Source organism: Cryptomeria japonica, chromosome 10, assembly GCF_030272615.1.
Source record: "Cryptomeria japonica chromosome 10, Sugi_1.0, whole genome shotgun sequence".
In the NCBI taxonomy this organism is placed as follows: domain Eukaryota; kingdom Viridiplantae; phylum Streptophyta; class Pinopsida; order Cupressales; family Cupressaceae; genus Cryptomeria; species Cryptomeria japonica.
Genome location: NC_081414.1, coordinates 24,805,896 through 24,877,984, shown reverse-complemented (window position 1 = coordinate 24,877,984; position 72,089 = coordinate 24,805,896). Strand labels below are relative to the sequence as shown.

Here is a 72,089-nt window from a genome sequence, read left to right as displayed (position 1 = left end):
GGGTGAGAATGCAGAAATAGGTCTTGGTTGGGGAAGAAGATGTCATCGCCAAGGTGAGGACCTAAAATATGGTTAAAATTGCAGGAGTCACAATTTTATGACACTACAAGATGCGATAAAAAATTCCTTTCTCAAAACTTCGAAATAAAATAATAATAATAATCTCCAAATCAATTCTCCTTAAATAAAATGCTATTACCTAAATAAAGCGCACAAAAAGCAAAAACCCTAAACCTAAAATATTAAATCAATAATAAATAGATATTAAATAATATTAATAGATTCCAAAATAATTTAATAATTTCCATAAAACAATTAAATAATATTAACAAATAATAAATCACCAATTTAAAATCTTCTATAAAAAGTTAACTCCTCAACAATCGAAAAAAAAAAGAGTAATTAAATAATTTAAAAATTATTATCCACAAAATAAGACAACTAGTTTCCCCCCTAGATGGAAAAATTAGTTCTACCTCAAAGAAAAATAAATAAAAAATAAAATATCCAGTTACACAATAATAATAAATAATAAACAATAAACAATAAACATTAAGCAATAAATAATAAACATTAAATCATAAACAATAAATAATAAATGATAAATGATAAACGATAAATGATAAACAATAGATGATAAACAATAAACAATAAACAATAAACAATAAACAATAAACAATAAACAATAAACAATAAACAATAAACAATAAACAATAAACAATAAATAATAAGCAATAAATAGTAAACAATAAATAATAAATCATAAATCACAAAGAATAAATAATAAATAACAAACGATAACCCCTTCTCAAGCCATTGATACCACGGTATCTACCCCTCCTGACTCTAAAAAGTTTGTTGATTTTGACAATGTTTATTATGAGATCATCCTTGCTTATCCAACAGTTGGTAAACCTAACCCTAACGACCTCCCTACTCTCATTGATCTTGGCATAGCCGAGGAAGTTACTCTGGAGGATGATACCTCAGTTGACATTCATGAAACTGAAGTAGAGACAGAGTTAAATTCCATCTACTCTGTCACTAGTGGAGAAGGGGTACGGGATAGAGGAGATTTGGATGAGGAGATTTCAGATGCAAAAGCACATATTAGGAGAAAAAGAGGAATAATTCTAGGCTCCAAGAATAAAAACTCTCCTTTGCATAAGAAATCCAATAGAAAGTCCAGCATGCCTAAGTGTTTTAGCAACTTCAAAGCTGCCAAGGAAAACAACTAAAAGCTAGTTGACCATGAAGTGCATTTCATGGAATATCCGGGGCTTGGAATCCCCCAATAGGAAATACATTGTTAGAAGAATGTTGAACAAACATAAAGACCTGGACTTTGTCATGCTACAAGAGGTCAAAGCTACTAGCTTCTCACTGGATGTCAACCTCACCATAAAGATACTCTAAGGATTTGCACCAAACATAATAAGGGTAAGGGGGGTGTAGTGATCCTCATATACCCTAAATGGAAAGCTTCAATCCTATGCTCTGAGATATCTCCCTGTAATAGAGCAGTCTGGGTATCCATTAAAGATGGTGATTCCACCTTTGGTATATGTACAGTCTATGCTCCAAATGATTATAGAGAAAGAGCAGATCTATGGCAATGGATCTCTTCCTTACCAGACATCCCATGGATTGTGGGAGGAGATTTTAACATGATAGAACACTAGGATGACAAGATGGGAGGCACTAATATGGAGTGGAAAAGTGGAGAGAAGATTCATTGGGACAGGATGAAAGGAATGAAGAGACTGTTTGATCCCTTAGAAGGCATGAGATCTACCCATAAAGGAATTTGGTTTACCTGGTGTAACTACTAGAAAGGGCATAATAGAATCTACTCTAGACTTGACCGATTCTATGCCAATAAAGATTTCTTCTCCTTTGCACCTAACCAACAAGGCTATTTGGTGGGGGTCTAGCCATCATCCCTATTAGATCAGCACCCCATTCTTGCCCATATATCTATCAGAGATTGCATTAAAGAGAAAATTAAGAGAAGTAACAAATTCATTCTCAATACAAAATTGTTAGAAGATCAAGATGTTCTTGCTGCTATCCACATCATCAGGCTCTTCAACAAATGTAATTCTCAATCTAACTCCAATATTGTAAGATGGAACACCTCAGTGGCCAGCTAGCAAAACATCCTTAAGACTGTGGCAAAGAAGAAAGCTAAAGATGAGAGACAAATTGAATTTATCCTCAGTACCAATTTGCACAAGGAAAAAGATCTGATCCAAAAAGACCCGAGTAATGTTAACCTCACCCATTCGGTGACAGTGGCTAGAGATAAACTTAGGAAGTTGCAGCATGACAGAGCAATAAGAGCAAGGGCTAGGGCCAAGATGCAATGGTTGTAGCAAGGAGATAAAGGATCAAAGTTCTTCTTTAGGATGTTGAAGTAGAAAAAAATCAAAGAAAGAATTGATAAACTGTGGGTGGAAGGCAAAGAGGTCTCATGTGGGGAAGATATCATGTAAGGATTCTTGATCTACTACAAGAAACATTTTACATCTGAAGAGTCACCTGCCTCCCTTTTAGCCAAAGAGAAATGCCATTCTCTCATTCCCAAGATCCTTTCTCTCGAAGAAGGCCAGTGCCTCAGTCTCCCTTTTATGGTGGAGGAGATTAAGAGAGCCATCAACTCACTGCATAATGATAAGGCCCCTGGCCTTGATGGGCTCACCATTGAATTCTATAAGGAAAACATCAAATGGATAGCACATGACTTGTTGGAAGTCTACAGAGAAGCCTACGAACAAGGTTCACTTGGGGCTGACATCAACAAAGGCCTTATAAAGCTTCTTCCTAAAGAGGGGGACCGGGCTCTGATAAAAAACTAGTGTCCCATCACCCTCCTTAATGTATCTTATAAAATTATAGCAAAGATGCTTGCTATCAGATTGGAAAATATTCTTCCTAGATTCATTTGTGCTACTCAGACAAGTTTCATTAAAGGCAGATGCATACTTGAAAACCTTATCACCAGTTGGGAAGCTATGGATTGGGCCAAAATCTCGGATCAAAAGGTATCCATGTTTCTTTTAGACTTTAAAAAATCCTATGACAAGGTTGAATGGAACTTCATCACCATGATGCTTGAAGCATTTGGATTTCTTGAGGCATTCTGCCAATCTGTCCAGGTCCTCCTCAAGGATGCCCATGCCTAGATTGAAATCAATGGATCCATCTCACAAGCCTTTCAGTTGAGTAGGTCTATTAGGCAAGGTTGCCCTATTGCCCCTACCCTCTTTGTTATTGCCTCAGATGCACTTTACTACTTGTTAAGAGATGACATCCTCTCTCCTAAGGATAAAGGGATTACTCTGCATGATAAATCAGATCTGCTTAACATACAGTTTGTAGATGATACCGCACTATTTCTTGAACCCTCTGAGAGTAACATGGACTCCTTGTCCTTCAAACTCAAGATGTTTTGTGATGCATCTGAGGCAAGAATCTCTCAGACTAAGTCCACTTTGCTCAGTTGGTCTGAGCATCCCCCCCACTGGCTTTCTCCATATGGGTATCAGTGGGGAGGACCTAGAAAGATTGCCAAATATCTAGGGGTTCCCTTCTCAGTATCTCCTTGTCTCAAAGATATGTGGAATTGGATCAAAAGTAAGATTGAGGAAAAACTCACCAAGTGAAACAACCACTACCTCTCACTAGCAGGGAGAGTACAAGTTTGTCAGAAAATTATCTCTTCGTATAGTATCTACTACCCCTCAATGTGGATGTTCAGTAATTACCAAATCAATATGCTACAAAAGACCATCACAAATTTTCTATGGTCTAATGGAAAAGGGAATAGAAAGTCACATTTGGTTAATTGGCAATGGTGTTGTATGGATAAGGAGATTGGAGGCCTAGGACTGAAAGACCTTAAATTTCAAGGAATTACACTTGCTACAAAGTGGATATTCCATGCATTGGATGGTAATGAGCCATGGAAGATATTAGCCAAGAACAACATTGGGTTGGGAGTTCCTAAGTCTGCTAAATCCTGGAAATCCCTTCCACTTAGTGACCTTTTAGCTGGAAATTTCCCTGTCTCTACCGTGGGCTCATCAGTGTTCAAATCAATATGGAGCACGTGGGAGAGTGTTAGACATAGTATAACTAACTGTAGGACCAGTAGGGATGATCTCATATGTGGGGAAAGGTCACTTTGGTGGAACTTGTTCCACAATGGCAAACCCCTTATTCTTACTCAAGGTTGCTCGAGCAAAAGATGGGGCATCAAAGGCATCTGTTGCTTTAAAGATACAATTTCTAATGGTGATCTCATCTTATGGGATGATATTTCAGGTAAGTATCAACTCCCTACCTCTAATAGGATGACTTATAACATTATGTATAATGCTCGTGTTTCCTTACAGCTTCCCAAAAGATATGATACTATTGAAGACAGGTTTGTATCCTTTTCTTGGTTTGATGGTACAATGCTTTGTAAGTTGAAATCAATCTCGAATGCATGGTGATAGTATTCTAAAACATATTAATTTATGTTGGTATTATGAGTTAACATTCACTCAATGGGGTAAGTTGTTTAAAACTCTTTGGAGCAGTCCGTTGGCTCCCAAAAAGAAGACATTCAAATGGTTGCTAATGCTTGATAAACTTCCTATCAAACCTGATCATAATAGAGATGTTACTTGTAATCTATGCAGAGTTAAAGAAACCACTAGACATATTTTCTTTGATTGTATCATTGCCAAGGAAATCTGGCTAATGTATGGTTTATCAATTCCACTGCTTATTAGCACTTTTGAAATTGTTACTGGTTATATTAAAGGTATTAAAAAAGATAGTAATTCTTTTTGGAACCTGTTATCTTGTGAAATTACGTGGTATATATGGAAAATCAAGAATGAAGAAAGGTTTTAAGGTAGAGAGAGGATCCTTATCAAATCTTTTCGTAGACTCACACATTACTCTATCTCCTCGTAGGTGACTATGGTGATCAGACTGAACAAGGAGAAATTCTGAAGGTTCTTGACTGATGGCCACACCAGGATCTTCATCTATGAGCTTTCTCATAGTTACACCTGGAGAAGAGTGAACACTGAAAGAACTCCCTTTGTCAATGCCTTGGACGCTCTCATGGAAGAAATCAGGGGCAATGGTGACTTGGTACGCCAGCAAACGGTATACTCTGCCAGATTATGGGATGACCAGAGAATAGTATGGATGGAAGGCCCACTGGGTTGGGTTGCGTGGATGTAAATTTGGCCTTACATATTTTTGAGGCATTATGTTTACTTTCTCAGTTAGGTTACCAGTCATATGTATACATGTAACTAGTCAGTCATATATATACATGTAACTATTCAGTCATATATATACATGTAACTAGACAACTATACTATGATAGGTTGGTCGTATGAACAACATCCAAAAAGTCTACTTTTTTATAGTACTTTTTTTATGTAAGAGTCAATTTTACACACAAGCTATGTACTCTCATTTATTTACTATAATCAATAAAAAAACAAAAAAATGATAACCAATAATAAATAATAAACTATAACTAATAAACAATAAATAATAAATATTAAACATTAAATAATAAATAAATAAAAATAATAAACAATAAATGATAAATTATAAACAATAAATCATTAAATATTATCCAAAAATAAATCAAAATTATATTTAAAGCCACAATAGCCATTAATTAATTATTAATTTAATTTACAACACAGGCTATAATTAATATTATTAATTACATAAAATACATCACACTCAAATAAATTAAAAAGTAATGCTAACAACTAACAAGGCCCTCAATTCACAATTGGGTAATCAAATATAGTCCACATGACAAATTGACGAAATAAAATATAAAGATTAGATAATTGTCCCTAGATTAGGACAATGGCTAGGGTTAGGTATAATTTGGGCATTACACTATCTCCTTTTACCACCGTTGGGAATTATAAAGACACACTCATACCTGTGGAACCAGGTGGAGTCGATGTCTAGTATCTGCAAACTTCCACCAAAGCATGTTGTATACAAATATACATATATACATATAAATCTCTAATCCCAAATAGTGATAGGAAATCGTGACATCGTATGGAGCTCATGAATGAATAATATGAAATCATTCCTATCACCCTAAACCCCAAGCAAACCATGCATATAATCTCATATCAATAATAATCAAATGATATCATCAAACATAAATTTACATCACATATGTATCATAATGAATCATCAAAGATAGAATCCATGTCATAAGTATCTCAATTCTAACATCAATATCCAACTCAATGAAATATAGCAATAATCATGTCCTGAAATATATAAGCAACATAACATAGTCTAACAACAAGGATTCATGTGAATGCAATCACTCACATAGATCAGACAAGTGAACAAATTAAAATGAATCAATCAAAGTCTAACAAATCAAAGTAATAAATATCTGAAGCAAAGCATGGAGGGGCACTACATTTCCAAAGAGGTTAGGAGGAAAAAGGGAAAGATAATCAAGGAGTCATGGTGAAAATGGTTGAGGGGAAAATGATAGAAATAATAGGCTTTAAAATTTACTTTTGAAATGAAAAAATTCATGAACATTAAGCATACATGCCCCTAGAGTTTCAACAATTTCTCTTTGTCTAACTGTGGAGGCGGGAAAAGCGAGATCAGGTGACTAGGTCCTAATCCCACTTTTGCCAACACATTGGGAATACAAAAGAGCCTAAGGAGATAGATCCCTTTGGATACATCTTGTGAGAAAGAGAGAGCCAAGGATTACCTCTTAGGGTTTCTATTTCTCTTGTTGCAAATGATGAGAAAAACTAGGGTTTGATTGATCGACTAGACTAGGAGATGAAGAATGAAGCATAAATGAACTTAAAATTACACAAACTTGCAAATCTGAAATTGAGATACTGAAAGCATGAAAGGGGGAGGATTCTAGATGTGTACCTGATGCTACAAATTGAACAAAACTGACCAGGACCAAGGTACCAGGCCACTATCCCCAATAGACTGACAGAGAGCTGTAACTGAGAAACTACAAATCTGAGATCCTGAAGCTGCAACCTGTCAAATTTCACTGCAAAGTGGAGGGACCAGGGCACCACACCCCTGTCATGGGCAGGATCAGGGTACCATGCCCCTGTCCTAGGCATGATTAGGGCGCCACACCCTATCCTTGACATTATTCTGCACTTTTGAGACTTCTGGGTGGTGTTGATGCCTTTTCTTAGTCCAAAATTGCCTTCGGGTACCTGCTACTGAAAAGGGAAGGTTTGGGTGGCTATATAGGGTTTTGCCTTAGTCAAACCCCTATGTTGGTGATTTCCACCTCCACAAATAGTTGATAATATACTAAAAATGTGTGTGCTAGAACCTTGTGTGTATGCAAGATCCTAAATGATAAGAAACTAGAGCTACCCTACGCATGAGAGTAAACCCTAAATATAAATGTGAATGTAAATGACAATGCTTCAAACCAAATATGCTAAATGATCTAAAGCATGAAGGTAAATGTGCAAATTGATGAAGTAGAGAAGAGCTTTTGATTACTGCATTGGCAAGGTTGATTGCGGATTGAAGAGATTTGTGGAGAAGTGAATCAGTGAAGTGCGTTCAGACTGGAAAGTGCAGAAACCCTAGCAGCGAAGAAGTTGAAAAGGTATTTATCTAAGAATCTAAGGTTGTGTTTGATATTTTGAAATGGATACACCACACTTTGTAGATGTTACTGAAAGGCCTTGATAGAAATTCAAGAGGCATCCACATAAGTCGATGGAAACCAATCCAGTTGAAGCCCTATCCAGCATACCCTATGGTGTATTGCACGTGGAAGATGTCTGATCCTATATTCATTGCAAACTGGAAGATTTGGGAACCCTTGCTGTCTTTAGTTAGTATCAAACTTTATGTGATGAGAAAGGAGTCATAAAAGATCAATTTCAAAGGTTTACTGATAAAGGTTTTCACCATGCGTTGAACTTTCTTGATGAATTCAAAGAAGACCATATCAGATATGTCTTGAGCATAATACATGATCAGTTTATGTGGCTTGATCGACTGCATAATATTACAAAGGAAGCTATTCATGTCATCATCGTATTGTGGGTAACTGATGAAGTTCACGTGTTGAGATAAATCCCGAAGGATGAAGTCGCCCGATTAACAAATTCTAAATGGGATGGTCGAGCAATGACTATAAATGAGATTTAAGACCCTGAGGTGAAATTTGCATCTATGGTTATCGGATATAGGGTTTATCATTCAAGCAAAACAAATAGTATTCCCGGAGTCGCGATTCACACTACCTACCGGATGATAAAATAAAATGCAGACTATGATCTTGTTGAAGCCCTGAGAACCTAGTTGATATTGAATTTGGAATCTATCAAGAAGGGTAAAAGGCAAAAATTTAAATTTGGACAATTGGTAATAGGTTTATTTTTGTATTTCCAGAACTCCTTTCCCAGTATTGGTGATATATAATGGTTAGAAGGTACACCGACAATGTCACAAATCAAGAACAACATCAAGATGATCGATAATGAGTTTTCAAAGGTAATTTGGGGATATTTTAAAGATTTTCAGAAGAGGATGCACAAAAGAGAAAGGATACCAGAACGGGTTGTTAAAAGGTATGAAGATTCTATCTGTTTCATGGTTGATACTGACACTTGTCAGATGGAGGCAGTAGAACCTAGGACATCATGGGTGATGCCCATGGGTTATGAGGTAGAAGTTGATCTTTGATTGCTTATGACAATCATCTTCTATCTACACCGGTAGATCCAAATGCAACAAGGTTTGGAACATATAAGGAGAAATCTATTGAGGTGCATTCTGAGCTTGCTAGACCGGTCATTGCAAAGAAGGTCAAAAAAGAGGTAGAAGAATTTGTTGTTCATAGGGATTTATTAAAGAGGCGATTGTTGAGGCTAGAGCTAAGTTTGAAGCAAAGAAGGTTGTTGAATCCTCTAGTGCCCCAACTGGTACCAGTACCGGTAGACAAACAAGAAGCACAACTGCTAAGGAGGAACCTTCTAAAATTCAATTCAAGAGAAAGGGGAAATAAATCAAGCCCCCTGCACCTAAAGCACTAGTAGTCACCGGTAAGAGGAAGAAGGAGCAAGCAAAGAGAGCTACAGATGAAGAAGAAACAAAGTCTAAAGGAGAGAAGAAACAAATGAGAGCCAATGGTAAGAAATCAAAAGTTGTTGGAGCGTCTACTGTAAAATCAGTTAAGAAGTCGGTAACTAAACTTACTCCCTTTGAAAAATTAGTGTTACACATTAAGGAGTATGGTATATTAGCTGGTTTGAATAAACTTTATGACAAATTTAGTGAAGAAAAGAAAAGGCAAATTGAAGATGCAACAATTATGTTAATGAATAAGTTCAGTAAAGCTCTAATTGAATTGCAAGGGAAAATACCAAATTCTTTGTATAGTAAATTAGATGCAAGATGGCAAGTTGCAATAAAACAAGACAACGAAATTATTGAATTTGTTCTTGTAAGTTTACAACCGGAAGCCTCAAAGGAGGAATTGCGAAATATCTTTTTGAATTCAAAACCATTCTTTAGATCAAAGAAAGGCTTACAAGATTACTTGTTGGAGAATCCTAGTCAGTACAATATGAGACTAAGGAGATTTTGAAGAAGTTTTTAGGACTTATTCCTGAAGAAGAGGAACCAGAGAGATTAAAGGGAGAAGATCTCCTTGACAATGTGAATATTGATGAAATCATACTGGATGAGATTGTTTTTGCTGAAACAATAGTTGATACACACACTGAGTAAGAAATAATCATTATTCCTGATGACAAGAATGTATTACCGGGAGCTACTTCAACCAGTATAGGTGAAGAGAGAACAAAAGCAAAAAAGATAGATGAAGAAATGACAGAGCAACCAGTGAATGAGCAACCAGAAAATGTACAACCCACTATGCAACCAAACAAGACAGAAGCACAAGAGCCATCGGTAGTTACACAAACAGAAGATGTGCAAACCACTGCACCATAGGTGAAGAACAAGGAGAAGGAAGAGAAAGAACAAAAAGTGACTCCTCGGTCACTTACATCAAATAAGATAATTGATGATGATGAGGAAGATGACACTGTGAGCATATAGGGACCAATAAACATGGATATGTTGAGCCCTGCCATGCAGTCTAAGACATAAAAGAAGATTATGAAGGCTCAGAGAAAAGAAGCACAAACTATTCAAAGTGAAATAGATATACTTTACAGTACATTACCGGAGACTGATATTGACAGTCTTCCTACACCTATTAACAAATTGGAACATTTGGTTACATCAGCATGTGAGCAGATGAAGAGCCTAGAAGAAGCTACAATCAAGAATGTTGAGAAGGAACATGAGAAGAGAAGGATTGCACTTTTGATCAAGGAAATTGATAGAGACAGGGCAGGTCTTAGTGATAATATGGAACAGATAAAAGATGCACTCAAGATCGAAGGTAAAATACTGTCTACAATTTATATTTTTTCATTATTTCTTGATGATATAGAGAAGAAGATCAAGGCAGAACAACATGCAATAAAGGTTATGAGTGAATCATTTGATCCTCTAAATGATTCAACTATAATTTTTGACCGTTCTATTGTAAGTGTACAACATAAGTTGAAGTCATATGAGGCAAAAAAGGTTAAGAGGATTGCAATTCTATAGGAGTTACAAACACATATAGTTCCCAAGTTACAAATTTTGCAGAGAGGCTACAAGGAAACAGAGACAATATTGCTGACACCGAAGATGAGCACTCTAGATGCCATGGAGGAACTTGCATACCAGATCCGGACACACATTGAGATCACATCCACTCTTTTGGAAACATGGGATAATGAATTGTAGGCTTTGAAGATTAATTTTGATTCAACATTTTTTCAAAAATGTAATATGTAACTTGCTGACTCTTATACACTTTCCACCAGTAATACAAATTTTGGTCTATTGTATTCATTTTGTTTTACATGCATTTGCTTACCTTTGTTATTGCTGTCAAAGGGGGAGTAGTATTGGTCAGTTAAAATTTTGTAATATCATGCAATTGCTAAGAGGGAGTTTTGAGTTTTGAGTTTTGAGTCATGAGTCATAATTTTTGTAAAGTAACACTTAGACACAAAATTTTCTAAGTGTTGCCATCAATGCCAAAGGGGGAGATTGTTGGCTTGATGATAATGTTATTGATGTAATAGGTTGATTGATGACTTTTATTATGTTTTCATTGATGGTAACCATGTTTTGTCAGTCATCTAAGTCTTTTAGTCCAACCGGTAAAGCCTAATTTGTAGTGGAAGCAATTAAATAGTGAACCGGTAAACATGATAGCAAACCGACAAATAGGGACAATGTGATGTTCAAGCGAATGGTACGGAATATCAGTGACGAGTTAAGTTTTGCGGTTTGAAACACATGTTCATGACATTGGTAGGAGTCTATGACTTGAACCACATCGGCAGATTCAACTGAATGAGCGAGTTATGATGTTCTGAGCAGTCAATCATTAAGAACACATATCTGGTTGAGCAAAATTACTTAGATCGGTAAACCGATAGACATAATGTCATGTTTTTATGTCGTGTTATGTTTTGCCAACATAAGGAAAGCATGATGAGCAAGATTGACTAGATACATTGAACCTAGGAAATTGTTCCAAGGGTTCTTAGCCGACTTAGTAGAGTTGTTTATAAAAAGGAGTATATTGTGTGATGATGTATGAGATATGAGATCTATAGTGTGAATGTGATTGTGCGATGAAAGAAGAAGCTTTGTATTGGTGTTTAGTTAGTGTTAGAAGTAGATCTGAATCATATCTAATTAGGCACAAAGGTGCTAACAACAGATCAGTCACTTGTTGTTCCCTAATAGTTGCAGCAAGATAAAATCCTCTAACAAGGTCACTCTTAACAAGGTGCAGTAGGATCCTCATAGGTTCGAAGGTTAAATCCCTTAATGGGGTCACACATTAACTTGTGTTGTTTAAATCCCATAGCTGGGTAGCTCCTAACAGGGCTGGTCCTAACATGCCTTATTGTAATGGCTCTTAACTAGGTTAAGACACTCTTAACCGAGTGTGCTCCTAACAGAGCAGTTGTAAGACCTTAACCGGTCAGATCCCTATTCTACAGATAGTTGATCTTGTGGGTACTAATTCCCACTATGGTTTTTCCCATTTGGGTTTCCATGTGAAAAACATTGTGTTATGAGTTGCATGTTTTATTGGGTGTTAGATTATGTGGTTATTTTCCTTGCATCATTGTTAAGTTTCAAATTGATAAAAGTGGTGATCATATTTGTGTTGTTGTTTTTGTTTGCAGTGATTCACCCCCCCCCCCCCCCCAAGTGTCTTATAAGTTTATCAAATAAAGAGGTTGAATTTATTGTGACATTCTTCTATTTGTATCTCAATTCTTTTATTTGTTGTCCCTTGTGTTGTCTACTTTGGTGTTTGTGGTCCTAATTCCTTTGGGGGATGAGGTCAATTCAGTACAAATATTCATGATATACATTAATTATCATAAGAGTATATTGACCCTAGAGTTAGTGGATCCCTTATGTATTTTGTGACCATTATCCTTTGATTTATCCTTTCTTGGGGGCATGCAATTTTGGTAATGTGCTTGTCTTTGGATGCATGCTACCTCAAAGAAATTGCTCCCGATGAGGCGTATACAATCTCTTTAACGTGTTGGCATACACTCCACTCAATGTTTCACTTTATGCACACACTATAACATGTTTCAGTACTCAAGTTACTTTTCAAACTAAGTTGTTTTCTTTGCAATTTGGTGTTTCTTTTTCTTTTTCATGACTCATAGTAAGCAAACCTTACTAGGCTAGCAGTCATGATTCTCTCTCTTTCCTCTTTCTTATATGTCCCTTTGATCTTTATATTGAAGTAGCAAGATCCTAAATTTCCAGGGAGCTCGGTGCATCTCGCCTCTTTGATGTCTTGATGAAATTTTTTAATACAAACCTTTGTACTTTACCATGAGTATGCTTAGTCTCATACTCCCGCTAAAGTGGGGGATAAATGTAGCATCCTAAATTGTACTCTCCTACAATTTTCTCCTCACTTTGGCATTTGTCCTCCAAGGCTCGATTGAATACTAATTCTGCTCACACCAAGTACCAAACTCAAATTTTCACTGTTTGTACTTTCTCTCTCTTAATCCTAGAGCCCTGATGTCCAAGACCATGGCACTGGGTGCCATGGTCCTTAGGGTCCTCTTGAAAAGGGCCAATTTTGGGGCCTCATAATGATCACCCAATTTGGGTGGGGACCTAGATCCCATGTCAACCTGTGTAAAAAAATTAATGTTTTTCGACCAACAAGTATAAAAGGAGCTCTACCCCTCTCATTTCAAACCTAAGCCAGAAAGTTCAAGATCTCAATTATAATCTAGAAAATTCAAGTGAGCGAGTAATCAGTCTTCTATCAAGTATTGAAGTAGAAGTGAATGAAGGAACACAAATGAACCACTGAGGGGGGGTGAATAAATGGTATCTCAAAACTTAAACTTTCTAAAAGATTAAAGCTCTAAAATAAAGCTCAAGAAACTATGAGTAAGGATATCAATATAAAATTCACACACACATAGAAAGAAAACCCATAGCACAAGATATGCAAGGAAAACACAAAATGGGAAAAACCTCGGTGAGAAATGCTACTAGAGTCTTCTGCTCTAATCTAGACTCATAGTGGAAATAATCTGATTACAAAGTTTATGATCACCAACTCAAAGGAGCACCAACCCCTAATCTTTATGGGCACCAACCCAAAGGGGCACCAACCCTTGATCTAAGCACCCACTCAGATGATTGCAATAATGAAGAATTATAGATACAAATTGAGTACCTCGTTACAAATGAGATTTTGTAACACATCATGTTTTCCACGCTTGAAACTGAATCTGCTCTCTGATCGTTGCAATAACTCTTTGCACTCTATCTTGTCTTTTCACCAACTCTTTTGATTTATGCTATAGCTCTCTGTACTCTTTCTTGTTTTTTAACTCACCAGCTCTTCAAATCTTTGTTCGAATCGGATCTATGCTCTCTATTTGTCTCTTACTCTACTCCACACGGTGTGAAATACACACTGTATTTCTTCCATTCTATTTTCTTGCTTCTCTTTCGTCTCCAATAACGCACTCTAGTTCACCTTCAACAACACACACACAACACTTAGCAATTTCTTCATCTCGAAAATTAATTTAAAATGATCACAATACTTTTACTTCTTAGAATTTTCCCTCCAAAAGCAATTTAAAAATAAAAACTTCTTGAAATCAAGAAAATGATCTGCCTTAATTTTAGCTTTCTGATTTTTTGCCTTTCTCATACTATATTTATAATTTCATCTAGTTAGCTCAACGTTCTAGCATGATCTTTGCATGCAACACTTATTCTCATAAATGAAACTCCTAGTTGTCATTTCCTCAACAACCATATCTTGTTAGCAATCTCTGATTGTTCCCATACATGCCACATCTTCCACATCTCCTTTTCTGCAATCAAGTCAAACTTGGTCGGGCATCCACATGGAATGCATCTGTGTCTACATTTGGTAGAATACACATCATGTTCTCAACCGCTCAAACAACACTTGCGGGATGGCTAGATTGTGCACCTTCATACACTTAACTTGCCCCATGAGATATTTTTTATTCAGCTTCTTGGTTGCGAATTGGCGGGGCATGGTGGAAAACACATCGTTTGATCTTATGTGGCAAACATTCCTTCCTTCTTCCCTAAGATCCACAAATGACTTTGACGTCAAGGCGAGTTGACATGCGAGGCTGCAAAGATGCTTATCTTTCTTCCCACAGTTCCGCAAATGACTTGGAAGTCAAGGCGAGTTAACATGTGAGGCTATGGAGACACTTACCTTTCTTCCTGCAATTTCACATATGACTTTTTAGTGGTGGAGTCGGAGCTTGCAGGGTTGTAGAGACCATAGCGATAAACATAGTGTGATATCTACTCTTCTTTTTTCTAGCCTTCTTTGGTCAACACAAACATGTTGACCTACAAAATAGAGACCACCCCCTGTTCTCTGTCTACACATGTGGTGATAAACACGTTGGGTTTGCCACAACCCATTTATAGAAACTTTATCAACAAGACTCGATTGATCTTACATGTAGTCGAGGTATCTTTTAGAAATAAGATCTCTCATCAATAAAATTAGGTGCGTAATGAGTGGTGACAAACACATTGTATAATTGACATGAAAAAGCTTCCATGCATTAGTGCCAAATCTGAACCAACACTTCTTTTGCATCTTGAACCTAAATCAACTATGCATCTATGTATGTTGACATCAATGACAACTCAATGCCAACAGTGAAGTCAAGATTTAAGCATTGGAGATGAAATTCATGTTCTATGAAGACTATCTACATGAAACCCTAATTCCTTGTGAAGACAAACAAAACTTCATTAAAGGTATATCATTAGTGTTTTAGACATCTTTTGCCTTTCCCTCAAAAGGAAAGCATTTTACTATAGCACTTCATTTTCATTTAAATTCTATTTCATGGTTAATTCCAAATCAGGGTTTGACTTAAGGCAAACCCCTATTCCTAAAAATGGGGATTCTAGGCGAATCGCCCAAAAGAGCCATATGCCAAGAAAAGAGCTTAGGCCGAAAAAAATCATGAATCCAACTCCAGTACTGTTGAGCTCTTCTACAAAACCAAAAAATGTGAATAAAAGTTTTTGGGTGACCACAAAAAGGGCATCGGGGACCAGGAACCCCCAAATGCTTAAGTCTGGAACCTAAAGGGAACCCTTGGAAAAGCACACACCAAGCAAAGTGTGCAATCTTGAGTTTAGTGGTGGTAGACCAGACAACAAGAAACCTAAATCTCTAGGAAGTTTGAGAAGACTGCAAGTGCCACCACTGATTGAGAATATGGACCATAGGCAAATGAGGAACCATCCAGAGATAACCCATTTTGGGTTTTTAGTTTGTGAAAGGAGTCCAAGGATACCATTTCCAATCTTTCCACCAAGGTCTGACAGACTGAATGCCAAGCTTATGTAACAAATTTGAGGGTAAGGCCAGGACTAGAAGGTCATAAGTCTATCAATCTGGCCGAGACAGATGAAACTGGACCTGGAGGTCCTCCCATGACCGAAGGCTCATAAAAGCTCTGGAAAATAGATCCTTAGGTGTTCTAATGCCACGTTTGTGAAAAAGTAGAGCACTAACACCCTGGATTTTGGCCAGTGGTAACCCTTGCACCTGAAAAAGAGGTGAGCACTAGAGGTTGCGTTGATTCATGGATATCCCATCCCGAAAACCATCACCGACCCATCGAAGCCAAGGCTTGATAGCTTCCCAATCACGCTATATGCTTTTAACCACAAAAGTACCCTGGATTTGAACATGGTCTTTCATAATAAGCAGGGTTTGAAAACCAATCCCCTTCCAAGATGGCCTATTGGTAGGAAAGCTTGAAGAAATGCAATGTTGAAGAAGAATTTTCCAAGCCTCGTTGCCAGATAAGGCTCTGATATTCCATTTAGCACACAAGACAAGCCCTTGTTTATGGGTAGAAATAAGGCCAAGCCCTCTAGACTCCTTGGGAAGACAACAATACTCCCAAGCAACCCTATGGAAGTCTTGATGGTCAGACCCAGAGGCCTAAAGAAAGGTCCGCATAAGTCTCTCCAGCTTCATGTAAGAGGCCTTAGAAGGATCCCAACATGAGGAATAATAGACATGCGTGGCAGCCAACACCTTAGAGCAAATTTGGAATTTACCAACCAAAGAGAGAGGCTTGGTAATCCAGTAGGCCAAATTTTTCTCAATCCTGGCTAAAAGAGCATTCCAAAGATCCACAGGCGAAGCTTGAAAGGAAAAAGGAATGCCCAGAAAGCAAAATTTTTTGCCATGATGAAGCCATTTCTAGTCATATTGGAGAATCCAAGGCAAGGAGGGCAGAAAGGATTGCCTATAACATTACGTCTTGTGCCATTGGATGACCGGACCAGAAGCCAAGCAAAAGGTATTCGGACAATGAAGAGCGACTTGCACATTGTCTTCTTCCTCAATGAGAGTGAGAAAGGAATCATTTGCAAAGTGGCCATTGACAAGTTGAGAAGGTGACTCATGCAGGGAGATACCACATACATGCCCAACAAAGATAGCATTAGCAAGTAAGTAACCAAACCCTTCAGCCGTAAGAACATATAAAGCAGGAACCAGAGGACATCCCTGGCGAATGGATCTGAAAAGGCCAAAAGCCTCAGCCTACCGACCATTAATGGTGATATAGGTCGAGGCATCTTCGAATAACATCTGGACAGACTAGATGAATCGGGGACCAAAGCCAAGATAAAAGGCCACTCAATGCGATCATACGCCTTAGCGAAGTCAATCTTAAGGAAGATTGCCCGTTGTTTAGAGCGTCTGGCCTAGTCCATCCCTTCCCAAATGACAATAATATTATCGAAAATAAACCTGGACTTGATAAATCCAGTTTGCTCCAGACGAACAACAAGAGGCGGGAGATGGCGAATCTTGAGAGCCAAGGCTTTGGCAATGATCTTATATGAGCCATTGAGCAAGGTTATAGGCCTCCAATTGCAAATGTCCTCTGGATCCCCATCCTTAGGGATAAATTTGATGTTGCCTTGGTTAATCATTTTTCCCAGGGATTAGGAATGAAAAGCTTCCAGATATACCTTATGGAGGTCAGGACCAATACAAGGCCAAAGAGCTTTGTAGAATTCGCAGGGGAAGCCATCACATCCAGGGGTTTTATCATCTGCCATAGAAAAAGCAGCTTCCTTGAGATCATCAATGGTTAGTAAGAGATCACAAAAGGCCTGTTGAGACTCAGAAAGCTGTTTGGGAACAATAGCTAAGCAGTTTTGCAAAGCTTGGGCTTTGGACGAAGAGTCTCCCTACGCTGTGAACGCCTTCTCATAATGACAAACAAAGGCTTGTAGAAAATCAGACAACTCGGTGAGAAGAGCATGCCCCTCTTTGATTTTCTTGATCCCTACAGAGGTATGACATGCATGCAAAGCCAGGAAAAATTCCTTGGAGGCCCTATCACCCACCTTGAGCCAATGTAACCTGGCTTTGATTTGAGCTCCTCTGGCAGAGTGGCTATCTGCAACTTGTTTCTGATGGCAGAGCTAGGCTAAACGAAGTTGCAGGTTAGAATCAAAAGGATTCAAGGCTAGAGCTTCTATGGTAGCACCGAGAGCTTTGGTGGTCACATCATATGACCACCTGTAGTACATGGCAAGTTGTCTACCATAAATGTGCAGAAACCTCGCAGAGCGGGTGATGGCATCATGCCACCATGCAATCCAACCAGTGTGATGATGGGGCCTTGGCTCTAAATTCCAAACCCTTTGAATGTGGGCCATCGTGGTTTGATGATGCAGGAGGGATGTGTTGAGTTAGAACTGTGTTTTGGAAGGACGTTGCCTAGCTGGCTGCCATTCAATGCTAAACTTTATGGGGAAGTGATCAGACAACGTCACATCAACAAGAGGAGTGACGGGAAGATCACGATCTTCAAAAAAATGAAAAAAAAAGATTGCGTAGTTATCATAGCAACTTGACAATTATTAGTTTATTTGATTAATCAATTTAATATATCTAACAATATAAAACAACCAAAATAAATAAAATAATAATATTTAATTTTACATGCAACGTAAACAAAGCACATGATCAACACTTAACTCTCAAAATCTAAACAATTATCATAAATAAAATAATCAAACTAGAACAACAAAGTCAAACATCCAAACACTCAACAAAATGACCAAAATAATAATCTCACGTCACATTTGCAAAAGTTTCCATCTCATCTAATCAACAAGAACAATCTTGTGTGAGTTGATTTCAAATCATACAAGCATGTCATAAAGAGGAAATAACTTTCACATCTAAATAGATCAATCCTCCTCGTGTTACTTTAGTGTTTGCACAATTTATTGCATGTGGGTTATAAAAGCCAACAAGTGGATTGTGAATTGTTATTATTTCCACAAAGATCGATAATATGTAGGATCCAGTACTCTTTAGCTATATGTTCTCATGTATAAGTAGCGACGATGTGTAATTGAAGTGCGTGATACAAGTATTTCTTGAGGATGGATTTAACTATTGCATATTTTTCTTGTGTATAATAGTGTGCATGCCATGATTGACACTATCATTATGTAAGATGTGACTAGGAATTTTACACGTTCACATGAGATTTATTTTATACAATGTATTGTCAAGAGGCATGAACTTGCTAATGTGTAGTGTCACTTGTATATTTAACATTACATAAAGAATAACTAAATCAAAGTAAACCCAAAACAAATAAACAAAATAGTCAATTTCTACCATTACATCCTTCAAATTCCCCCCAAAAACAATGTCATATAACTCATCTCAAACACATAACTCACCTCTCCCAAAACTATTAAACTCAATTAGTCTAAAAAATCTTCAATACTATCATAAAAACATATTATACAAAACTATCTAAACCTCATTTCATAAAACTAAATAACTTTCCTTACCTCTTTCTTGATTGTGTAGTGAATGACGATATTTGCATTTAGTTTGGAAACATTTTGTAGGTGGACAGTCTAAACGAGATCTTTGAGGTTACAAGGCTTCACAATATCGTGAGTTTCTTAATCAAGATACATAATAAAAAAATTGACATGAAAATAGATTAACACTGACTCTTTTGATCCCCTAGACCGTTTAATCTCATAGACGTAATTAAAACCATTCAATTCAATTAAGAAAATCTTAATAAAACCTAGTTTAGTGCAATTGATTTTTTTTTTAATTTTGTTATAAGAAGCAACTTTCATATGGAAAATAAATTGTTATACACATACCATTTTTGTATGGAAAAGAATCAGCCACAAAGTTCCCAAGCATAACGCTAAATACGTGCAATCTCAAAACATCTCCAAACACATTCTAGAAACAGTGTCCATTTCCACGAAAGCTAACTAGAAGCAGATAAGATAAAACACAACATTACGATATGCCGCCATTTAACGCAGCGCAGGTGGGTTCTCTGGCAACAGCCTCACACGCCTTTCTATTCACACCCCAACTCAGAAAGTTGCCACACAAATCCTTGCAACCTTTCACATTTCCTCATTATTCCTCACACAGAAGATTACGTACAACCACAATTGTATCTTCTCCGGTAAACAATTTGATGGATGGTTTGCTGAGCAAACTGGGTATTCGAAGAAGAGGGGCAGCAGTTTCAATTGGCGACGCAGGGAAAACAAGCGGGGCTTCGATTGCGCAAGGGCCCGATGATGACGTTCCTGCGTCGGGCCAGTTGTTTGCCCAGTTTGGAGCAGGCTGTTTCTGGGGAGTCGAACTCGCCTTTCAGAGAATTCCTGGCGTCACCAACACAGAGGTCGGCTATTCCCAGGTAGGGATAATTTTACTGTCTTTTTTTTGCCAATTGCCTGTTTTTGATCAAAATTTCATCACAAAATATTCGTCATTTGAAAATGAAGTTTCATCTCAGTTTCTCTAGAACAAACACAATATTTGTGTTTTGATGGATTACTGTATGATCGTTTATAGTACTCAGAAGTCACTTTTGCCCACCCATTTTCAGCAGTCTTTTTTCCTTGTTCAAGCCTCAAGGTCACTGGTGGAATGTTCAATTTTTTTTTTACCAAAATTAGATTAGGCAGTCTCATAAAGTGACTTTTTCGTAGTGTATCAAGTTATGTGATGATTATAAACATTCGTAGTCATGAGATGGATTCTTGTAAACTTGGGAAATATGGTACTCAAAAACTATTCAGTTGAATTCCAATAGATCATCACATAAGAACAGCCACTTGTTCAAATATTATTTGCCAAGATTTCCTACAAAATATCGTTAAGTTTTGTTGGTTTTGCCAGATTATTCAGCAACCTAATAGGCAGCCAATCACCTTTGGAAATTCTCCTAGGAGGGATCTGACTGGTGCGTGTGGGGTGATTGTGCTGCTGCATTGCTTCTTCCCTTAATCATACACTTATTAGTAGTACGCTTTATGCCCTCCTTAGATTTCGTCTAAAAGACTTCATTTTTTATTTTTTAGTTCCCTTCCTATATCGTACATGTATTAGCATTGAGCTTAATGCTTTTGCTGAGAATTCACCTACAATAGATATATTTTTATTTCTGGTCTGAAGAATCACCTACCACTTGATGATACTTTTCAAACATTTCCATTTCTTAAATTTTCCAAGATAGTTAGGAATTATACATTGCAAACATTCCCTTCTAAGGATGCCTTTAGAAGAGGAACTAAAATGATAGAAATTATAAAACATCACATGATCCCACAAGAATTCTATTTCAAAATATGTGCACTATGAAAATGGGAAACATGTATTATTTATTTCTTCAAGATTTTGACAATTTTTACTATAGAACATATAAATCGTAAGGAGAGTGAAAATAATACTTTTAAATATGACGTTGAGCTAAGAAATTAGAAATTATATTGAGAAATATTTTTTAGGATTTTTAAACTTAAACAGATGTGTGTGTCTACTTAAAATTATCCCTATTTTCAGGGCTATCTCCACAATCCCACTTATGAAGATGTTTGCAGTGGGAACACCATGCATTCAGAGGTTGTGAGAGTTCAGTACAATCCAAATGAATGCTCCTATGCCAGCTTGTTGGATGTCTTCTGGGATCGCCATGATCCCACCACTTTGAATCGCCAGGTATATCCTAACTTACAATAGCATGGTCAAATATGCAATTTAATCATTAAAATTTTACATCACAATTTTCTTATTTATGTATTTTGAAGCTAAGTTTGTGTAATTTTGAATGCCAGTTAAATTGTGGCAGAGGTGACATATCCATCTTTCTATCTACTGTAATTTTGTACACTAGTTGAGTTGTGGCATAGGTGACATATTTGTCCATTTATATATTTTGTATACCAGTTCTGCATAGTAGTATGGATAAAGTGCTCGTTTTGTAGATGCAACCAGCTGTTGCCACCAATCTTGAATTCATGAATGTGTGATGCATGTCATGGTGCTCTTGTATTTTTGCTGTTGATGTTAGAGAACCCGCTGAACCTGCTAATGTACACTCAAGGTGTGTGTACTTTATTTGCTTCCCATTCTTGTGTGCATGGCTCTGTAGTGGATGGTGCATGGCAGGAAATGTTCAAGGGTGTTCTTGGTTGGAACAGGCATGTCTAGAAAGGACAATGCCCCATAGAATTATGTAGAGCTTTGCTGTAGGCATGTTGGATGTATAGCAAGTTGTTATCCCATGTGCGCAAATGTGCACAATTTTATATGCACAAAAGATGCAAGGGTGTGCAATTGACCAGCTCTGTCTGGTCGTCCGTTTGTTAAAGGAAAGTTGATGACTGATCCCGTTGTGTATCTAACCTCTCTCACAAGGCTTCCAAAAGTGGCTAACAAACCTAAGGTCACGATTAGACACAATGGACAGTGCTAGCCCAAAATGAAACAAACATGATTGATGAAGAAACTTGCAATCTCCTATTGCAGAAATGCTTTTTTTGCATGCAACCATGGTTGTCATCTTTGAAAATTTGTCTATTACAACATAGTCATTTTGGTGTTTTCATAGGTAGTCAACTCATGAAATCCATCTTGAGAGACTCTCTGGGCCTTTGCGGTGTTGCCAGAGGTTTTGAGAGCCCTAGCTTCTTGTTCATGGGCTTTATGATGCAACAGAGAATGTGAACTTGATATGGCATTCAATGTCTGTATGCATACAAGGATAGTAGAAGGGTTGTTGTAGCACTACTAGTGTGTTGGTAATGCTTGTCTAGTGATCTTGGCATAGTGTGCCTTCTAGATGAGTCTTTGGTGAGGTGTTGATGTAACTGCCCTCCAGTGGTGTGGCCACTAGTTGCCAGTTCTTTATGCTTGATTATTTTTGATATTTTGTCAGTAACTGTCATGTAATTGTCAGAGCGGTGCCTTTGCCTTTTTTTTTAAAGTTGTTTTATAAGGGGGTGTATTGTCGTCTTGGGGGAGGTGTTATGCAGTTTTGGCATGGGTCTCAATAAATTTAATAGATGAAGATCTCTCATCAGTATTTCCAGACTATGTGTATTGGTTTTGTAATTTGGTGGAAGAAATAAATGGTTAGTACAATGAATAAATAGAGTATTTGTCATTTATGAATATGTTGTGTTTTTCAGTTTGTTTTGACTGATTATCAGCGAGGATAGAGCTGGTACAAACAGCTACAGTGAAAGATTTGCGTCAGATGTGCCACCTAGAACATAGAGTTGCTTGAGCTTGAAAAGAAGCCTGTCATGTAAATTAAATTTGCTTCATTACCTTGTGCAAGCATGGTGTAGGTCTATGCAAAGTTTGGATTCACTGGGTAGAGAATTTCCCAGTTAGACAATTGTGGCCATGCAAGTTTAGCTTTTTAACGAGTCCATGAACTAGCAGTTGGTTGAGGCAATTTCCTGTTAAATTGCCCTTCCCCTTCTTGTGTGTGATCACTAGGTGGAACTAATATCAATATATCATCCACTTAATGTGATTGACATTCTCCATTGTGCTTTCTGTGTGCAGAAACTGAAATGGCTCAGGATTGAAATAAATGCCAGACTCCTTACCTAGAATATAATGCTGCCATTGCTTGAGAGCTTGAACAATGGCATAAAATTCCTTCTCATAGGTGGAGTAGATTGAATTGTGTCACCAAAAGTCTCTAAGTGATATGTAACCAGGTGCCCATACTGTGTGAGTACTGAGCTGAATTCATAATTAGATACATAAGTTGCCACAGAGATGTTGCTGGAGCTCCTCAAAGGCATGCTGTTGCATAGTGGTCCAAATGAATGCCTCTTTGATGCACAATTTGATTCAGCGACCAAGAAATGTGAGATAATTTGACGACAAACCTGCTATAGAAATTTACAAATCTGACAACACTGTGCATTTATATGATGTTGCATGGAGTCAGCAAGCCTTTGAGTCACCTTGAATTTCTTTGGGTCTACATGGGTGCCTAAACAATTAATGATGTAACCTTGATACTAGATTTGCATGATGTCAAAAGTACACTTCTGAAATTTGCTTACTTGTGTTGGCGCAAAGCATCAGGCATACTATACAAACTCATTGAGTACTTGCAGAGTTTTTCCTAGGCAAGTACTCATGATGTTAATTGTAGTCTCTAGAGGTTGAGTTTTTGGCAAGTCACAAGATAGCAAAGTGGCGAGTGCTAGTAGAAACTTAGTCAGTTGGTGCCAACTACTCAACCATGCACAACAAACATGAAAATGTGCTTGGGACATGAAAAAAGTGGACCTCACAAGGAGCACTACCCTTGGACCTGTTGTGGCCTTTTCACACATCGCCCCATTGAAAACGGGGACCCCTTCTTTCTTGCTTTCCGGTCTTTGTTAGTTTAGGGTTTTGGTAATTAGGTGACAATTTTGAGCTTTTAATGCTCGAGTCTCGTCCTTGGATATGGTCATGTTCAAAGGTCTTCAAAATGTAGATAATGACAAATTTTTGAGTTTTGATGACAATAGGATCAAAGTGTTGAAAAGATGTCAAAATGTTAAAATGATCCTAGATTTTTCGAAGTGTTGAAGTTGCAACTAGCCTTCAAAATGTGAGCAAAAATGTTGCAAATTGGTGTAAATTTTGTGCTAAGGTGTTAAAAGTCCCTATAGGAGTTGTTTTTTCACTCCTAGGAGGTGAAATAAGTCAAAAATACACAAAGTCCTGATGAACTTCTATTTTCCACCCTTCAAATCTTGAGAAAATGTTAAAAGTCCTAATGGAAATAGAATTTCCACTGCATAAATTGATGAAATTAGATAAGTGTAGACTTTTAAAGTGTGAAAATCAACTTATTCTTGATGGAAAACGTTTTTCCACCAAGCAGTTAAGTCATAAAAACAAAAGTCCTGATTGGAGGCGTTTTTCCACTCAGTTATAAAGATGAAAATGATGAAAGTCCAGATGGAAAATGATTTTCCACTCCATTTTGAGCATGAAAGTGTTAATTTAATGTTTTGGATTTTGAAAGTCCCGATGGAGGTCGTTTTTCCACTCCAGGACTGAGTTTGCAAGTGATTTTGTGGAAAGTTCTAATGACTTAGGAATTTCCACTCATGACAAAGATGAGTCTCGATGGAGGTCGTTTTTCCACTAGGCCCACAAGAATGAAAATGCATAAGGAAAGTGAGTCCCGATGACCCATGTTTTTCCACTTGATGGTAAAGTGACCATGGTGAAGTGAATATTGTGTCCTGATGAGGTTCGATTCTCCATTTGAGGGGAAAATGGTTTAAGTAATGAGCAAATTAACAATGAACAATGTGTCTTGATGGAGGTTGATTCTTCACGTGGGGTAGAAATGCAAAGATTTGACTAAGTTTATGTGCCCTGATGGACATCGATTTTACATCATGAGGTATTTTACTAAGTTTGATGAGATTTAAAAGGGAAAATTAGTCCCGATGAAGGGTGAATTTCCACTTGGAGGTAATATGTCAAGATTTGATCGAATTTATGAGTCCAGATGAAGGTCGAGTTTTCACTTAAGACATAATTATCAAGATGGGGCAAATTTAATTGAAAATTTTAATGTCTCAATGGCCCACGATTTTCCACCAAGGGCTGGAAATCAAGTTTAAATGAGAAATTTTGGAGACAAATCAGTCCCAATGGGGATCGATTTTCCACCATTGCATTTGGTGGATAAATAAAGTGAAAACAACAATGCAAGTTGATTTTTCTTTGGGGCTGGCAAACACATTTTTTTATCCCACATTTGCTGTGTGGTGAAGGTTGAAGGTGAAAGGTTGAATAAAAATGCATGTCCCAGCATTAAAATAATATTATTAATTGACTGATCCAATGCTTGGAGAGCTGGGAAAGGGCATATTGAAAATTGCCATAGGTGGAGAAGGGTGCGATTTTGTTTTAGGCATTGAGTACATCCTTATTGGGTTTGCCATTGTTGAGAGATGCAACTTTGAAGGGCTGCATTGTTGACTGAGGAAGCCATTTCCAAACCTGAGGTAACATCTCCAGCCATCATTCTCAACACAAAACATTGCTTACAGCCATTGATTCGGGCAAAACGTGGTGACTTCCAGCTGAGTAAAGGGCAAATCGCTTCAATTATGAGGATGGCGCCATGAATATGATCATTTCCAGCCATTGAAATACAAGTTGCAGAGGTGTTTTCAGACATCAAACTCAGAAAATCAGACCTGGAACAGCGTATTGGACATCAAAACCAATCATTTTCTGAGTTTAGAGAGGCGATTTCAGACTTAGACATCAAAATCAGACTTAACCTTAGTCTGAAAATCAGGTTTGTTGGAGAGGAATTTTCCAGATTTTTATTAGGACCTCCATCATTTTTCAGAATTCGTGTTACATAATGTCAAATTTCTGATTTTAGTGAGCTTACAATTCTGAAAATCATTCAAAATCAGAACTTAGAGCAATTCTGAAAATTAATCATTAGTGTTATTTTACAAGATTATTGACTTCTAGCTTCGTACAAGTACCATGTTAAAGGCGGGGATAGCTGCAAGGAAGACTCAATTGAAGAATGTATTTGAAGGATATTATCCGGAGTCGCAGATATCTTTCAAGTGGAAGAAAGTCGGAGATACTAACATACAGTACCTGAATAGGAAGAGGATGAAGCGGAGAATGTATGGAGCGAAAACCAGCTACCCTCTCCCTTGGCGGTCAACATCATGAAGAGCGGAATCTACCATGCAATTGGCTTTCCACCATCTATACAATGCAACGAGCTTATGGTTGAATGTGCAAGGCACTATGATCCACAAACCAGAATGATCAAAACACCTAAGGGGTTGGTACATGCATATTTAGCTGAGGAGTCAATAAGAGAGGCAATTGGAATCCCTAGATACCAGGACATGCAAGAAAGAACTAAGGAGTATGCCCAAGCTATGTTTGAAAAATGATTTGAAGCATGTATGACACATCAATAATGTGTGGGTCCTTGAGGCAAGGCATCACCACTCCAAGTTACCTAAGCGACTCCTATGTTCAAACTTCAAAGAGGAGTACATTGACATGATATTTCTAATCAACAGGATCATGGGGGCACCTCAAGGGGCTCTATTCGAAGTGTAGATGTTCTACTTCATTGAGGAGATATCAGATGGAACAATGATGATCAACTGGGTGAAGATTATAAGGGACACCGTAGACATCCATTTGAGGAGTTTGGAGAGAACAGAGTCCTTTTACATGACTTCCTACCTAGTCTACATGCTAGCAAGGCAAATCGTATACAAAGGATTGATATGCAGAGGCGAAGTTGGAAATAGGTCTGCACAATACATGTATGAATGTTTTCCACAACTCCACCTACATGAGAGGGAACAATATAGAAGGGTGAACGATGCATTCACCATGTACATCACATGGTTGCTACAAGGTGGATTACATAGGCAGTTGTCCAAGGAGGCAATGTCACTAATAGAGAAGTACGGATCATGGTATATTCAATTTCCTACCTTCACATACTTGAGGATTCAAGGATTCACTTTCGAACCATACAAGCTTCCTATCACACTTTACTTGAGGCAGCTCTCAGAGTTTGATTGAATCTAGAAGGGGAAGCATAGGCAAGGTGTTACTTTTCCTATCACGCTTGGGAAGATGATGAAAATATGTTCCACCGCGGTAGTAGTAGAGACAGTTAATGAAGAGCTAGAATTCTTCCATCTTGGAATTTACAAAGCCAGGAACCGTTTCGATCCATTTTAGAGAATTTCAATGGCTAAAGGAGAAAAGTTTACACACAAGATTGACATCGAGGACTATTGGGCTAATCTTATAGATGAGCTCGGAGTTAGGGGAAAGATGTGGTTTCAGATGTTAGTGGACTTCATGAGGAAGTGTAACTTCTTCTCGATTCCTGATCAAGTGAAGGATGATGGGAATCATACTCATCCACAATATGCGAAGGAGAAGGACAAGCCCATTCCATCACCTAATTGGTCACAACCTGAGTCGGTAGATTTGAATATTTTAATGAGAGAAGTAAGTGATTGCTCCAGGGAATGGGTGGACAAGCAAATAAATGAACTAAGAAGACAAAAGACCACCTTGACTTATGAGAGAATGAGGCGATGAGGAATACAATACTTGGAAGGAGTGTGGGAAGAGTTCCAACTAGTGCAAGAGAAGACTATCCCTTGCAAGTGTTGAAGAATATTCCTAGATCTACATTGGTCCAGGAGGGAGTTATTCAGGAAGGTAATGTGTATGATTTCCATGGATGGTATTGTTCTTTGGCCATGAAGAAGTTAGTACATGATCATGCAAAAGATGAGTGTGTGGAGATGGAAGGATCGATCCAAGAGATACAATCAAAGATCCTTGCATTGATTGAAGAGTTATTGGGACAAGATGTCCATACTTCTAGCAATTTGAATGTGGAAGGATTAAAGGAAAAGATGAAGTTTGTTTACTTCAAAGAGTTGGAGTCTATTAGGAAGAATTAGCTGAATGATTTGGTTTCCCTCATGATCCACATCATCAACTTGCAAAAGCTTACATTGGATTGGACATTTTTGATACTTGCTCAGATGCTTTGGATGTGATCAAATTTCAGCTTGATGGATTGCCAAGTGTCACGATGGAGGAGCTCAATTCAGTTATGTCCAGATTCGTTGAATATGCAACTAGAGAGAGGAATGGAGGAAGGAATCTTCTAGAGGACAACTTGCTTGATGACTAGGCGTCATCCCATTGGACCTCATTTCTTGAGTTTTGTGATTCCACTTTTTTGATGTAAACCCTAATTAGGGCAATGTTGGCATGATCTCAGTCCTTGATTCCAAATGAATCTTGGCCCTTCATTTCATTTTGAGACTATATAAACCCCTTCTTTCATTTGTAAGAGAGAGACTTTTGAGAATCGTCGCTTATATGCTACCAAATTGAATTTAATCATTGAACTTGGTGATTTTTGTGCTTTGTAGTTCTACAATTGTCTTCGCATGAGGGATCTCTATTTCCGTGCATATAGAGTTGATTCCAGCTTGAGCTTACTCTTGTGTGAGGAAAGTGTTGTGCGTTATGCACACCCCACCCCGTCTTGGACAGGGGACCCCCATTTTAGTCTAGTCTGGCTGAGCAATAAAGAGGAGTCCAAATAAGCAAATGAAGTCCTTTTTTTTTAATTGTCTCCAAATCTGCCGAAATTGCCCCACAACTCCTATAGTCGTAGCACATTCCAAAATCGCACGAAGTCGTGCATTCCTGTCAAAAATCCCGAGCAAAGACCCCTCGCCCTGTACAACCGAAAATGTAAAGTCACGAGGGCAAAGAGGAATCACGCGTCTCATAAAAAAATCTCGAGTTTAGTGTTATCACAAAAGCTCGCACCCTTGCTGAGCTATCAACTCAGCAACCTTGTGAAACATGGAAACAACCCCGAAGTGTGGGACCTTGCGCAAGGGGGTTGAATCTCCGGAGAAGGTTGTCTTCCTTCTCGATCCAAGTGCAGGTGTTGAACGAACTCAACACTTCAAAACTAACTCCTAAGCCTATCCTAACAACTTGCAAAGATAAGGGGAAGAGAGAATGCTTGAAATAGAAGGAGGTGATGCACCAAGAAGAGATTGTTCCTCTCCCTACCGAAATGAAACAAAAAATTAACTGAAACACCCAGGAGATGCAAAACTTCAGTTGCATGAGTGACTCCAATGCATCTATGGAGGTTAGATTTCGCTAAGTGTTAAGAGGGGAGAAGGATTCCCACAAGTCACACTCAGAAAACAAGTTAACACAACATATATGGAGAGAAAAGCCACAAGACATACACCTATGATGAAGGTAAGAAAACATACACAGCATACATAAGTTGAAAGAAGGCAAGAATGGTGATTTTCAATTAATTATAAGGCCAATGGCCAAACTTACAGTTGCATAAATGCAAGATAAATACAAGAGAAGTGGGAGAGCATGGAATAGCTCAAGCCAGCAGGGAGAGAACCCTTTACAATGAGGCATAACAACCTTTATATAGAAAAAATGGTTACAAGGGTGATCATGACCCCTGCATGTCAGTCTGGAAGTGCATGCACTTGACTTGTACATGCAAGCAACCTAGCCATACCCACAAAAGACAATTCTGAGAAGGGTGGATTGACTAACCTTCCAAAGTCAGACATGATATAAGTCACCAAGCATGGGCCCGTACCTCCCTTGATGGAAATCTTGCCAAAAACATTTAATGCCCCCCTATGGCTCCACAAAAGAAGGTGCATAAGTCACCAAAGTTGTCGGAGCATTTAAAGCTTTGAGTGTTGATCACACCATCCGGAAGTGTCGCTAGTCGGAAGGAAGTCCGGAGACTTCGGAAGCTCGGACTCCCGAAGTGAGGAAGACAAGGGAAGGAGCAAGGAACTTCGGAACCTGGGGGTTCCAGGGAACTTCAAAAGGCTAAGGAAGAACCTTGGAACCTCGGGGTTCTGGGATAGAGAGAGGAAGAGAAGAAGAGTATGGGGCATGTAATAAAATTGCACAAAGTAGCCCTAAAGGCCGAATTTTATGGCTAAATGGAGAGGCGTTTTAAAACGTAAAAAAAACAAAATTGCACATTTTGTGCGAATCGGCCAAATTCTGTTTAAGCAAGAACGACATTTTAACTTAAAGAGAAAATCGCACATCCTTCATCAAATGGCCGAATTTAAACAAAACGATGTTTAAAATAAATCTTGGCATATTTGTTGCACATTTTAACCTTAAAACCCTAATTTCGCAAGGGGGAGTTATATTGTTTTAAAGGCAAACATCTTTCATCTTCGCCAAAGCAAAGCCCAACGTTGCCTTAGAAAAAAATTTAATATTTGTTGAATTTATTTAATTTTGCGAGGTGATTAATTCAAGTTGAAATTGATTGTTTGCAGATCTACGATGTCAAGAAGATAGGATCGTGATCAAAGTCGGGAAGCGAAAAATGCAGAGTGCATTGCAAAGCTAGAAACAAAACATGGGGAAACGTGCCATCAACAGATGACAAGTTGAAGTCCCCGCAAGATCGAAGACAAAAGAACACACAGAGTGCTACAAAATGTGCAAACTTAGAAATACACAATCATAATTAATTCCAGAAAATCAGTTTGTAAACTGAACTACTTTATTGTAAAAGGATTGCCTATGGGCCCCGTTCAAGACATTTTAAAACAAAGGGACACAAGTCAGTTATTTCCAACTACCAGATTGACCAAATTGATGCCAAACAGTTGCAGGTAGTTGAGAATATGGTTGGGAGGATAAATGAAAGTTAATGGGCATGGGCTAAAGCTACTAAGCTTCTAGAAGGCAGATCAGGGCCCTTGGATGCAGTCAATCCTAGCCTTTGGTTCAAATTGTAAAATCTATAAAAGGCAGAGGCCTTTCTCTTGTAAAGGGTTAGATTTTTTTAGACAATTAGATTTTAGTAGTTAGACTATTAGGAGTAGCATAGAATTGTTGCAGAAATTGTTGTAATAGCAACTAAAATCAATATATGAACATTGACTTGGTGTTTGTTATTTTGGTTTTATTCTGTTTGCATTGTTTCCTTCCAGCTAGTTAATTAGAAGTTCAGTGGTTTTAATGGCGAACTGTGGGGGTTATTTGATGCATTTCAGGTTCATACCATTGGGGACCTGCTGATTGTAGGTCACCGTGCATGGTTAGTCTGAACCCAAAACTGTGCTTAGTTCAATTGTAGGTATTCGTTTTAGGTTGCGCCAGAATTGGGTGCCTAGATGAGTATCTCCGGTTTGAAAATCCTTCATCCCCTTGGAGATTGCACTGTTCTTGTCGAGTGTGAGGGTGTCTTTGGCAAAACAAGAATTGGTTTATGGAAATCTGTCTACCCGCAACACTAGTCATTCCTATCATTGCACTTAGGATCCCTAAACCCTTCTCTTTTGCTTTTTATTTCCCACAGTCTGAGAATCGAAGCATCGTTGGATGTAGACCAGCTTGTTGTAAACGTAAGCCCCCTTGTGTTACTAGCAAAACGCATCAAACCATTGAGCTATTCCACAGTTATGACCTGACACTTGGAACCTTGAGGTTGTCCTTTGATCATCTGAAATATCATTAGGGATTCCTTATGCAAGAGAGGATAGGATACTCAACAACATTCTATTCTGCATTGGCCGAAGAGAGTTGGTTATCCGACTTTAGCCACGTCAATGAAAAGCTTCTACTTGAGCTTATTGTTGACTTTAATCTTAGATGCATTGCAAAATGCTAGCTAGAAGTCAGAGACTATTTTGGTGCAAATGTAAGATGATAAACAGTTGATGTGTTTGAGCACTTTGTGTTGCCTTGGAGTGTTCCCATGTGAGGCACACAAAGTAGTCATGAAACTCATAGGCATATTCTTCAATTGATTACATCTTATGTTGTTGCAACTATTGGAACTTCATGTACTCATCATCATAATGTGGTAGTATTTCCCTTGCCCTTGCAAGGCACTAACAAAGGAATCCCAAGTCCACATAGGATGGAGATCCCTCTCACATTGAGTGTTTGTCACTAGTGGGACGATGAATTGGACTTATTCAACCCTCGGAAGGAAATATTTGGTGTCATTGAAGTTATTGATAGAGAAGTAAGCCTTGAGTTGTTGAATCTAGTTATCCAACTTTGTGATGTCAATCTTGCCTTCAAATGTGGGAGTATCTAGATTGAATTGCACTTTTGAAGGACTTTGATGTTGAATGGGAGCATGGTGATTTGTAATGGATTGTAATATTGGTTCAAATTGAACCATGAGTTTGTGGAACTTCTTGAAGAGCTCTTGGTGTTGTATCTCAAGAGTGTCAATCATCATATTCTAAATGTTTAGAGACATCTCAAATGCATATTTCTAACGATTGGCTATTTTGCTCTTGCTATGACATTCATCTAGTATTCAGAATTTGAACCAAGTAGGCAACCTTCCTTTTGTTGTTGTGCACATGTATGAACAATCATGTGCAAAATACTTATTTGATATCAATGATCTGGATCCCAAGTGGTCTAGGGGACAATCCTATCTTTGTGAAAAATAAAATTCTAGCATATGCGAAATAAAATAATAACATAGTTAATCAATATACATTTGAATGCACAAAAGACCTTTGGCAAGTGAATACTGTTGAACATATGTTGTCGTTGATAGCAAACAACAAAATGCTGCGAGCACATCAATACAAGTGGTGGAGCTTTCTTTCTTGGTGATAGTCTTGTATCTTGGCTGAGTAAAAAGAAGGATACAGTTTCCTTATCTACAACAGAAGTGGAGTACATTGTGGCAGTTTCTTGTTGCACTCAGATTTTATGGATGAAGCAAAGTTTGAGGGAGTTGAAAGTAGAGTTTGATGAGCCCATTTCTGGTTCTCTGTGACAATACAAGTGCCATAAATATTTCCAAGAATCCGATGATGCATTCAAGGACAACATATTGCAATCAAATATCATTTCATAAGAGAGAAAGTTGAAGACAAAGAGGTGAAGTTAGAGTATGTGGAGACTAAGGAGCAAATTGCAGTCATTTTCACAAAACCCTTCCAAAGGAGACTTTTAAGAATCTTTAGCAGAAGTTGGAGTGGTTGCTTCCTCCTCTTGAATCAAGAGGAAGTACAGGTTGAGGGGGAGTGTTGACTCCTCGCCACAAGCAGACCTAGCGGTCTTGTGGAATGTTTCAGTGCATATTTTGGAAAGAGGAGGCGAGCTGATGAAGTAAGGAACTCATGATGAAGGGGGGAGCTTGCCGGAAGAGATCCAAAATGCTATGATGTTTTTCTTTGCCCTTTGCCATTGATGTCAAAGGAGGAGAAAGTGACCAAAAATGGTATATCTTATTGTGTTCAAATGCATTGAAGCTTCTTGCAGATCAGATATTCATCACAGGGGGAGTTTGAAACTGATTTGGTTTGTGTTGATTTGATAGCATCATTTTGTTGTTTGCCATTAATGACAAGGGGGAAATTGTTGAACATATGTTGTCATTGACGTCTAAGGTGTGACAAAGGTATGATGTCTAAGGTGTCAACAAATTAGTTTGAATTAAATTTAATTGCTTCTGACATGACTTGTTTGAACATTTGAGTTCAGGATTGGCAAGCTACGTTGGATGGCACTCTTGATGTTATCATTATGCTTCGGTTTAAATTGTTTCCAATTGAATATCTTATGTGGTGTTGTCTAGAAGCATTTGCAATATGCTTTTGAGGTTTGTTGCTCAGGAACAAAATGTGTATTCAATTGCACTGTCAGAATGTTGGGTTATGTGTTCTATTGCAATAGAGAGTTATGATCTGCAGTTTGGAAGTCAAGTAAGTTCACACATGATGTATTATATTCCAAAGCTTTAGAGGTCGAACTTCAACAGATAGAAAGTTAGAAGTGACAAAGTGTTCATTGTGCTTGTTGGTCGACTAGGTTGATGTTCCGGAGTGATGCACCAAAGGATTGTAGCATGCGCCAGCCGGAGGTAATGTGGTGATATACTTCGGGACTAGTGGAACATGTGTTGGATAAAGCATAGTGTTTCCCTTCTTTTGGAGTAGCATGTGGGCTTTTGGACCGATCCTATTACACATTTGGTGTAGGGGTATTCTTAAGGCTGACTTGCAGATGCAATAATCTTGTTCTAGGCCGACACATGAATGTTATTGTAATTGTAATTCATATATATAGTTGATCTAGGTTCATTCCTAGTGTGGTTCTCTTATGTGAATATCCAAAAGGTATTAATATGCAAGTATGTGTGTGATTTTGTGTGAGTAGCATCTTTATCATTTTGTGTTGTGACGTATTCACACATCGCCCCATTACAAATGGGGACCCCTAATTTTTTTTTGCTTTCTGGGGTTTGCTTTCTAGGTGTTTAGGGTTTGTCTGTTAGCCTTTGCATTTTGAGTGTCGCCAGGGGATCAATAGGATGGTAGGCTTTGCTTGAGCCAGAGGAGTCAACAGGTGCTCCAGGTTAGGGTTTCTTTGAGAGTCTTCCTTAGGGCCTGGTTTTGCTCTTGTTGCTAATTGTGTCTTGCTTTGTGAGTGGGTATCATTCTTGAAGGTCCGAGCTAGGTCAAGTTGGTGAGTGATGAAGTCTGGAATGTCATCCTGATCTTCAAATGCCCTGAAAGTTGGCTAAGTCTGGAATGTCCTGATCCTGAAATTTGACTAAGTTTGGAAAACTGAAGAATCCTCCAAAAACTAGATTTTGCAATATAACTCCTGGAGGTCCGAAACCACTCTCAAACATCCTAGAAGTATATATGGAATATAACTTAAAGTATAAGTGACGTTCTTATACTTAAATGTTATATTCCATAAAATGATCCTGACGGAGAGTCCAAAATGTCAAATTTCGCTCTTGACCCTTCCAAAGGGTCCAGGGCGAAATCCTTAGGGAGACCTATTCTTCACCTTGTTTGGGCCAGGCAAAGTGCTGCTTGTGAGTTAATGTTGAAAAAAGGTCTAAATTGGCCAAGAATGCAAATTTCGCTCCTGACCCTTCCAGAGGGTCCAGGGCGAAATTCTTATAGGGCCTGTCCCTAGAAAGACTCTTGAACAAACTTAATTTTGATGTCTTCTTGTTGATGATTTAAGGTATAAAATGCTATGTTGAAATGAATTTATTATGTGTCCTTAATCATCTTTTTGTTTGTCTTGCAGTTAAAAGGGGACCAGGGCAAGACAAGGACGACCTTCTCCAGCCCAGCATCATCGAGGACGGCCTTCTCCAGTCCGGCATCAACAAGGACGACCTTCTCCAGTCCGGCATCAACAAGGACGACCTTCTCCAGCCCAGCATCATCAGGGACGACCTCTTCCAGTCCAGCATTTGAAGGAAAGGTACACCATCCATCCTACACATCGAAGACAAAGGAAGTTAAAGCGAAGGTTCGTTGAAGAAATAGACAGTTTCAGAAGAGTTAATTAAAGCTAGCTTCTCAGCAACATCAAATTGAATATCTACCAAGTTACAAGTGTTAGACAAGGTGGCATCCCAGTCATCACTCCTCCAGTCGGATTGGTCCACCTCAGCGTGTCCAGATTCAATGTACCTGACTCATGGGAGATGGTACAAACTTCGATGTACCTACCCCGGTTCTCCATTGGTCGAATATTCTAGAGAAGACATGTGTCCAAATAATGCAATTATTTCATTGGCCAGAATCGAGTTTGTTGTAACAAACCCTAATTAGGGTTTTCATTGTAAAATCTCGGCCATTGATCTCAAATTGATCTGAGCCATTGAATTGTATTGAGGGTGCTATATAAGCCCTGGCTCCTCATTTGTAAAGGCTAATAGTTAGTCAATGGTTAGCTAATAGACAATAGTGAGAAAATAGTTGATAGTCTGTGAATATGTAGTAGAATAGCAAATAGAATAGCAATTAGAGTAGGCTAGGAAGAGAAGACAAGACATTGTTGCCTTAATTGTAAAGACTTCTTTTTCATTGAAGATATGGTGAAATATGTTGTTTCGTTGCAATATGCATGTTCTCTTGTTGAATCTTCATTTTAGATGATAGATAATTAAATTGAATGAAAGAAGTAGTTGAATGCACTTGTGTGGAATCGGTCTAATCCATACCACTAGCCTCTTACTGATTGTAAGTGTGCCCTGCGTGGTCAACTGGCATAAAATGAGCTTAATCTCAAGTCGTTACACGTCTATTGCTCATGCATTAACTTGAATGATGATTAGTATTTGATGGTGTCCGATTTGAATATATTTGAAGCATCCCCCAGAAGATCGCACTGAGTTGGTGTTGAATTGTTCAACTTGATGGTGAGACCCAACCCAGTAGGACTCCACCTAGTCGTTCATCCATCTTCTCGCATTCTAGGTAGTAGAGTAGACTTCCTGAACCCTGCCATCTTTTGTCATTTGTTTGTCTTCCAGTTAGTTAATAGGACCTGTGATTCCAGCAAATCAGACGTTTAGGTCGTCAAGTGTAAGTCCCCTTGTGATTCCAGCAAAATCACATCATACCACAGAGAGCTTATCCACACGTAGAGATCCTACATAACAGAACCTTGGAGTTACTCCGACTGATCCTTCAGCGAGATCTTCAGCAGTCGGGAACTTTGTTCAAGAGAGGATAAGATACTTCGGTATTTTATTCTGTGTTCGCATGTGCACAAAAAACACATCAACAGGTTGACAATGAAAATTCCCATTCCCATGTCCAAAAGGGGTGAAAACATCAAATTGATTTGCCTAAACTTTTAATCTCTTGGATTGTTCTATCTCTCATCATGAAGAGTCAAATGCCTATATATACAATATAGTTACATGAATGTTACTAGAGAGCAGTTATAGAGTAGTTCATATTCTATTAGTGTTGGCATTTGAAATTCCTACTATTGATGGTCGGCCATCCAGTTCTGTGATTTGTAGGTCAATTTATGTGTGTGTGACATGTGTACTAAGAGATTGTGGATGGTCATGACATACTATGTGAACAATGCTAGATGTTGTGTGAAGGATTGTTGATGCTTGCATGTTTGTGCAAACTGCAAAGAATTGCTAACCTCTGCACAATGTTCTTTGAATGTTGCGCAACTTCGCATGGACTAGTGCCTTTAACCAATTGATCTGAATGGATTCCAAACAGTTAATCAGACTTGTATAGTCATGAATAGAATAGGTACATCTGAACAGAAAAATGAAGTTAGATATGTGGACAGATGTTTGATAGCACTACAGAACTATACAACATAAAGGCTGTAGTGTAGGTGCGGAATCATCCTGGACTCCCCCACATGGGTGTGGAAGTGTCCTTGATTGTGTAAACCAGAATATGGCATAAAAATGTACTTCCAGTTTCCAGGAGATTGCTCTGAAAGTATCCCAGCACAGTGTGAGCAACAAATATAAGGGATGGTGAAAAGTCCCAAAAAGTGGAGATGAAAGGTCATATGTCTCTTCATTTTCCCTAAAGCTTTGTAAATCTGTATATGTAATATAAGCTTGGGTTTAAGCATGGATGAATAGAAGAGAGAAAAGGAAAGTGTGGGTTGTATCTTTCCATCCAAGAATAACGAAGAGTAATTGTATTTTGTAACCTCCTTTTTTATGAGTAATATACTTGGGTGTAAGAGCATTTCATTTGGGTTTTTCACCTGTTGGTGTTTACCCAGCTTAAATATTGTGTTATGTTGCAGTACTTTACTTTTTGAGTAGTGCAACATAATAACTTATTTATTAATGGCTGTCATTTAATTGTTATTAATTAGCATTATACTAATTCTTGGTATGTAATTTTTATGAGCAAAGGTCTTGAGATTTCACAGATCAATTGGAATCAGAGCAGTGAGTTCTTTTAGGTGTGGACTGGATTTTAGTAACATATAGTGCTTGTGGGTATAACCATATTTGCAATTAATCTCAAAGTGTGTAGATTGCAAAGAATCAACAATGACTAAATCCATGAAGAAGCTTGAAGGTCTCCAAGAAAGCTATGAGTTGGTTATGGGGGAAAATAGAGACCTTTGGGAAGAAATCCGCTGTATCAATGAAAGGCTTGAAGATTTACAACTAGCTATTTTATTTAATATTGGAAAATTGTTTACAAATATGGCTCAAAGAGCATCAGTCATCACAAAAGATAAAAAGCTTAATGTCTAACACACTCCAAACAACAGTAACCAAGCATAAATTGCCATCACAGTACCAAAATTACAAAAAATTATGTTGTGCCAAATTACATAAGCTATTCAGATATAGAAAAGGACTACTATAAAAAGCCACATAAACAACTCCCAATATAAAAAACACCGCTAGTCAGCAGAATCCAGCTTCTTCTCCTTCACAGCCTTCTCTTCAGCTTCAATGATTTGGTTAATCTTCTTAGTCAGGCTAACCACTCCAGAGAGGCAGAAATAGGAACTTTATCATAGTCACTAACATCAGCAATATCAACAAAAAAGTTAGAACTATTTGCAGCATCTTCACCTACCTTAGTTTTTCCTTTGTGAAGCAAATGACTTTCAATAGCACGCTTGATTTCAGCATCAGATAAATCAACTTGCTCACATACCTGCATATACATAAGAAACTGAGACTTCTTTTGAGACGTCAGAAACAGCCTTGCTTTTGCCTTGGAAAACATGCAAATTTCAATTAATCCAAAGAAACCATAAAAGTTCTATTGACAGGACCAACCTAACTTTATTAAACAGTTTACCAAGCGTAATGGGACAGTTTTCAATACTACCAAACAAGACATCAAGCCATAAAATAGAAAGAAGACCAGCCCACTCAGTCCACATAGGTTAACAACGTTAAAAAAAGATGCTCAATAGATTCCCTTAACCCACACACAAGAAACAAACTCTGCTTAGAGTTAAGAAAATTGCCTGCAACCAACTTTTTCCTAATAAGAAACCATCTAAAGAATGCTTTTTTAGGATCTATTAAATTACACTAAGAATTACCAAGCCTGGTGACTGTCATGTCCCCTCCTGGATCGTTATCTATAGACGGAGAGAAAGAGAGAGACCCTAAATAAAGAAATTATTATTATTAATTAATATAATAATTACCAATGAATGATTATTTAAAATTCATTAGTTAAATATTATTTATGAACATGATTTAAATATTATATATTATCAACATAATTTATATATTCAATAATAAATAATATTTAATTAAATTACAAAAGAAGGAAAAAATAATAATAAAAATAAATATATATATATAATAATAAAAATAATAATAAAATATAATATAAATGAGTTCGAGATTATTAGTTAAATACAACTCTCGGCTATATCATTACGTAGGCATGAAGAATTTACATGAAGAAATACACGAATACATAGGAGGCTTAAAGCATAAAGTGTACACATGAACACACGTAAGGCATGAATCATACCGTGATGACCCTCGAATAGCAAATGTAATGAACATATAATCAATGATGCATATAAAAACCGATTACTAACTTATTAATAATGCAATATGATTAATAATACAAAGGCAGCCCAGTTTGAATCGATGTCTTAGTCAGCAAAGGTAATCGTGGTCAAATGATATTCAAAACTATAATGTCTTCGTCAGCAAAGGCAACTGTGGTAAAAATTGGAACAATCGATAGTTATAATAAAACGATTATAATATGCAATCGTTGTTATTGAAACATTGTAATCATAATATAAATTGGTAATCTAATCAATGGTGAATGTATAAGATTATAACAAAACCGTTGGTTATGAATAATCTTCACCAATAGACATGACCCCTCCATGTAAGGTAGGATCGGATATAAATAAATTTAGAAATCAAGTCTAGAGGAGGAAGAATATAGGAAAAAAGGAATTGTTACTGCTGCGGGGAGAGAGGACGGTAAAGGAAAAGAAGGGAGGTACAGCTGGGTGCTACAGGTATGTATTTGTGTGTGGAAGTGTGTACCACACACACACAAATAGATATAATAGTATTTCTTTGGTAAATCTGTTTCCAATATCATTTTGCAGAATTATAATTATGATGTTGTATATTATAAAAGTATAAATGATTATAATGTTGTATGTATGCAGTAAATTCATATGTATGTAGGATTAATAATGAGAATGAAGAAAAATATAATTGTAGGCTTAACTTATGAATTTAAAGAGCGATAATGAATTAAAGAATACTTCTGAATATAGGTTAATTTAGGAATATATATATTACTGAATGTCTACTTATATAGGTATCCATGCATAATATTTATGTATATCTAGGATCAATAAAGAAGATTGAAAAGTATGTAAATGTAGACGTAAATTATGAAATGGAAAATGATAATGAATTATACAATGTAATATGAATAATGTGACTTTATGATGGAGGCTATAGGGAGGAAACTCCCTTAGCCTAATGGAGGGATTATGATAATCTTTGGTAGGTAGTATATACTGAATTTCTATATGCATATATGTTATGGCTTGGTTGACAAAGTCATCCAAGAAGAGACGGATCTGGCCGGTCCTCTCTGGTGGACTTGGATGGTGAGATGCATCATCCAAGTCAAGGAATCGATCATATATGATGGTCTTCCTTGGTATGGCTTGGGTGTAAGAAATTACATCCAAGACAGGAATCGAATTAACCTACGATTTCCTGGATGGCTTGGGTGTAAGAAATTACATCCAAGACAGGAATCGAATTAACCTTCGATTTCTTGGATGGCTTGGGTGTAAGAAATTACATCCAAGACAGGAATCGAATTAAACCTTCGATTTCCTGGTATGGCTTGGAACCAAGATGGGTTCCAAGAAGGCGAGCTTCACAACCGATGTCCCAGTATTGCACTCGTATCCTTTTTATTAAATAGGAATTGAGATTAGTGTTAATTAAGTAATGGAAGTTTAATTGCAAATTAGATTAGTTATATATATATATATATATATATATATTTGTTGTATTGTAACAATCTGTTTTGCAGGACAGTGATCCCTAACTAGTAGGGACATTACAGTTACCCATCTGGATTTGGAATCATTTATCCCCCAAAGGGAGTTGAAGTGAAGGCAGAAGTTATCAATATTAGACAACATTCCATATACACTGTTAACAGTGGCCTCTAGAAGCTTTTCACCACAAGACCAAGAAAAGTTATCCCACAAACCAAGATCATAACTCCTTTCCAACACCGGCTGGTCCATCCCCAAAGCAATGATAATTAAAGAATAAGTTCTCTCTGAGTATTTGAAATAAATTATATCTCATGTTCAAGGGAGTCACAACTTTTCATTTCATGTCTTTTGAGTCTTTAACCATTCATTAACTTAATTAAATTTTAATTATATTTAATAATATTCTTTTATATTTTAATTTAAATTTTATTCCTATTCTTTTTTATTTTAATATTATTTTAATTATTTATTATAAAATTCTATTTCAAAGTGGGGACATTACAGCACTTTAGTTACAACAATGGGGTTTCTGTTCTTTACCAATTGTATGATCATCTCATAAAACCAAAGCACAGAATAGTTCTTGCATGCCTCTTCCTCCTGGCGAAGCCCCTCTCACAGAATTTAGGAGTAGGAGTAATTTTTTGTGTTCTCTCTCTATCTCTTCAATTCTTTAAACGTGTACCAATTGGATCTTTTACCTTTACCAGGTTCTCTCCTCCACAGGGAGGTTTGATCTAAATTGAAACTCTTCCTGGGGTTCAATTTGGAAGGTGAACTGATCGGTCACATGATGTGGTGTGTGTACATAATTCCTAAGTAAAAATACATGATGTGAGTTATGCTCTTTAAGGTGGAAATGCCAGTCTATATGCAAGTAGCCTTATTTTCTCAAGTACTTGTGATGGTCCATAATAACTAAGTGCCATTTTAGTAGATCTACCCTAAATAGTAAATAGCTTTTATAGAGCTGATGGTTAACCTTATTTGGTTTATATGATATGAAAAAAGGTATTGTAGTAGATCCCAGGAAAGTTCAAGATATTCAGAATCGGGTGTTAACACAATTACCGTGTATCAGTTATGGATCCCTGCTTTGTTCTCCCTGCTTTTCCAGTATAAAAAAGATATAGATAATGTTTCCCAGTGATTCTGAGATATTATATGTTGGTTTGGTATGTTCGGGAATGTGCTTTTTTAATTTTTGAGAGAAATCAGTTGGATCAGTGTGACCTCAAAGAAAAACGGGCGTGCTGGAAAACCAAGGAACCTATTGTTTGCGCAAGCCTTGATTGTTATGTTGCATTGATTGCTTGTAACTGAAGTAATTTTAACATAAGTTGAAAAATATCATGTGCATATTTTGGAATGTTGATGATGTGGCTGGACTATCTACATACCTCGGTTATGTGCAGATTTCCATTTCTTCTAAAATCAAAGGTTCATACTTGGGAAGTATTTATTTGGTCCAGCAACTGACAATATTTAGTGTTATGCATTCCAAGTACCTTACAAAGCTTTTCAATAATGGGTATTTCTTAATGGTTTAAATCTTATCCTATCTCCTGTAAAATTTTTTATTCCATTTCACCTTTTTCCAGTAAAATAACAAGAGTTTGCTTCCCATTATGGGTGCTTTAAACTTGGTCATGGTGAGATCCATGGTCTTACTCTTGGTGGCCTGTGTATTCATTTATGGTTTTATTTGGGTGTTTTTTTGTGACTGTTCAATGTAAATCTCCTTGTATTTTGTTTTGTGCATTTCATTCTTCGCAAGTCTTTATTAATGTAATTTTTTGTCACAAACACTGATTTAAGATCCAGCACACAAGGTTCTTAGTTAATGAACCTCTTGATTGCCTCTGTGATCCCCATACACATTCTATGTGGATGTCATGTCGTAGGCTATCGCTTATAAGAGTCTCAGGATAAGGTTTTGCGCCTCTTTCTAAAAGCCATAACTGCTTTTGTTTGTACCAAGGTGTGAGCAGCTGTGTGAGGGAAGAGGAGACAATCTGGTTAAGTAGTTTATACAGATGTTTTCTCCTTAAACTATAAAACTATAAAGGCAAAGCATATCTACACTCTCTTCTTTATCAATTTTGTATAATGTTGAATTTCAGCTTTTACATTTGAACTGAAATTGTTTGTGAAATGGCTGTGGTGGAGGTGGGAATAGGTGTGTGAGGGGAGAGATGAAAATCAGGAATAAAAAAGTTTAGAAGGATGTTTTCTCCTCAAATTATAAATGCAAATGAAATCTATTCAGTTTTGTGTTACTTTTGCAATTATTTTGATATTCACTGTTTAGATTTGAACTTGATAATTAATCTGTTGAAATACATAGTTACTATTTGAATGTACCCTATTGATATTTTTACTGTAACAAGAGAGATAAACAAGGTTGATTGTTAGCAACCATGGTATGATAGTTAAATGAGAGAGACCCAAGTCATGCTGTGATGTTGTGAGGTGTGTCTACACTCAACCAGCTTCCTTATCCTGTGTGCAAGTGGCAGGATTACATATGTATGATATCTTGGATATTGAGTGATGATTACAGACCACATCATGACATTCTAAGTTGAACCTGAGAAATAACTAGTGTTGTGTCTGACATCTGTAATATTTTGGCAGGGAGGTGATGTAGGTACGCAATACAGATCTGGAATTTATTTTTATTCACCAGAACAGGAGACAACTGCACGTGAATCACTTGAAAGACAACAGAAAAAGTTGAACAGAAAAATTGTTACAGAAATTTTGCCTGCAAAGAAATTCTACAGGGCAGAGGAATATCATCAACAATACCTTGCAAAGGGAGGACGATCTGGATTCAGACAATCACCTGCTAAGGGATGCAATGATCCGATTCGATGCTATGGTTGATAAAGGATAATTGGTGTCAATCTCTTTCTTTACACATGGTAATTTACACGAATATAAATAAATGTTGGTTGTATATCTTCCGAGTTAGCCGTCATTGATTGGAGGGTTATACCATACATAGTAAGGAGATATATAGTGTCTCACTGTAAGTATAAAGTTTAAACTCTTCATTTAATGGTGTCTTTGACTCTGGTATTTTCTGTTCTTAAAACCAATAAATTGATAGCTTTATTAGCTATGATATTGTAACCTTGACTTTAGATTGATAGTTTGGCCGTATCTAAAAGAGATAAGACATTCTATGGTGTTGTAGTTATCGTATGCAAGAAAGAATGGAACTTTTTAAGCTCCATTGCTTTTCAACCTCTATGATGATAATTTAAATATGCATAAGCATTTACTTTCATTGTTCATTTGCCTCGGGCCTCTCCATGTATTGTAAGGAATTCCCTTTGTAATTCTTGCACTTGTAGAACAATTTCTGCAGAAAAATTCTTATTTAATAGTAATACATATCTATAAAGTTTCTTCAGTACAATGAGATGAAATTTATCCAGCATGTCTATCAAGACAATCATGAGGTGTTCAAGGTGTCAAATCCTTTTGGGGGTTCTTCACATCAGAAAGTTGTTACTGTCTTCTTTCTAAGTCACAAATATAACACAAATCCAGGACCTGATTCTTCCTCCTCTTTAGTTTTTTATGCAAGAGCATTCTAGATGGAATTTGTTCCTCATTGTATTGGGGGAAGCGAGCTACCACTAATTCGAGGATTATATGTTACATTAATAAAATAAAGTTAACAATAGTTTGTTGTGGGCATGTTAGCTTGTTTGCAAAACCCTTGATTTGTGATATTGTTAGCACGTAGATTGTTAAGTTTTTGTATAATTGTTCTTTGATTGTAGGGTTCACAGTTTGATTTTTTGGCTTATATGGTAAGCCACTATGCAAAGAAATCTCTACAGTTATGGTTTGTGATGAATCTTTTATTGTATCAGAATCTTACTGTTGAGGATCTTCTTGAGTGTTGGGCTGATTACTTTTTGTGACCTTGTACTTCTGTCATGCTGCCTGCTAAATGTAGTTCCCGTGCATTGTAAGCTAAAGGTGTGGCTATGAGCATAGAGTTGATTGGGAGAGTATGCTCAAATTTTCAACTGAAGCTGTGCGCTTGTTTTGCTGTAAGTGGGCTAGTGTTTCACAACTTTGTGTGTTTGTACTCTGTAGGTGCAATGTGAAGAGTGATAGGGGGCAGGGTGGGAGAACATGTGAGGGTAGTCTGCATCAACAAAATGAAGTAGCACTCACTGCAAACTCCACTTCAAGCATCGCCCGGAGGCTTTGTTAGAAATTAGAATCTTAGGATAGTAATCAATATAAACAAAATATAAAACAAATAAAATGAGAATCATACAAGCATGGATTTTGCATTGCAAAGACATAGATGGGGAAAACCTTTTCAAGTAAAACATTCCATTAAGCATCATTTTATTAAAATACTTACGAAAACAATCTATTAAGAATAGATTGAACTCAGGAACACACTACTCCACATGCTTCCACATGGCCAATAATAACTTCTGTGCATTTTGATATAATTTACTATAAAATCTCCAAATTCACTCTCAAATAAAAGAGAACTTCTTTAAATAGAGGAGAAAGGGTTACAATACCTTGAGGGGTAGCAGTCACACCTCTTTAAAGCAATTATTCATAAATAATTAATGATCCAATAGTGTTCTTGGATTATTAATTATGAAACAGTATATGCTATGCTTTAGAACATAAGGTTATATAACCTTATAACAATATATAAATGTTATAAGGGTATGATGCTAATACATTATGTTCTAATAGGTATCTCTAAAAGGTCTTTGTGAGAGCAACAAAAAGGAGCCTTATCCATATGGCCTCTTGCTCAACCTAAACTTAAGATGGCAGGTAAGATTTAAATTGTTTTTAATATAAAGTTATAAACTTATGAAGCCCGTAGTTTTTGATGTTATATTTATTAGCCAATAGGCTATATTACGTGGGGTTTTCCCCCAAACCTGTCTCACTCTGGTATATGGTATTCACTGGTTGGCTTACAGTTTTGTTCTTGGTGTCTGGTAAACTTCATCAGAAATCTGGAAACCTCTCCGTTGCATGCTAAACTCTGTCAGAGAAACAAGCTGGAAAATAGTATGCATATTCCGAATTAGATCAGATTTCCTATAGATATGCAATCAAATCTCATCTCACCATCCTCTCATAACCGCCCAGGATGTTTATAAATAGAGTTCAATAAATTGACGATCACTGGGAAAGATCAAAGGCTTGGTTAGCTGTGTTCTGGTCATTTAAGTTTGCATTGTTTTCCATTGTCGCTATCAAGATATTAGTAGTGAAATAATGATGTTCTTAGCCGTTGATGTCTCCCCTCCCTATTGTATTACTATGTAGCCTCTTCACTCACTCACCTCGCCGCAACACTCTCTGTGCAGATCCACACGAAGCCCACCTAGCCGATGCCCTTCCTCGATGCCTCCCGTTTATATCTTTTCATAATTTTGCATTCGATCATTTTGTTATCAAATGATTGATGACCTTTTCCTCATTCCTTTCTGCTCGATCTACAAATTGGTTGGTTGTCGATTCTCCTTTCCTTGTTTCTCTTGTCAATTTATAGACAGACATTTCTTCTTCTTTCCCCTTGTTGTGGCAGTAGCCCTATAGGTTGCTTTTCTACACACTTTATTATATTCTTATGCAGTCCTTAGTCTTCTCATCATATTGATGTTTATTGTTTTAACATAATTCAATGCATCAATTTTACGTTCTCGAGCCTTTTCTGCTACATCTGTCATTTTTCTTCGATGCTTTTGCTAGCGATTCACATTCCTCTCTTTGATGTCTTCCCTTACTATCGGTTTTCAAAGATTTGTGTGTTTTAATGATTTATCATTTATCACCTGGCAAATTTATTATTTTGAAGTCCCTAAGTGTGCATATCCTACACACTGCGATCCACGAGACAATGTTTTAATTGAGGCTTTCTGTCAAACACTTCACTGCCTTGTCAATGCTCTGTCTCAAATATTCACCGCCTTGTCCAAATAGTTCACCGTCTTGTCAATGCCTTGCCAATGCTCTGTCTAAGAGGCATTTATCAAACATTCACGGGCCTTCCCTGTACTTCCACAAATTGCCTACATATTTGCCAGGACAGTTGTAATTTAAACATTGGTTAAAATTCCTCTATTCGGTCTTTATACCTGCCAACCGCATTCAAATTGCTTTGGACTTGAATTTGAGAGGTCTGTAACAAAGTTTTAGCGATGATTTGGTCACTGTCAGAAAACCCTATTCACGCCTCAATACAAACCGTCGCAAATTTGTTATCAAATTTATAATTCGATTGATTGAATGTTTCAGGTTCATAGCAAAAGTTCATTTGTCAAACTTGATGAAGCATGGAAACTGTTAATCATTACCTTCCTCGAATTCCCTTCAAAATTTACTGAGATGAATAACTCAAACAAACCAGAATTGAAGAAAGCTAATTGAAAATATTTTTCTGGATAGTGCTGATCATCAGTTTGTCCACGTGCTCCAGAATAGACACTCTGATTGAATTATCATTTGAAATTGATCAGTCTCAACCCCTCTCTGTGATACCATCTTCCATTTCTTTCTCTTTCTCACAATTTAGAGTATTAACCTCCCTCCAAATCACTATTTTTTTTAGAATAAATATAAATTCTTCCTTTGACATCTGCTTCTATCATATACTCTAGATCGTTTTTTAGATAAATATATATTCTAATATTTTTCTGTTTTCCCACATCCCAACTCACAATTTCTCAACTCCAAACCACTATTTAAAAATCTATAAGGATATGATTTGCATGAAGATATTTCAATTCTATTGTGTGTTTGAATTTGCAGGTATCTCAATTTGATCTTTTTCTTGGAAAGCCTCACGGATGTCTTTCAAGTATTGTGCATAATGGGCTATGGTTCTTTGAACATATTTTAAGCACAAAAATATAACTGCTCTTATAATGCACTACTTCAAAGTTCTAACTCTTTATGCCATGGAAAGGATGTTAGGCAATATGCAGGCTATTATTAGTTATCAATGACATAAAAGTTATATGATGACCAATTTTACGTGTGACTATCCCAAACTTTATCATTTTTAATGGTTTGTCATTTGAGGTGGCGAGGGAATTGAAGTTCAGTTTGATGATAAACATTTTAATCACTTACATATTTTGAATTATGACAATTTTTGTATGTGTGATAGTCCTTACATTAATAATCATTTCCTATTAGTTTTAGTAATAATTATTGGTGGAGGATCTACTTACTACTTATTAAGAGAGGGCTTAAAATTGACTAGATATTACTCACAATTTTTTGGGTGCAAAATTGAAAAGTGCATGTTGTTCATTTTAACCCTTCATTTTACACCACTTAACATGGGTGCCTTAAATACTTTGTCCTAGCACATGATATTGTCTAATATGTTGCTCTCTTTGATGTGAGACTCAAAGTAACTTGTTGGAATGCTTGTATCATATCTATCAACATCAAAGATTTGTTGATCCATCACCATAGCTACTCTTTTGGACATCTATGATACAACTGAGAGTATGATCTTTTTCTTCATGAGCTCCTCATGAATTTATCAATACAATTCTATATAGATTTCAATTTCTTATACTCGTATCATTTATATAAATGATGAATTGGTATTTATTTTCCTATGTAATTGATCTTTAAAACATTATTTTGATTGTTGTCTCTTCATTACCCTCAATTTTTTATAAAAAGTGTCATCCTCAAAACTCACCCCCTATTTTGGAAAGACTTCACGGAACACTAAAAAAAACATTCTTAGTATAATTTGAATCTCATAAGAGATTTCCTTTCATTTAAATGTTTCATCTTTGAATTACATTAAGTTGGTGCAACCTTTATACAAAATTTAATGATAACTACTAATGGTTTTCTCTTCTTGGAGACTTTATTTGATGTTTACCCTTTCGGTGCATAAGATTTAATATGAATCATATGATAAATGATTGAAGAACTAAAGAACAACTCCCTCGGTTAAAATCCTTAAAAAAAAGAATAATTTAGCTCAAATTCATATGTTGTTGAGGACTATTTGCAAATATTCATGCTTTTTAGATAACTTTATCTAACATAGTGATGGTGATAATTTTGGTAGCAATTCAAATATTTCATTCTAGGTTTAAATTTAATTCAAATATGTATCTCATACATTTGCCTTGGGTAATTTGAGTTACTTTTTTTTGTTGATAATTTTAGTCAAGACTTGCACAAAAATTTCTATAAAGGAAAAACTTGGTTCTAGTTTGTAAACATTTCTTTTCTAGGTTAGTTTTGCTTAAAAAAACTTTAATAATTTTCAAGTTGTATAATTTTTTCTTTTGAATAATTTTAGCTCACAAATCTAATATTTTCAATCAAGGGGGAAATTTTAGCTTGGACACTCGCATATTTTACCAAAGGAATAATTTTAGCTTAGATTTGTGGATATTTTGGTCCTATTATATTTCTAGAGAAAATTTGTACACCTTACTTGAAAAGAAATTGCATTTGTCTTTTAAATAACCTTTTTCTTATATACATTATTGCATAAACTATCCTACATTGAAAACATTTCAAACCTTAAAAAATTCCAACAAACATCCTCAAACATCTTTTTTATTGCTATTGGTGTATTTTTTTTCTCTCCTATCTACTATTTTGTTTAGACTATATTAAAAGTATATAAGAAAAGATAGTTGTTGGAGCTAAAGTGTCTTTTTTCCTCTCTCCTATCTACTATTTCGTTTAGGTTGTATTAGAATAGTTATTTGCATTCACTATAAATAATGAGGGATCATGCACTAAACTTATACTTGATCACATGATTCAAACCAACTCAATTTATGAATTATCATTTTTCAAATTTATTTTATTTTTCTAGATTAACATGGAATGAACAAAAATCCACCACAAGTTTTTTATTTAAAAGTTTTTACAAATTCTCAATCCTCCACTATTAAATATGATGTTGTTTGTCATGCATAACTTTTATGCTTTCATTTCATGATTTTTTATAGGCAATTAAATTGAACTATTGTTTGATACAATGCTATGTAGAGAAATATAACAATCATTATTAAAATATAATATTAATTTTAGAAACTAGTTTGTTTACAAAATCTAATTTAAATTGAAGAAATGTTAATAACAAGAGTTAATTCAATTCCTTAGGTCACCTATGTAAGAAGAGAGCAATTCAAAAATAGTAATCATTCCCAAAAAATTAAGATTTTTTTTTTTTTAATTTGTAAATTACTTGTTTGGGTGTATAGATCAATTGAACATCATACCTCATATAAAATAAATTATGACATATAAATTAATGTTTAATTATTTTTAATTATGAACAAACACTCATTAACTTTTTAACATATAAACTAAAAAATTCTATTGGCATAATTCTTGCACCTTCTTTTAGTGCAAGTGCTAGTATATATCAAGGGTTTTTAATTTTTTTAGTAAAGTATATAAATTTATTGCATATATTTAATATTTGCCATAAGTTTAATTGAGAAAGTGTTAGTTCCATACCATTTGAAAGGGGGGATATATATGGGTAATAATTTGCCATTATGTTCATATTAGGTAGTTGAAATTATTGGTGGTGAAAGTTTGGTCTAAGGAGGGAAATTTTTTAAAATTTGATTGTTTTCATGTTTTAGGAGGTTTGGTTTGGTGTTTACTATGTTTGGTAATCTACATTTATTGTTTAATTAAGTCATGAAAATTGACTAGAAGTTGCATTTTATAAAATAGTTAGATCTTGACTATTGGTGAATACAAGGGCCTTGATCATATCTTTTTTAGATAAAGAACAAAGAGTAGATGACAATCCAAAAAATTGACAAATGAGATAAAAGAGGTTTTAATGCTTCTAAAGTTGGTTGTTGATGCTTGATGTCAAAAGGAGGAAATGTCATTGTAATATCTATATTATGGGCAAATCTTAGAACTAATTATCAATCATTTGAAGCTAGAAGGGTTTTACTTTTGAAAATATTTTATTTTCCACTAAGTAGTAAGGGGGTGTAATGGGTGGAAAATTAGGGTTTCCACCATGAGAGAGATGAAAACCGCTAATTTGCCATTACATTCAAAAGAGGGGTGAATCCAATAGATTCAATCACAAACCAGTAATGATAAGGATTGAATACTAAATGGATTCAAAGGGATGTGAATTTGTTTACCCTTATTTGTGAGTTGAATTGTTGACAATTAGAGAAAGGTGCTGAAAATGAAGGTAAAAATGCAGAAACAATGAGCTACAATCGTCAAATTGAGGCACACACCTAGAACTGAGAAATATAAGCAGGTTCAGACTTGATCCCCCCAAAAGATCCAAAAATGTCGGGACTAGAGCGTCCATCACTCTGGTTCTTCTAACTTTTCGCACGCCAAAGAGGGTTGATTCGTCTATACAAATAATGCCTATTTTGAAGATCACATCTCCGTACCTGTTTCTTGCACACAAAAAGAAAGTGAATAGGTTGGAAATAGGGGTTTGCCTAAGTCAAACCCCAATTAAAGAATTAACCTTGATTGAAATATTGCAAATACTGAAATAAATAATGGAAAGGATATATCTCAGATCTGCAACGACTGATAATGATACTTTGCTTCTTGAATGTAATCACACATGTTGTATGAAATGACATGAACATGACAAAACCCTAATCACATACACATACTTGCATATGAATGATGTAATGTTGCTCCACAATTGGTGAATGAAGAATGCAACCTTAAAGACCTCTAGAAATGCTTGACGATGAATGCTTGAATGCTTGAATGTTTGAATGCTTGAATGCTTGATGATTATAATTTCGCCCTTCTCTTATGATGTCTGTTTATGTAAATGAGAGGGGAAAACCTCATATACTTGCTTGTTGAAAAATGTATTAATTTTTTGACATAGACCAACATTGGGAGAGATTCCCTGCTCATTTTTGAGAATCCAAGAGGGGGCCAAGATAGGGCCCAATTAAGGAGGACCAAAGCGTGGCACCATGGTCCCAATGAGGACCAGAGCACCACGCCTTGGTCCTACCCTATTTTGGGGCTGGACAAAGGGGCTATGGGATGCATGAAATGAAAATGAAACCATATTTGCATGGTGAAGGCATAATCAAGACTTAATTAGGCATTGGGGGACGCATACTAAGGCGAGGGCCCAAAATGTGGACTAAATTGTAAGGGAGTACAGTTTAGGACGCTACAGGGGGATTCTCTTTTTAGCTATCTTTTGCATTTGAATGACATTAGTTATCAACAAATAGCCATTGAAAAGCCAAAAAATGTCTAGGGTATGGTTGCTTTGGTGATGAACAATTAGTGATCATTGTTTGATTTCTTTCTTGAGTTATTGCACCTAATTGTGGAGACCCAAGTCCTTGATTGAAGTTGCCAACACTTATTTTACAAATTTAAGTAAGACCAAAACAATTAGAGACAACTTAAAATACCATAGAGAAGGCATTTGATGCACGACTCAAAAGTAGAGTGCAACAACCTAATCCATTATACCTAAAATTAACATCGATTTTTTGAAAATATAATTATTTTAAATTCTTTGAAGTTATTAAGTGTTTATTCTCTTGTATAATCAAGTAATCATCTATCCATCAAAACATGATATGCATCCATGAAAATATAATGAACATCTAGTCATCAAAACAATAGAAATCCATCCATCAAAATGAGATGGAAATCCATCATCTATCCATCAAAATAGGATAGACATCCATCCATCAAAATAGGATGTGGATCCAACATTTATCCATCAAAACAAGAAGGGTAAAGTGCTTTGGCTAGAGAATTAGACTCATCAAATTCCCTCCCCAAAAACTCCACTTTATAATGGAAATGTATTGAGTGCCATCTTTAGGAGTATATAATAATAAAAATAAAAACTTGAAACCCACCTCAGAATTTTGGTTCAAGACCCTCAAAGAATTAAGCGATTCTTCTGGGTTCTTCTGAGTATACAAGGAATACATTTTATTTTGATAACAATATTTGAGATTATACATTTTTAATCAAATTAAATTTTCTTGAGTGAATTAATCTTGTATTTTAATCTTCTTATGAACACATCCTAAGCCCTATCTCCAAATGCCTCAATACCAAGAACATCCTTCATTTCCTAGATTGTCTACATACCTTGCTTTTGAACAAGATCAAGACATAAAGTATGTAGTTATGTTTTATATACCAAATTAGATTTGAATTGTTATGTGGGTACACATCACTCCCACATAATACTTTCTAGGCCTCTTTTTTATAGACCATTTCTCTCTAACTACTACCCATAAGGGGAAACAAATAAATTCATAAATAAATGGTCTCCATGACCTTTATTTGTTTTCTATATCTAACTAATTTCTAGTCCTCGATTAATGTCACCCTTGAAAAATCATTGAAAACAAAATTTCATTTTCAATGAACTATAAATAATATAAACAAATTTTATGAAAGTTTATTGAATCTTACAAGGATGTTTGCTAAGTTTGAGCTAGCATATTTTTGTTCATTTAATTAATCTTTTTAGATTATCGATCCAAGAGAGATTACCTATCATTTGGATTTTAATAACACCAAGACATCTCTTATTGTTCCTCAACAATTTAAAAGGATAGTGTGACAAACATCATCATTGCAGCTGTGTTAGACTATAGATGCAATAGATCAAATATGGTGACATTACCTATAAATGTGACTTGGAGGCACAATTGACACATAACATTGCTAGTGTTATTTTATTTAATTAATTGCTTACAAATGTCTAGTCATCTAGTGGGACCCACAAGATTGGTGGCATCCTACTTGGCGATGACTGTATGACACATATGTTGCACTTGTGGATGTAGGGTCCCACTTTGAGGATCTTGTATTTAGTATATGTGGGTGACAAGTGTTATGTTATGACATAATCTATGACAGTTATTATGATACACTTACATTGACAGCCTATGAAAAATTCTATGACAAAATAGACAAATGGCAAGAGATACATTTTGCATGGAGAAGGTAGGCGCTCAAGTTGGGTTACGACAATGTAAGAGAATTTTCTATTTTTGGTAAGTTATGATAGAGTATTTTACAATTGTAAGTGTTGTAAGTTATGACAATATTTATGACAGATTCTTATGACAACTATAAGATGTGTAAGAGCATTTATCATACCTCGAGATAGTAAATTTTGGGTGCCCAACTTAGGAGGTTTGAATGGGGAGTCATTTGGAGATGTACATGTGTCATTTCGATGCTTTTAGATGGTTGAAAACTAGTGCCAAGAGTTTTGCGCAACCCCATCGCGTATCTTCATCTAGAAGCTATGTCTTGGGTTGTATTTCTTTATATAAGGTGATCTTGGAGAGCACTACATATATGTTATGTTTTGTAGGTGAAGTGTTATGCTGTCAAAATTTATTCAAAGTTTTGTTGGATTGATAATTGAAGGCTCATATTGAAGAAGCAGTGTACTCCTATTATATTGTAACTGATGTTCCAATAATACAAAGTACCATGCTTTTGGAGTGTGAGATTTTTCTTACGAAAGAGTTTTCCCACGATATATATTTTTCTTATTGTGTTTATCTATTTGCATGCTATATTGTGTTTCTTTGTTAGCATTGTGTTGTCATTGATGTCAACCGGTATAGAAGGATACAACCAGTATGGGAGAGTGTTGACACTACTATCATTGATGTGACATTACTGTCATTGATGTCAACCAACATTGTGATGTCATTGGAGTCACCGATACACAAGTTAGTGTTTGACTTGTGTAGAAGATATGGACAAGAGCCCGGTATGATATAACAAATGGTAAATGATGACATCTATGAGTGGGCAAGATGTTGAGCTGTTGACTGTGATGAAGAGGCAAAGTATTATCTAAATCACATAAACACAGGAGGAGAAGGATGTACAGGTCACCAGCACACTGTGTGGATCCTGAACAACATGATTCCCACTGGATAGAGATGCAGTCACCATATGAAGAGAAGACTAACAGTGAATGTGCCCCAACTGGATCACATGTGCTTGTTTGAAGATATGTTGCACAAACAGGGAAGCCACATGAGTGCATTACATGATGCAGATGATAAGGATCCACTCCCACTGGTAAGTGGATCTTATATCTTATTATGAAAAGTATGCATCTTAGTTCCGTGAGATAAGGCATAAGTAGAAGGTAGGTGATTAAAGGCTCACATTGGATCTACCGGTGAAACAAAAGGATGCCTCAGGTGCATGTAATCAGAGATGTGCACCAGATCAGAAAGGGTTGGCATATTGTGCCATTGGGACAGAAAAGGAAGAGTAAATAAGTGATGGGTTTGTGACAAACCGATTGAGATGATGTTTGGTTTGATGATGAATAAGGCAAAGTGGAGCAGTTGCAGATAGAGAATGCAATCGACATGCAAATGCCTTAGATGGAAACAACTGAAGGTTGATGACATGGTGTCATCAAGGTGCCTATCGATAAGTATGAGAACCGGTAAGAGAGCAAAGAGGCTAAGTGATGTGCTCCTACCTGATTAGAATGAGCATGCTATGGATAGGCATGTTTGGCGACTGGTTAAGGTGTTCCACCGACGGATCAACAAAGTGCAAACATGATGGTTAACTGGTAAAGTATGAGATACCGACAGGGTTAGAGAACCAACATAAAAGAAGGACCTAGTGTGTGTTGATTGTTGATGATGGAGGCCAATAGACACATAGACCTTTGTTGAGGAGGATATCGACAAGGATACCACGTGGAGCTAAAGTGGCAATCTCGCAGAGGTCGGTGAAGTGTCATGTTAGTGAGTTAGCTGGCGGTTGGTCGACATTAAATTTTGACTGCGACAATCACAGAGTGTTGCAAAGGGTTTGCGGCTCGATGCAAACCGAAGATTTGGGTGATGCCATGATCGATGAAATACATTCAACTGCAGATCATATTTGGCAAAGGCAACTGCGAGATCTCTAAATGTGATTGACAAAAGTAGGTCGAGGAATAGGGCCATGTTTTCTAAACATAGAAAATGTGTATTGGAAGCTGCAAGATTGACAGTGGTTGATTGATCCGTTGCAGGTGGTCAATCTCTGAAAGGAGATCCGATTGGATTCGACATGTCTCATGATCAGTGGAAGAAACCCTAAGGCACCAAGTTTGAATGTTGCTTTTGGCGGGAATGTCTGATCATAAATATGCAAGCCGAAGATAGAATTCGATGATGCCTGAGAGCGAGATGCTACCAAGTAATGCAAAAGGCCGAATAGAGAAGTAGATGAAGTGTGATATCTGTAGAGGATCATAGAGATCGAGCAGAAGGGGGACAACAGGCAACAAGGTTTAATAGAGGCTTAACTGGTAAGGTTAATGCAACCGACAAGCAACAAAGGAGGATCAGTGCAAAAGTGAACAGGTGGTGTTCAAGCCAACCGAAGAATATCATAGAGTGAGGCGGTCGTGAGTGTGTTGGAGATAAGATCCCGCAAGCACAGAACAGAGTAGGGTGGAACCAGTAAGCTGAGTAACCGATAGTCGAGTGCAGAGTCCATCAGATGAACAACCAGTAGAGCCTGAGTCAGCAGGTGAGCAACAACGAGAGAAGGTGAGTAGCAACAGGCGAAGGTGAGCAGAGAGATGAGGTGAGAAGAAGGAAGGAGAGGATGGAAAACCAACAAAGAACACAATAGAGACAAAATGACAAAAGGAAGAGGAGGAGTCAACATGTAAGGCAGAGGAGAAGTGAAACCGACAGGGCAAAGAGTATTTAGTAGTTACAAGACTCACTTGTAACTAGATTATTACTTTTGTATTTGATAATGTTCATTGTAGATCACTGAGTTGTAGCTCGGTGCAGGGGTTGGTGCTCCTTGGGTTGGTTCCCAAAATTAGGGGTTGGTGCCCTAAACTTTGTAATCAGTTTCATTGTGAGGTTGGATTGGAGTAGTAGACTCTAGTAGCATTTCTCACCGAGGTTTTTCCCATCTTGGGTTTTCCTCGTATATGCTGGTGTTATGAGATGTCCTTTTATGTGTGTGCATTTGTGATTAGTCTCCTTTGTAATTGGTAAGTCTGCAATGAGTTAGATCTAATAACCGATATACTCACATAGGACAGTTAAAGGGAAAAGTTTGAAAACCACTGATTCACCCCCCTCTCAGTGGTACATTGTGTCTAACAATTGGTATCAGAGCCCTAGGTTCCCGGTTGATAAGCTTTCTCCAACTTGGGTAGATTCTGGTATTTGGACACAATGGTCTATTTAGTGCAAAACTTGCTCCTGTGTTTGATGGTTCAAACTATTCTATTTGCAGTCATAGAATGGAAGTCTACTTGTCCTCCCTAGGGTTTTATGTTTGGATGTCTATTGTAAATGGTCTCCCTAGTCATTTCAGTCCTCCCACCGATCCAGAAGTAGAAAGAAGATCTAAGTGCAATGCTGAAGCCATGAAGGCTATATTCAGTGGACTTACCGGTGATGTTTCCTCACAGGTGGATAGATGCAGATCGACAAAAAGTCTATGGGATAGACTGAAGAAGCTTTATGGAAATGAATCGTGCATTGCAGAATCAGATTGTGGAAGCATGAAGAACAACAAAGTAGACACATGTGGAGGTGTTGAAAGAAGATCAGTCAGTTGTTGCATCATTGATAAAGAGGAAACTCATCTCTTCATGACACAAGAGATAGAAATTGAAGTGCACACATCAAAATGTGACAAGATAGACAGATCCCACCGACAAGATGTGTTTGGCAGTGATGAAGAAGAAGATGAAGTTGAAATTGATCTAGAAGGCGAGTTGCTAAGTGCCCTTGGTGAATTGAAATCTGTTAGAAATGAATTTAAGAGTTACAAAAAATCAATTCTTGAAGAATGTAATTGGTTGAGAACATGCCTTGGAGAGTCAAACAAAAATGTCTGCATGTTGACAACTCAACTTGAAGATGCCAAAGGAATGATGGATAAATTGAAATCAGTCCTTGATGCCGATGAAAGAAGATATGAGGAGATGTAGCTAGAAGTGGAGACAAAAGACAAAGAGTGTCAAAAGTTGAAAGAGGAAATGGAGAACCTGAGGAAAGACCTTGAGAAGTGCAAAAATGAACTCAAGGTAAGAAACTGGTATGATGGCAACACTGATGCCTTGGACAAAATGTTGAATCCGTAAAAACATTCCAAGGATTAGGATATGCTGCCGGTGAATGCTCCACAAGCAAGGCTGCTCCCAACAAAGATATTCTTTTTGTCTCCTCAAATGGGAAGAACAAGGGTGAGACCTTCACAGTTAGAAATTCTCCAAGGAAGAATATTGATTTGAATACAACTGGTGAATACATGAAGAAGTCCGATAGTAAAAGGAGGAATAATTCAGATCCCAAAGGAAAAGGGAAGATGGGAGAAGGCAACGTTGCCAGAAGCAAGAACATGAGAAGATAACAAAGAAGACCTCCTACCGGTAGAAGACAAGGAAATGTTGTCACCCACAAGACAAAGAAAGTGTGGGAAAAGAAGAGATCAGATGGAAGAGCTGCAGAGCATGGACAATCTAGGATCCATTCTTGGAGAAGCAGAAATAGAGATACTAAACCGATAAGATCTCCTCATGCTTGGCAAAACAAATTTGTAGGTCACAAGCCTCCTTTCTCTAGTTATTGTTTTGCATGCAAGGAATATGGCCATAGAGAAGAAGAATGTAGAATGAAGTCTAGAAATAGACAGTTTGCTCTTCCTAGAGACAATATTGTTGTCTGTCGAAGGTGTAATAGGTTTGGCCATAAAAGTCATGATTGCAGAAGGATGAACGTGCAGTCATGTGGTAACCGGTATAGTAGCTATGCTCAGTATGAAAATGGGTTTAGAGGAATTGCAAGACAAAATGTTGTGTGGAACAAAATGAGAAGAGGTTTTTCTACTGCAGGATCAAGTGGTCCACCAGTTCCGGTAGCAGGTTACAATGGCATGACCAAAGGAAGATGGCCTAACCGTTTTTACAGAAGGTCCCCCAATCATGCGTTTGGCATGAACACTGTTTTCTTCTACAACAATATCTTTAGTCATGTGGCAGAATCCGGCAATGCAAGGACCCATAAACAAAAGAAGGTGACACTTTCTCCCAAGATTGAAAATGGGAAGAAAAATGAGACCAAGCAGGTATGGAAGAAGAAGCAAGAAGATGCAACCTTGGACCGATACTGTGCATTCACTGCACAGGTGATATCTCCTAAGGCCTAAAGGAGATGCATGATCTCAGGGGGAGTAACATATTGATTAGATCATTCACCCCCTCAGTGAAGAAGGACACATGGAAGAACAAGCTGCTACCAGTATGAAGGAATAAAATGAGATGGTAAGTGTGTGTAGTGATTGCCTTGGCTACACACCTACAGATGAAATATGGTTCACTACTGCATGTGTCAATAGATGGGAAAATTGCAAAAGGGATCAGATGCAAATTGACACAAGATGTCAGGAGTTACAAGAAGGTGCTCCGGTAGTGATGATGGACCGGTTCAAGAAACCGGTATGTGCAGGATGCCACTGGTAGGAATGCTAACAAGTACTTGCAAGTTATGTAAGACAATGAGATTCGAGATCATTGCATTAGCCCCGATAGCATGGAATGAGGAGTTCATGTCTCAGGTGGTGCTAATGAAGACCTGATTGATACATGATGGCTTGATAGTTGATCATGTATGCATGCATCCTTTGTGGGCTAACTAGTTTGATTCATAACATGATGATGACATTGTATGGCATTGTGTACATCCAAAATCATGTCATAGGCTTTGGTGGATATAATGGAGCTGAAAGATCATCAGATGATCACATATGCACAACTCAACTGATATATGGTGAAGATTGGAGCTCTAGTTTTGGATCTGACCGACAGTGTGGACCTAAGATGTATGAATTAGGGAGAGTTGACAACCATGTTTTATGATTTGTATCAGATATGCTGGACACAGAGGGTGTGCAAGTGTCTATGGCTGTACCGGTATGTTTGTGTTTTTGGAGGTATTCGGGACTGTGGGATATTTCAATGCCTATTCAATTGAATTCATAATTGGATTACCGAGAGTGTTGCTTGCTAAGAGAGAAAGTCACCTGCATAAGAGAACATGCATTTGGTATCGGAAGAGATACAATTGGTATCAATGTCATCCTCAACACTTGATATCAACATTTTGGGGTTAGAATGGCTTCTGCACATCAAGGGGAGATGATACAGTTTGATCGGCAAGTATGGTGTATTCACTGACACATGGGTCTTCAATTGGTTTTAGTATTGTATATGCATATATCTTCGGTCTGCATATACACTTGGTTGCTAATAAATTGGTGCCAGTTGATGGTTGAGCCCTCCATCTCAAGTGCTATGACTTGAGAAGATGAAATGCATGAGTCAAAGGAGGAGGAGCATCTGGTAGAGTAACAGGGGATAAACCAATATGTCAATTCCTGGTAGACACAAGGAGGAGAGAGATCCTGAAAGTGACCTTTGTCATTGTTGTCAAAGGGGGAGAAAGATTATGTAGTATGCCGGATATTACATGTGTTGACATTAATTCCAAAAAGGGAGATTGTTGGCATTGTGTTGTCATTGATGTCAACCAGTATGGGAGAGTGTTGACACTACTGTCATTGAAGCCATTATTGTCATTGATGTCGACTAGCATTGCGATGTCATTGGAGTCACTGATACACAAGTTAGTGTTTGACTTGTGTAGAAGATATGGATAAGAGATCGATATGATATAACAACCGGTAAATGATGACATCTATGAGTGGGCAATATGTTGAGTTGTTGACTATGATGAAGAGGTAGAGTATTATCTAAATCACATCAACATAGGAGGAGAAGGATGTACAGGTCACTGGTACACTACGTGGATGCAGAACAATAGGACTCCCACCAGATAGAGATGCAGTCACCATATGAAGAGAAGACTGATAGTGAATGTGCCCCAACTGGATCACATGTGCTTGTTTGCTGATATGCTGCACAAACAAGGAAGCCACATGAGTGCATTGCGGGATGCAGATGACAAGGATCCACTCCCACTGATAAGTGGAGCTTATCTCCTATTATGCAAAGTATGCATCTTAGTTATGTGAGATAAGACAAAAGTAGAAGGCAGGTGATTGAAGGCTCACACCGGATCTACCGGTGAAACAAAAGGATGCCTCAGGTGCATGTAATCAGCAATGTGTACCAGATCAAAAAGGGTTGGCATATTGTGCCACCGAGACAGAAAAAAAAAAGAGTAAAGAAGTGATGGGTTTGTCACCTTGACAAACTGGCTGAGATGATGTCTGGTCTGATGATGAAGAAGACAAAGTGGAGCAGTTGCAGATAAAGAATGCAATGGGTATGCAGATGCCTTACATGGAAACAACTGAAGGTTGATGACATGGTATCATCAAGGTGCCTACCTATAAGTATGAGAACTGGTAAGAGAGCAAAGAGGCTAAGTGATGTGCTCCTACCTAATGAGAATGAGCATGCTATGGATAGGCATGTCTAGCGACCGGTTAAAGTGTTGCACCGACAGTTTAGCAAAGTGCAGACATGATACCAACAGGGTTAGAGAACCGACAAAAAATAAGAACCAGTTGTGTGTTGATTGTGGATGATCGAGTCCAACTGACATAGAGACCTTTGCTAAGGAGGATATCGACAAGGATGCCATGTGGAGTTGAAGTGGCAAGTTCGCAGAGGTCGGTGAAGTGTTGTGTTGGTGAGGTAGCTGGCGGTTGGTCGACATTAAATGTTGACTGCGACAATCACATAGGGTTGCAGAGGGTTTGTGGCTCGATGCAAACCGAAGATCTGGGTGATTCCAATATCAATGAAAGACATTCAACTGCAGATCAGATTTGGCAAAGGCAATTGGGAGATCACTAAACGCGATTGAAAGAGGTAGGTTGAGGAACATGGTCGTGTTTGCTAAACATAGAAAATGTGTATTGGAAGCCTCGAGATTGACAGTGGTTGATTGATCCATTGTAGGTGGTTTATCTCTAGAAGGAGATCTGATTGGATTTGATGTGTCTCGTGATCAATGGAAGAAACCCTAAGGCGCCAAGTTTGAATGTTGCTTTTGGCAGGATTGTCTGATTATAAATATGTAGGTTGAAGACAAAATTTGATGATGCCTGAGAGAGAGATGTTGCCAAGTAATGCAAAAGGCCGAATAGAGAAGTAGATGAAGTGTGATATCTACAGAGGATCATAGAGATCGAGTAGAAGGGAGACAATAGGAAACATGGTTTAGCAGAGGCTTAACCGGTAAGGTTAATGCAACCAACAAGCAACAAAGGAGGATCAATGCAGAAGTGAATAGGTGGTATTCAAGCTAGACAAAGGATAGCATAGAGTGAGGCAGTCATGAGTGTGTTGTAGAGAAGATCCCGCAGGCACATAACAAAGTAGGGTGGAACCAGTAAGCTGAGTAACTGGTAGTCAAGTGCAGAGTCCGTCAGATGAACAATCGATAGAGCCTGATTCGACAGGTGAGCAAGAACAGGAGAAGGTGAGAAACAACAGTAGAAGGTGAGTAGAGAGATGAGGTGAGAAGAAGGAAGGAGAGGATAGAGAACCAGCAAAGAACATAATAGAGACAAAGTGACAGAAGGAAGAGGAGTCAACCGGTAAGGCAGAGGAGAAGTGAAATCGATAGGGCGAAGAGTATGTAGTAGTTACAAGACTCACTTGTAACTGGATTATTACTTTTGTATTTGATAATGTTCATTGTAGATCACTGAGTTGTAGCTCGGTGCAGGGTTGGTGCTCCTTAGGTTGGTGCCCTAAACTTTGTAATCAGTTTCATTGTGAGGCAGGATTGCAGTAGTAGACTCTAGCAACATTTCTCACCAAGGTTTTTGCCATCTTGGGTTTTCCTCGTATATGCTAGTGTTATGAGATGTCCTTTTATGTGTGAGTGCATTTGCGATTAGTCTCCTTTGTAATCGGTAAGTCTGCAATGAGTTAGATCTGATAACCGATATACTCACATAGGACAATTAAATGGAAGAGTTTGAGAACCACCGATTCACCCTTCTCTCAGTGGTACATTGTGTCTAACATTCTTATGTGTAACAGTTTGAGATTTGTAAGAAAATTTGAATTATCTTCCCCACTAGATTAGTGTTAGGAAGTGTTTTCTTTACTTTAGCTTCTTTTCAATTAGTATCATACCCTAGTCAATTTTAGTCTTGTTGTTGGATAACGAGATTTTTAATACTGATCTCAACTGGAGTGGGAGATTTTGCAAAGTGTTTTCAAATTCTTGTTGCATGGAGAAGATGACAAGCACATTCAAAAAAGTTGACATGGAGAAGTTTACTGGCAAAAACTTCAAACTTTGGACATTGAAAATGGAGGTTATGCTTGTGGATCGAGATTTGTGGGCTACAATATATAGAACAAAACCTCAAACTATAGCACATGATGTTTGGGATACAATGGATCAAAAAGCTAAGGGCCTCATAAGGCTTCATTTTAAAATTTATTATGTTAAATGTCCATGAAGAGAAGACTGCAAAAGATCTTTGGAAGAAGCTTGGAGATGTTTATCATCCTAAATCCTTGGTAAACAATCTTTTCCTAAGAAAGATGTATTCTCTATATATGGAAGATGGAGAATCCATAGCTGATCATCTCAGTACATTCAACATGATTGTTGCTCAGTTGGGTTATGTTGGTGACAAGATCAAGGAGGATTGTTGCATGCTTTGATTTTGTTCTTTGCCTAATTCATGGGACCGCCTTGTTATGGCTATTGGACCACAACCACCAAGTTCAATATAGATGAAGTGGTAGTATCATTACTTTTTGAAGAGATTTATAAGAATATTTTTGAGTCAGCTAAGGAGGATCTTGCAGTCCATGGTATATTGAAAGAGAAAGACAAGAAGTGTTAGAGAAAATATCTTGATCTAGGATCACAAAAACAACACAATATTGGGATTCATCTTTTTAATCTTTGTTTAATAGACTTAGCATCGAGAAGCAACACAATATTATGAGTGACAATTTTAGGATCAATGCTAGGCATGTTTGAATAATTTCAAGAAAAGATTTTGGGAAAATCATGTAAGAGAGAAGAATGATCATGTTATTCACTAGCTTCCAATCATTTTTCAATTTTAATAAAGTTTTCTCATCATTATGAGGATACATTTTAACATTTAAAGTATCTCCTATGAGAAGATTATTTTGTTGAGGAACATCCATCAGCTCAGTAAATTATTGATTCATTTCCACTATACCACTTGGTAATTCAGTGTCTACCAAATTATGATTTAGTATTTAAACAATAGGGAAATCCACAATTATGATAAACTCCCAAGAACTTAGCTAGGGAATCATTCATAAAAAATATGTCATTTTGAATGTATGCTAGAAGCAAAATCAACATCAATTGAGTGGGGATTAACAAGAAAAAGAGATATAGAAGAAATAGAAATGGCATTCACATTGAGAGATGGTGTATGAGATACTTTGGTGGGCCTTGCAAGATTATATATCAGTTTAAATGAAGCTTTGCGTATGTAGTTGTCTAAAGGAACTTTAATCCTTTGTTTGTTTGTGCCACAACCATTGCCTCTATATCAACTCTTAGCTAACATATGGAAACCAAGACCATAAAGAGATTCCATTTATGAGAGAGATGGTGAGGCCTCATACATCTCAATACCATAGGTAAATGAACTAGAAGAAGTGTTTGAAGAAGAATTAGTTGAAGTAGGAGCAACACCAAAATTGTTATGGAGTTTCTTAGAATAAGTTGAATCTTTTGTAGGTACCACCATGTCATTCTCTTTGCTCTTAGGTTCAATTGGAGGGATTTTATACTCTCCTACAAAGGAAGGTGTAAAATATAATGACCCCCAATCATCTTCTAAGAGTACCTCTTCAGGCAAAGGGGTATCTTTAGGAGGAGATGGTGTATCCATTTGAATTGGAGAAGGAATTGAAGAATTTAAAGGAGATTGAGATCCGGGTTTAGTTTGCAAACAACTTTGTAAGTTATTGTCGACTTCCAAAGAGTAAAAATGATAAATAAACTTAAGATTGTGATGAAGAGTTGAAGGAACTACTTGCATAGAATGAATCCAAGGTCTTTCTAGAAGAAGGCTATATGTGAGGGTATCAAAAATGACATGGATAGGTGTAGGTAAAATTATAGGACCAACTTCAATAGGTAATGTCATTGTACCTAATGACTGTCTACCAAACTATTAAATCCACAAATAGAAAGAGAATCAGAATGAATAAGAGAAGTATCCACATTGATTTTATGCAATAATTCAATGCTACACACATTAAGACCTAGTCCATTATCCATTAAAGTTCATATTATAGCATTACCATTAATAAGGACAATAATCATGAGAGGATCATATTGGTTTTAGATCTCTATAGAAGGCAACTCACATTGAGAGAACACAATATCAACTTTAGTTGCATGCATAAATTCCAACAAAAAATTCACATCATTAGGTCTCGTAGAAGGTTGAGAATATATCTTCTTTAAGGATTCTCAAAGCATTCCATGGCATGTGAGTGAAGTTTTAATTAACCTTGGTGGGAGTAGCATGAAGTTGTTCAACAAGATCATATGCTTTTCCAAGATGTTGAGGAAGATGAGGTGTAGGAGGGAGCACTGGTTGTGAAGCTATAAGAGAAGAAGGAACAACTAACACAAGAGTAGGTTGTTTATTATTTCTTCTATCAAGTATGTGTGAGAAACTGCATTGTAACTTTGTTGATTCATATAATCTCTTTGGATGATTTGTTTTGCAAAATTTAAGGGATTTATAGGACTTGTAATACCTTTAATAACAATCACTGGTTTGTTTTGAGGTTGAGGGACATCGTAACAAAGATGCAGAATAACTTTAGGCTTTTAGGGTTCATGTTTATAACCAGCCATATGTATCACGTTGATCAATCTTTGGCAAAAAGATGGTTTAGGATTCATAAAGGAAGACTCAATAGAGATGAAGTCATCACGGGATTCATCTAACATATCAAAGTCGTCACTACTAAACAACTCGTCAAAGGCATGGAAATTTTGTAAAAAAAGATCCAACATGGTTGAACGCCTTTCTCCAAGAGAGGAATAGGTTTATGTTTTTGTTTTCTAATCCATGAAAAGAAAAACTCACTCTAATTATGAAATGGAACAAAGCATGTAAAATGTAATCTAAACATACACAATGCATGGGAAACAAGATTTCTTTGTTTTGGTTTTTATTATTTTGAAATGAAAAAGAAATGAACATACAAATCAGAAAATGATGCAACCATGTTGGGTTTACCAAAATGTTTAGGAGTGAAAAAGAGAGGGGATGAACTAGCTATTGACTCCACTAGGACCAAGCCCCTTTTTAGCTAAATGTTAGAATACAAATCACTAAAGGGTTAATATGCTTGACTAACTCTTATCCAAAGAGTCAAGCAATCCCTATGGGCTCTATTCCTTTATTTTTCTAAAAGATTATTTTGATTCAAAATGTAAACTAACTAGTTCCTAAGCATGAACATATAAACTGAGTAAACAAACTAATACAAAAACTAGAATTACATAACATATACAAAAATGAAACATGGACTCAAAAATGTACTTGTGCTTGAAAAATAGAGTTGAAATTGGGCAGACATTGTGGCTAGGTGCTATAGTCTCAACTGATGAATCATTGAGCACTGAGACTGGATTTGAAATTTTGAGTTTTTATGCCCGATTCTTGTCAAATCTAAGCCTAAACTAGGAGGACTATGGCGCTAGGCACCCTAGTCCTAGTGGGCAGAGGTGTTAGATGATAATATGATGAAACTATAAGGATCCGATCAAATACTGAGAGGGGGGGTGAATCAGTAGATAGAAAATAAACTATACTTTCACCAAACAAACTTTCAACTCAGAATCCAATCACTAAACTAACTGGTTTAGTCACTATATCAAAAATTGTAACTGCACTGTCAAACTTTACCGGTTGACCAAAACATTAATGATGCAATGCAACAGATCTGAAACTCAAATGCCATTTAACCAAAACTTTAAACCACTTCACTAATATTAGTAATAGCTCATTTCAGATCATTTCCGATCATCTAAACATATCTACGTGGATCTACTAGTTATTCATATCAACCATATCAAAACACATCCACAAAATTATTCACCACTTGACACAATGATTTTTCATGTGGAAACCCAAATGGGAAAAACCACGGTGGGGATGAATACCCACAAGTATTTTGAACTCTTCTGAAGTTCGCCCTGTTAGGAGCCAAGCATTGTTAGAAGCTTATACAATAATGTCCCGTTAAGAAGAAATTCAGTTAAGCACGACTCGATTAAGGGATTGACTACAATACCCTCTTAAAGGTAACCTCAGTGGAGGATTTCAAATCCAAGCTAATGGATCACCTTGTTAGAGGATTTAAACAAGAAGCCTGTTAAAGCTTACCCGGTTAGGGGATTTAACTGTTGTAATGGTTAGAGAACAATAAGTTCTTTGCTGATCTGGTAATAGCACTTCCTTTCTTAATCAGATCCTTTTTTTTGCTCCTATCTTCCTTCACAACATTCTGCAGACACTTCGTCTCGTTCGACAACAATCACACTACCACACTTAACCAAATTTTCCAACACAATTACAAAACAACTCATCGACCTTATAAGCAAATACAATAGGTCGGTAACACAACACAAAACCTACAAATCTCATAGAGATTACAAACATATCGGTTCAATCATAACCGTTGGATTACATAGAAATCAACTACACATTGTTCTAGACAACTTCAACTTCTCTTGGATTACCGCACATTGGATCCTATAGCTCATCACACGTTTTTCACTTCATGCTATGCATTTGATCATTCCCAAGATAAACGGTTATCTTCACATGCCAAAACCACTTTGAAACTCATCACGTGCATCATGCATACGTGGCATCTTCATCTCTGATCATCATTCGATCATAGATCATCACAACCGATTCTCCAAGCTCCTTCGGTTAGGGTTCTGCTTATCAACTGGTTAGGGTTACTGATTGATCTCTCCTCCAATAATAATACCAATACCGGTTGACTACACTGTTTTACTACCGGTTGCTTTACTGCATCATTACCGGTTGCAATACATCTCCATTACTGGTTACTATTGACATCAATGACAACACTAAACTTCATCAATGCAATCTTCATGCAATGCCAACACTAGACACCCTAATCTAGGTGTTTTCTAGTCAAATTTGTAGTGTACCTCTGTCTCTAGGTCCTGAGCAATTTCTTGTCTTCAGTCTCTATTGAAAACCTATAGTCGAACCTACAAAACAAAGGGAAAATGGGGTTGTGGCTATATAGGGATTTGCCTTAGTCAGGTCCTTGTTTTGGTGATTGTCACCTCCACAAATAGCCGGGGATAACTTTAAGAAACCACCCCCCGGGCAAAAGTGTAAAATCCTGGCGAATCAGACATTATTTTTTGGGGGAAATTTTCATATTGATTGGCGATTTTTTTCTAGGGTACGAAAATTACATAAAATTATGGCGAATAATACCTTGTTTTGTGCGGAAAATATATATTGTAGGAGGGAAATATTTTTCATTTAAATGAACAAATATAAATTGTATGGGCGAAATTTTTTAGTCCGAAGGAAAAATTATTTAAGTGTATTGGCGATTTTTATCCACCACTTGATAATTATTTAATTTGTTTGGCTAATATTTTGTTATTTATGGAAAAATATATATTTTATTGGCGATTTCATGAATTCATTGCCATTAATAGACAAGGCACATGATATGTCACATCACATCAGTACATCACATTGAGTCCAAACTTTGCATGACGTATCGATAAGCGCAACCTCTTTGACACGTGAAGGGTGACACCTACCTAAAATCCATCAATAATTTTAAACTGTTTGATGATCGTAGATGAATGGCTGAAGTTTTTATTTTGGTCCAAATTTCTAAAGAGAACGTAGTTCAGCAGAAAGTGCCCAGAATGGAATTGGATTCAATAGACACGTATCAAATGTCCTAGTCGATAATATTGGCGGTCATTTAATATATGTCTAGTCACTAACTGCAATCCACTCTGTCCCCATGACTTCCAATGTGGTACTTGGTACTGGTTTATAGTCGTTTCCAATTTGGTACTGGTTTATAGTTGTTTCCAATTTGGTACTCGTGCATTTATGGGAAAGATTTGCAGAGATATACGAAAGATTTAAAAAAATTTATAGTAATTAATACTGTTAGAGAAGGTATTATTACAATCAAGAGCTTCATCTATTTATATATGATCTCTTCTTCTTTCATCTTCGATTAGCCCTTGGTAGATAAAAAGTCAGAGCTCATGGTATTTAAATTCTACCTCTGGTTTAGGTCTATAGGCTCAGGTAGTTTAATTTGGTAATCTGATTTCTCAAGATGGACACTCCTATCCGCTTAAGAAGCATTTCTGCAAAGGACCAGAGGGCCTTTTTGGGCTCCGTTAGAGACCCAACCCTCCAATCAGTTTGCAAGGAGGTTGGGATGTTCACTAATGAGGTTGTGAGGATGGTGCTGGGCAGAGACTTTCTGCGTAACAAAAATAGATACCGTGTTAACATGGACATTACGTCCCGATTCTTGGCATCTCTTCTAGACCTTGGAGGAGACAAGGTGGATATGTTGATGTTGCTAAGGAAGGTGTTTAAAGAAGACTTCCTTGGAGACGATGTTACTGTTGTCGTCTTTGTAGAAGTAGGGGCGGGGATCCCTTGGGCGAATGAATTAACCAAGCTTCTCCTCCCTGATCAAACAATGCCAGTGGCCAGACAACCATTTCTTTTGAACCTGAATGCGGAGAAGTTGACACGTCATAGGAAATGGGCATGGATTGGTAGGGACTTTCTCTGGAAATGGTTCCTCCTGGACGACTTTCCAAACTATAGTTGGCTTGAAGAATTCTCTTAGCTTATAATGTTTGAAGAATTCTACATGGAGGGAGGGCAAGATTCTTAGGGTAAACCATGAATGTGTTCACTACCTGTGCCCTAGCCCCGACCCCCTAGTAGTTTTGTTTTTTAGGCTATGTCCTCGTAACCTCATAGGCTGAATGGCTCACTCATTTTGGATTTAAAGTTTTTGAGGGACTCAAGTCTCAGACATGTAAAAATTGTAAATTTCCAAAACATAAATATTAATGATAATTTTACAAATTCCAGTTCATTTTAGTTTGCCTCTTATGGATATAAAAGTGCTTTCTATTTCATTTTATTAATGATAATTTTGCAAATGCTTTTTGTCTATGAGCTACATTATTTCAATATTTTGTTAAACAATGGAAATAAATTTAATACTATGATCTTTTTTATGTAATATTTCTTCCTCCATATTTAATATATATAAAAAAATCTAGTTCGTTCCATTAATTATTTGTACATTGATTATCGTTGATCATAATTTTATAAATATATAAAAAAAGATGTTTATCTTGTGAAAAACAAGTGAATTAAAGGTCCAACTTACTTGTTGTTGAAGTTTTGAACTAGTGCATGTGTGGGTTGGTACATGCTATGATTTATAGTTATGATTTTGTCATTATGAAGAAATTTGAGACATTTATGAACGGTAGATGGGATCGCTTTCATGGAAGAGAACCAAGGAAGTCCCAGCTTCACACAAAATTGATCTGATGTAGGAATGATAGCAAAAATGACATCTAAGCACTTAGTACCAACCTTAATGGGAAGAGTAATAGAACATATAGTAGGACAAGAGAAACCATCAAAGATCTTAACCACAAAATCAAATTTATCATATGTTACTTCATGCAATTGTAAAGTATAAAGATATTCTTAAGTTATTATATTTACCATACATGTTGGATCAATGAGAACCCCTCGTGAGAGTATGTCTTTGATCTTTGCAGTGATATATAGTGGGCCATCAGGTGTTTCAATAGTCCCACTAGGATCAAAGGTAATGCATATTACATAGTTCCTTAGGAGGTGCAGGTTTATCAATAAGATTCACCACATTATTAGACTCAAGGCCAAGGTCATTAGAAGAAAATTCAAGATTATCAAACTCAATTAGAGAATAGGATTAGACTCAATTAGATCAACGGCTTAGAGTGGATTTTGGCCCAAATGTGGGAAGTAAACACATTTGTGAGAACTTCACCTGGAATTGAACGGTTTACATTTAATTAATTATAATTAAGTCTATAAAGCTCTATTTCGGGCGGAAGTTGAAAAGGATTAAAAAGACTTCAAAAACAGTTCAGAAAAATGACTCGAGTTTGGTGACGTGTCCGAAAAATGGCAAAAGTCATGGGACCCACGACAACTGACAACAAATACCATCATCTGTTGGATGAGCACAGATCAAAGACTTAGGGTGGATTTTGGCCCGAATGTGGGAAGTAAACACATTTGTGAGAAATTTGCCCAGAATTGAATGTTTTACATTTAATTAACTATAATTAAGTCTATAAAGCTCTATTTCGGGCGAAAGTTGAAGGATTAAAAAGACTTAAAAAATAGTCTAGAAAAGTGACTCGAGTGTGGTGACGTGCCTGAAAAATGG

General features: G+C 37.0%; 1 protein-coding gene across 2 annotated transcripts; it reads left to right on the top strand.

Moving 5' to 3' along the window:
- Positions 1-19,942: 19,942 nt before the first annotated feature.
- LOC131044281 (peptide methionine sulfoxide reductase A3) lies at positions 19,943-48,650 on the top strand. Of its 2 annotated transcripts, none has more exons than XM_057977573.2 (3): positions 19,943-20,468; positions 21,617-21,772; positions 48,308-48,650. In XM_057977573.2, exons 1-3 carry the CDS (start codon positions 20,064-20,066, stop codon positions 48,410-48,412), a joined length of 666 nt encoding a protein of 221 aa, XP_057833556.2. In that variant the 5' UTR covers positions 19,943-20,063; the 3' UTR covers positions 48,413-48,650. The 2 variants fall into 2 exon arrangements, with proteins under 2 accessions (XP_057833556.2, XP_057833555.2); XM_057977572.2 differs by lacking the exon at positions 48,308-48,650 and adding an exon at positions 44,123-44,780 and having other exon boundaries at positions 19,953-20,468.
- The last annotated feature ends 23,439 nt before the right edge of the window (positions 48,651-72,089 follow it).

Coding starts and splice junctions, on each gene's coding strand:
- LOC131044281 (XM_057977572.2), top strand. CDS start 20,064: ATGCCGCCATTTAACGCAGCGCAGGTGGGTTCTCTGGCAACAGCCTCA. Junction 20,469..21,616: donor CAGAGGTCGGCTATTCCCAG/GTAGGGATAATT, acceptor CCCTATTTTCAG/GGCTATCTCCACAATCCCAC. Junction 21,773..44,122: donor CCACCACTTTGAATCGCCAG/GTATATCCTAAC, acceptor ATATTTTGGCAG/GGAGGTGATGTAGGTACGCA.